Genomic DNA, 72,089 nt, shown 5'->3' with positions numbered 1-72,089 from the left:
CGATTTCTTGGTATCCCTGGACATCTTTGTATCAATATCTCAAGAACTTACACCACTTGTGAGTCGCATTGTACGGTTGTGTCTGCACCATCTTCTACCTCAACAACAATCATCTTTACCCATGTGCTCGCCACACTTCTACAGGAAAAAGATGTTCATCTAAAGATGATCCTTGTTCATTTCTTCTAAAATTTTCAAGGCGTGACGAAGAGGAAAGAAGGGTTGTGTTAATATCGTGGACAACACCATCTCCATTTCTGGTGTCTAATTTGACTAACATTTACTGTTTCGCAGCATCTCCAACCTTGCGGTGATGGAGTCTTTATAAAAAGTTTTGATATCATATAAATACTCAAGTGTAACGGCGTACCCATTATTCTACTTCCTTGGCATACCCTGGTAACCCCTATGGATAGATGAACGCTGCGGATACAGTAACCTGCTCAATACTTACTTATCAAGCGCAACTCATTTGACCAGTGCTTTTACATTACCGAAAGTGCTTAACTTGAACGGTGAATTACAAACACGATTGTAATTACGATTTGAATCATCATTCGTTCACACGACCGAGGAAGACTTCACGGGTTCAGCGGTTTTAAAACTCAGAGCAAGTTGGGCAGCTTTGGCTTCTTTTCAAGTTCCCATCAATCACTATTGAGCTGCCACTCAAAGAGCGTGTAGATTGATCTATCAATATCCTTACCGATTATCGCAAAATGGCCACGGAAGAGAACAGACTTAATATGTTAACCGAGTGGAGTCTCGAGCAATCATCCAGCGCTATTAGTACAGCGCCACTCTTAACTTTCATTATGACAATGACTTTATGCAACATCATTGGTAATCCTCTTGTCATTTTGGCTGTTTGTAGATATCACCGCTTACGAACTCCATCACGCATGATCATTGTCAGTCTCGCATGTGCCGATCTCCTGGCAGGGGTCGTTTGTATGCCCTTATACCTTTACTTCAATCTGTCTGGAGACATTCTACCCTGTACTCCTCGGAACATGGTCCTGTTTACATACCCCGCCACCGTAGCTGTCACAGTTTCTCTCTGGCACATACTCGCATTAACAATTGATCGGTTTATTGCCGTCACTAAACCACTTCGCTACATGACGATCGTGACTAGCGACCGGACAAAACGTGCTATTGCATTTGTCTGGTTTATGAGCAGCGCTACATTTGCGTTTCAGTCGTGTTATTTCTTAGCGAGGGACGAGGCACTGGAAACCATCAACTGTCCAGAGGCGCATGGTAATCGACTTTCCTTACTTATGGTAAGGTTATCCGCAATAGGAGTATATGCATTTGCTATCGCTTGTCTCACTACTTTAAACATTCGAATTTTGCAGTTAGCTATGAAACAGTCTCGTGTCATCGCAAATCGGAACGAAGCCTACAATAATGAGGGTGAAGGAGGTAAAGCTGAACTTGACCGTCTAAAAGCAGCAAAGACAATTTTCCTCATTGTTTTCATTTTTGACATCTGCTGGTTACCACTAGCAATCTCTTACACTCTAAAACTGGCAGGACTCGACGGCAAGTGGCCTAACATCGTTTTAAAAATTGCGATCGCCGCATTTAGTGTGAACTCAGCTGTCAATCCTCTCATATACGGATACAGAGATGTTGAACTTCGCAAAGCACTTATTGACATATTCCGTAGGACTTTGAAAAGATGAAATTGGAAGACCCGAATATTGATAGAAATTGACGTCGGCGTATTAACAAATGTTATACGTCAGGGACATTATCTAGGGCATCGTTTGACTGCTATGAAGCACTTGTTATCCAGCGAAAACTGTAAATTAGTGTTCTAGAGCAACGATTGAATTCGTTTCTTCCAAATGAGAGATTTTGCCCATGGAGTCTAGTACCTATTAAAAGGGAGAATTGAGCGGCTATGATGTTGCCGCGGAGATTGCTTTGAGTATATTAAACTTGTGGATCTTTTGATCTTGTCGGAAGGTTTGTACCAGAATTCGTATTTTGTGTCGTCTAAAGTTAAACATGAAAAGACGGAATGACGGATAGATTAAACTGTTGATCCGCCAACACCACGACAATTAACCAACCAAACCCAGCTTCGCTCATGATGTGTTGGCTGCCAATGTATAACTGGCGTTGTGCTGATAGTTTGCAGAAACCATCGTTTGACACCTGCACACCTCATACCTTGCTAGTCTTGCTTCGCCCGATTTCTCGGCATTTCTTGACATCTCCCCTCAATCTCTCAAATACTACCTGTTGTGAGTCACTTGTACGGTTGAGTTTCCTGCACCCTTTGCTACATCATCTTTCCCCGTGTACTCGCAGTCACAGAGTTGTTTCACGCGTTGCTTCTGGGAAACATTACGTAGTTCCTATGGCGCAATTGATATCAAAAGGTGGTGACAAATACGTCATTGTACGCAATTAACATCTGACCAAATGTTTCTTTTGTCGAGTCCACAGCCCTGCTTCTAGCATCCCATTGTGTTCTTTTGCGATATCAATATCGTTGACAGCAGGCGACGGAAAGCGTTTGACAGGCCAACAGGAATATTAAAAGTAAAAGTTAGTTAATTTCAGTCATGAATATTTTCATGTCCGGGATGAAAGGCACTTAGCCACGCTTCTAGAGGAGTAACATGTTCATCTGCAGATGATCTTTGATCATTTCTTGTCTATTTTGCAAAGCGTGACAATAGGAAAGAAAGTGTGTTATCGTGGAAATCACCACCTCCATTCTTGGTATTCTGGCTGGAAGATGTAGGTTATCCCTTAGTACATTGCTAGGATTTAACGAACTGCTTCGTGGCATTTTTCAACCTTGTGGTGGAAGTTTTGATAACATACGAATACTTAGTGTCACGGGGTACCCATTCAACTTCCTTGAAATTCCAATTGGTAACCCCTCATATATTGTAGTGCACATGGATAGAAACACCAGGGGAACGCTGCGGATCAGTAACCTGCTCTATGACGCACCGAACAAGCGCAGCTCATTTGACTACGATACTGCAACTCAAAGAGGATCAGGGGTATCAGCTAGACCCTCGTCGGTGGTATTTTTTTTTCTTTTTTGAATAGAGGATGACCACGGAAGAGAACAGACTTGACATGTTTACTCAGTGGAGTCTCGAGGAAACATCCAGCTCTGCTAATACAGCGCTAATCGTGACTTTCATTGTGACAATGACTTTATGTAACATCATTGGTAATCCTCTCATTATTTTGGCTGTTTGTCGGTATTACCGTTTACGAACTCCATCACGCATGATCATTTCAAGTCTCGCATGTGCCGATTTCCTGACAGGGGTCGTTTGCTTACCCGTATACTTTTACTTCAATCTATCTGGAGAAAATCTACCCTGTACTTCTCGGAACATGGTCCTCTTTTCATACCCCGTACGCGTAGCTGTCACGGTTTCTTTCTGGCACATACTCGCATTAACAATGGATCGTTTTATTGCCGTTACTAAACCACTTCGCTATGTGACGATTGTAACTGGCGATCGGACAAAACGTGTTATTGCATTTGTCTGGTTTGGGAGCAGTGCTACATATGTGTTTCAATCGCTGTACTTCTTGGCGAGGGGTGAGGCACTAGAAACCATCAAATGCCCAGAAGCACTTGGCAATCGACTTTCTTTATTTGCACTAAGGTTAGTCACTATAGGAACATTTGCTTTCGGTTTCCCTATTCTCATTACTTTAAACATTCGAGTTTTGCAATTAGCTATGAAACAATCTCGTGTCATCGCAAATCGGAACGAAGCCTTCGATAATAAGGGTGAAGGGGGCAAAGCTGAACTTGACCGTCTAAAAGCCGCAAAGACAATTTTCCTCATTGTTTCCATTTTTATCGCCTGCTGGTTACCACTAGTAATCTCCTACTCTCTACATTTGACAGACCTAGAACGCAAGTGGGCTAACATCGCTTTAAAAATTGCAATCGCCGCAGTTAGCGTAAACTCAGCTGTCAACCCTCTTGTATACGGTTACAGAGATGTTGAACTCCGCAAAGCATTTATTGACATATTCCGTAGGACCTTCAAAAGGTGAACTTGGAAGACCCTGAAGAAGAGAAATTTTATAAAAGATCGTCACAGTCTTTTTTGTATCTCTAAGGAGATATTTAGTATCACGGTTGACTGCTGTAACAAATATTGCCGTCTCCAGACCAATGTTCGACGCATCTACAGTGACCATCCAGTATGTCTGAGTTATAATAGCATTTACCTGAAATTCATTATTTCTTTTCTATCACGATGCTTCTTGCAAGCGTGCACTAACGTCAGGTTGACAGCAGTCAAGTGCCGTTGAAGATACTTTGCGGACCCAAATCTGTAGACCCTGCATCTGAGCGTGCATATGAGCTGTTCTTTTGCGTTCCTCACGACGACTGTTATCGAGGCATAATAAGATACTACGAATGGATTTCTTTCAAACAGTAATACTATCATGATCTTACAAGTACACTGAGCACCGAGCTTGTGAAAGGAATTGGGATAATCGAAAGTTATAGATAAATCTGTCGAGGGGATCCAAGCTAGGTGCGACAAAGTTTTTTCTGCACTCTCTGTTGGCTCCCCATGCAAATAACTTATTTGATATCAACTAGTCAACATCATCAGTCCGGGGATAAATTCGGCCGTCAATCCGCTCATCTACGGCTTCAGATATCGTTTGTTTTGCGAAGCGTGTAGTGATCTCAGAAGCCGCCTGGTAGCCTTGATTTTAAGACAGAAGGCCGCCATGACATTGATACAATGACAGAGCAAAGAGGATCAGATATCGACCGACAAGCAGAAAAAAAACACTTTCAATGCCTGGCAGTTATGCCAAGCTTATGTTTAAGTGTAAGTGGTCTTATGATTCCATGAGTGCATGTCTAGATAGAAAAAGAAAAATCATACTTAACAGATAGACCACGATGATGTCAAAACAGATTACGGCGAAATATTTTTAGTAAGGCACGTGTTTTGTTTGTTTGTCTTTAGTTCTTAATACACATGACAAACATGTATTATTACCAATGTTGGTAAGTAATCCGAGCAAATATTTAAAGTAGTAATGTGACTTTGGAAGTAGTTTTTTTTTTTCCAAAAATTTAAAATTAAAATTATGGAGACTATGAGGTTATGAGTTTGATCGTAAAATGTGTTAAACACCACTTTAAAACATTATAAAGTAAGTCCATCATCACACAGAGCAATACAAAACCTTTCCTGCAATACCTAATTTTTTTACATAATAAGGATTATTCTTGAAGTTTTAATTAGAAGTATTCAATAATTTCTTATAATTTTCTTTGTCTGTTAGCCGTTTTAATCGCAAACATCCCTGATAGTCTAGTGGGATTTCTGAAAAAGAGCTCTCTAAAAAGGTGTTAGAGGCATTTTTTAGTAAAAGTTGGGAACCGGTCTATTTTACCTAATTTGAGTATGCTGAATCCGAAAAATCCGGTTCCCAAGCGAAATTCACCGATCTTGACCATCTAATTTGCATAAACAAAATGGCTGCCAAGCCACAGAAATCGTCAGTTTCAGACACGCATTTTGTAGAAATTCTTTGCAAACGAGCTGGTAAAAAGTGATTTGAAATCTTTGTGCATACATCAGAATGATCAATTTGAGGGTAAACGTTTCTCATGTGGTAAATAGTATATTTTATTGATAATTATGCAAATTAGTACTGAAATATGCACATAGATATCTTTAGATATAAATATATAACACTGGAAGAGTAATTTTTACTTTTTTTTTTCTTGAGAGGCAAGTTAATCATTAAATATGTAGACTTTAAGGTTTTGAGGGTTAGGAAAATCCTGTTTCCAAGCGAAATTCACCGATCTTGACCATCTAATTTGCAAAAACGAAATGGCTGCCAAGCCACAGACATTGTCAGTTTCAGACACGCATTTCTAATAAATTCTTTGCAACGAGCTGGTAAAAAGTGATTTGAAATCTTTGTGCATAAAATGAAATAATCAATTTGAGGGTAAACATATTTCAGATGGTAAATAGTATATTTCATTCATAATTATGCAAATTAGTACTGAAATATGCAGATATATATTTATATATTAACACTGGAAAAAATAATTTGTACTTTTTTTCTTGAGAGGCAAGTTAAACACTAAATATGTAGACTTTAGGGTTTTGAAGGTTAGGAAAATCATGTTCCCAAGCGAAATTCACCGATATTGACCATCTAATTTGCATAAACAAAATGGCTGCCAAGCCACAGACATTGTCAGTTTCACATACGCATTTCTAATACATTCTTTGCAACGAGCTGGAAAATGTGATTTGAAATCTTTGTTAATAGAATGGAATTAGCAATTTGAGGGATAAACGTGTGTCAGGTGGTAAATAGTCTATTTTTTATTCATGATTATGCAAATTAGTAGGCCTACTGAAATATACAGATAAATATAAAACACTGAAAGAGTAACTTTTAATTTTTTTTTTTTGAGAGGGAAGTTAAGCACTAAATATATAGATTTTAAGGTTTTGAGGGTTAAATAAAAACCAAATTCCTTCTCAGTGGTATGACGATAAATGCAAATATTGTAATTGGTATTCGAATCATAATGTAGCCTTCATGAGTTTTATGTGCATGCAGTTCATTAAATAGCCTAGCTATGTACCTCGATGTTTGTTTGTTTTTTTCAAATCGTCTAAAAAGGTCCTTGTGGATTTTATTTTTTTTAAATTCAAGTTAGGAACCCGATTCTTAACCAAAAACTGATTACGCTAGGGCAAAAAAAGCCCGGTTCTTATTCAAGTGAATAAACTTTAACACCTAATTTGCATAATACATACAAAATGGCTGCAGTATTGCCATGAAATTGTTATTTCCAAGGAAAATATTTTCTAGTACATCGATAATCGTAAAACAAATTGATGAAAACTTTCTCTCCGCGTATCATGACTCAACTTTTTCAGTTCATATGCAACATAATTGTTCCAATACGCATATCTGTAGCATCAGCGCGAAAATTCCATTTCCCAGCGAACCACAGCACCGTACGGTAATCATGACACATGGCATTCATTAAAATTATCATGTTTCATAACACACGCGGGAATACCACGAGTGTCATGCAAGTAATTTTCGGTTTTAGTGATTATATATATATATATATATATATATATATATATATACATATACATATATACATTTATTTATTTATTTATTTATCGCAAACATTCGTCTATAGGATGAAATTCTATTTTCTATTTAGGCATTTTTTTCTTACACATCGGAGAAAAACACCTTTAATTTCACAACAAACATTACTGATGTCCCAATATTAAATAAACAAAATTATGTTGTGAGTCCGTTGGATGAAATTATATTATTCATGTATTATATATGTTATATATATATATATATATATATATATATATATGACTGGAGAAGAATCCATTGGGAAGTAAAGATTGTAGAATAGCCGCGATCTCACACTGGCAAAAGATCAAGAAGTTTAAGATCGCGATCTCTAAGATCTCAGAAGGTGTGGTGAGATTGGCAAAATATAGAAAAGCAATCTTTAAGATCTTGAAGTTTTACAAGTGCGATATTTCATCCTGTGCCATCCCCGCCAAACTTCTCGATCTCTTGCCAGTGTGGCCGGACAACAAAACTTGAGATCGCGAAGACTTCGCGATCTTAAACTTTGCGACCTCTTATATAACCACTCTGATCGCGCCATATCATGATAAACTTAAATAATGTAATGATAAAAGACGTGTGACATGCACCTACATCTACCTAGATTTGATCCTTCTACATCTCTTATAAGAATGTAACTTAGTCAACTTCCAAGACAGTTTGAACTTTGAAATTGCCTCGGTCATACAGTGCAATCTGCGAAATACGGGGTTCACACCTTCCTGGCCCCCTTTTTTCCCCGATGTACGTGGATAACATGCCGCAAGTGATAACCACCAGGTATTGATGCATTTCAATTTATTCTTAATTGGAGGACACCACACTCCCTTTTCTGTCTGAATTTTGCTAAATGGGTAAATCATCCGGTCCCATTCCTCGAAAAATTTTATTGTTATGCATCTTTACCAGCGAGAAGTGATATACCTTATAATTCGCTTCCCTTGATTTATGTCATTTTCTGTTGATCATTACAATTTTAGATATCGAGCTTAAGCCCATACTCCATGTTAGTCTACAAGACACATTTATGATAGATCTCACCAGGTCTGAATCAGATCATAGAAATTACATTCTAAGCAAATAGGCCTCTATCTTTAACGGCCAGTGGTTTTGATATACTCATAAGGAACCATGCTAGACATACAGAAGATTCCAGTTCGTATAAGAGGTAAATGTTCGCCGTTTTGCCCCTCATTATTATGCTTTATCAAGTATAGTTTTTGAATATCCATGTTGTCACTTGAATTTCTGCCCAAGAAGAGAAAGGATATGGATCTTTTTATGGAGGACCTGGGTTTCCACCACCTTGCGAACATGAAGTTACTTTTGTTCCTTTGATAGATAACATCGATCCGATAGCTACCTTAAAAAGGCCTTCTTACATCCCGTAGATACTGTAGTTGTGCTTTTTCTGTCAGACTGACACTGACAGTAGCAGTCTTAGTAAAGCAAGTGATCAAGAACTCACTATCATCAAGGATGCTGTTTGAACAAGAAGAAAACTAAAGGATTTCAAGAACATGGTTGTTATCAGTCGTCTTTATATTAAGAATAGACTTATATTCGTTTCACAAGATGCATCACGCAAGCTCGTTTGGCACAAAATATGTTCCGCCCATTAATTTTTACAGACAAAAGTAAACTGAAAACAATACTCCTGCATAAAAAAAAAAAATAATAAAGAAGAAGAAAACCTGCTCAATGTGCTAGAAGACAATGGGTGGGAACGTTTTAATCTGGCCTACAGCCTGTACTGATGTATCTATAGCTCCAATCCTGCAAAGTTGCCTTGAGATTGTTTCATATGCCTGCGAAAGCAATTCAGAACGTTTGCAAATGTTACAAATCAGGCCTAACGATGTTTGTGCATGTTAGCAATAATGTGATGATGCAAACCTTGCATGAATGTAGATTAATTCAGCTCGATTGAGAAATAGACCTTTCGACTCAGATTATGTCTGTTCGACAGCCAAAATATCAAGGGGTTAATGACTGAAAAATTACAAAGTCATCGTTTGTTTCTGTTTCCGAGATTCCAGATTCCAGGAGATAGATAAGGAAAGACATAAATTATGTTCGCAGACGAGATTTTTAAAACTTGCCACTTGATTTTACATTCAGCTGCAGATTAAAAATAATCATTATACCAATTTATCCAATGAAAACGGCAAAGTACACTGTACAGGGAAAGATTAAGCGACTTTGCACTAATCTATAGAGCAATGTATAGTGATGTGATTGACCAATTATCCCTTTTTTCATGTCGCCATGATACACTTTGAAAACAAGACAATGTTTTGGTGGAAAATTGGTATATATTTGCATAATTTATTATGCAAATGAGAAAATAGAGGTGAATTGTTTAGTAGTTGCAGGTAATTGTTGTGCACATCTCTTAATCATACCAAGAATAATGAACAGGTCTTGATGTAATAACTGTTATAAAACATATTCATATATTGCGGCAGTGCGTTGTAGAATTTCGAAACCTGCATGCCTGGTCTACGGACTCTTGAATACCAATTTGCAAACATATTTCCGTAAGTGTTATTCAGTCTGTTCTTCTTTATTGATTGATTCCAGTACTTGATTTTACCTCGGACTCTGACTATACTACAATGTGCACCTCGTTTGCTCGATATTAGCTGTTTTTCAGTACGCCAAGGTACATTTTGATATCGAGACTTTGTTCAGGGAAAATATTCATAGAAAAGGCCAACTGTTTGTATAATTTATTATGCAAATTAGATTATTAAGGTATTCTTAATAGAGTTTATTCTTGTATCTATTTATCACAAAAGAATTATCAACTTAGGTCTTGATATAATAACTATAATGATTCACATTGGCGGCAATGTATTGTAGAATCTCGAAGCCTGCCGTAGTTTAGCCTTTGCATACCAATTGCATAGTGCATACATAATTGCAAATATTGTTATTCATTTTCCCCCGAATTGGTTGATTTCAGTACTTGATTTTACTCGGACTCTAATGACACCGTGTACACTTTGTTTGACCGATAGCTTATCTATTTTTCACTACGCCGAGGTACATTTTGATAGAAAAATTTAGTTTGGGGGGAAAATATGTTGAGAAAATGGGAAATAATTTTTGCATAATTCATTATGCAAATGGATTTGCGTGTTTTATCTATTCATACTTGAAGTTTGTCCTTGTGTCTCTTTATCACACTAGGAATCGTGAACCGGTCTTGATACAATGATAACTATCATCAGGATTATTATTCAGATTCATATATTGCGGCAATGCGTTGTAGTATCTAGAAACCTGCCAGTTCTGTATGCTCTTGTATACTAATTTGCATATAGATATTTGCATATGTGTTATTCAATTCTTTTGAATTGACTGATTGCAGGACTTCATTTTGGTTAGACTCTGACGACATCATGTACTTTTTGTTCGCCCGATAACTTGTTAAAATGACTTAAAACCGAAGTGAACAAGTACTGTCATGTGCATGATATGCTGTACTGCATTGCTGTATCAGCGACAACTACTAATTTGCATATTTCACATCTTAATTTGCATATGTAAGTGAATGTTATAAAAAATTGATGACCTAGCTATTGTCTCTGGATCTTGATTTCTGAAATTATTACTATTTTTCCATTGCTGTGGAGTTTTACTGAAAATTAGATCATCGAAACACCTTAAGAAGCAATGGAATGGCGGCCATTTTGTTTATGCAAAGTTTGCATATGTGTTATTTAATTCTTTTGAATTGACTGATTGCAGGACTTCATTTTGATTAGACTCTGACGACATCATGTACTTTTTGTTCGCCCGATAACTTGTTTAAAAGACTTAAAACCGAAGTGAACAAGTACTGTCATGTGCATAATATGCTGTACTGCATTGCTGTATCAGCGACAACTCCTAATTTGCATATTTCACATCTTAATTTGCATGTGTAAGTGAATGTTATAAACAACTGATGACCTAGCTATTGTCTCTACATCTTGATTTCTGAAATTATTACTATTTTTCCATTGCTGTGGAGTTTTACTGAAAATTAGATCATCGAAACACCTTAAGAAGCAATGGAATGGCGGCCATTTTGTTTATGCAAAGTTTGTATATGTGTTATTTAATTCTTTTGAATTGACTGATTGCAGGACTTCATTTTGATTAGACTCTGACGACATCATGTACTTTTTGTTCGCCCGATAACTTGTTTAAAAGACTTAAAACCGAAGTGAACAAGTACTGTCATGTGCATAATATGCTGTACTGCATTGCTGTATCAGCGACAACTCCTAATTTGCATATTTCACATCTTAATTTGCATGTGTAAGTGAATGTTATAAACAACTGATGACCTAGCTATTGTCTCTACATCTTGATTTCTGAAATTATTACTGTTTTTGCATTGCTGTGGCGTTTTACTGAAAATTAGATCATCAAAACACCTTAAGAAGCAATGGAATGGCGGCCATTTTGTTTATGCAAATTAGATGCTCTTAGACTCAAAATTCCGCTTGGGAACCGGAATTTTTGGATTCAGCGTACTTGAATTATACAAAATAGACCGGTTCCCAACTTTTACTAAAAAATGCCTCTGACAGTCATATTTTCCCGAAATCCCACTAGACTATGATTAACAAAAATGGATTTAAGTCGTTTTACGATCGAACTCTTATGCCCCAGTCACATAGACATCCCGGATCACCCCGGACCACCACGGATCTGATCCGGGGAGAGATCCGTGTTGACGCAGGGAGGCCAACACGGCAACTTTTGGAGGTCAAAAACATCCGGCGTCATCCGGGGATTGCCGTGTTGGCAGAGCAATCCGGGGTGGTCCGTGTGGCTGCCGTGTAGCTGCCGTGTTGATCCGTGTATAGATGCCGTGTTTATCCGTGTAGACGCCGCGCTCTTCCGGCCTTATCCGTGTAGCTGCCGTGTTGATACCGTGTGTACAGTCATACCAAAATCCCGGATCTCCCCGGATCTCCCCGGACGTCCCCGGATCACCGTGTAGATCCTTGAGCATCCGTGTTTATATGTGACTGGGGCATTAAGGATCCATTTCGGAACCACAGTCCCATCCAAGAAATAATATATGGCGTTCTATGAAACATGTAAGTCTTTAAAACGGTCTGCCACCATGAACCATGAAAGAACATAAAACTACGTCCCAATGTCTTAAAAACAGTCTCGCAACAATCAAAAATCTAACCCATATCTATAGCGTCTTGATATAAGCCACTGCTAAAAGAAATTTTGTTCATACGATAGCAACTTAAATAGCAATTCATATTGAAAAGATCATTCTGAAGTAAAAATGGTAAAGATTGAAAAAAAAAGCGTGACAATGATCAGGTATATGGCATACGTCTATAGTACCAAGTAATCTAACATGTCTAAAGTACATTTGGCGCAAGTTGTGATTCATCCAGGTAATGTTCAATGAATGCACGAAATGTAAGATACAGTGGATATGTTTTACTACGATCCATGCATTTCTGAAATAAATGTCTGTGCACCATTAAAAATGTCAATTTGCGAACTGATATTTTATGCGTTTAAAGTTCTTATTCATTTGTTGTTGAAACTGTAAGCGTTTAAAAGTCTTCTGTTGGAGCTGACAAAATACCACCTCGCTAGATGAGACGGATAGATTCCGCTGCTTATAAGAATGCGAGATATTTGATGTTGCTGCGACTTTCTAGCAAATCTGTTTCGTAAATGTTTCAAACTGTGTTAACTGTGTTACCTGTAACATGCAAGAGGCGCAGCCAAAAGAAGGTTATAGCTCGTAACGTTGGTGGAGACGCAACACACTATCGGGTATTCACAATGTCGTGCAACATCATTCACCTTTGTAAATATCCTCGAGTGCGCTGCATTTTCACCACGTTCACGTACGCCCTCTCACCTGTGCCTTTTTGTACATTATTGGTAAATACCAATCAGCTACATGTATAGAACCTCCTCAAAAGTCAAGACGTTTGAAAATATGTTCCAAACATACTGAGCATGAACTGCGGTGTCACTCGGCAGGTAAAGGTCTCCTGCATCGATGGTTTTAAGGCATCCGGTAATGACTCGCCAGTCAGCATTTAAGGCTGGGCCGATTTTGTCATCATGAACCTATCTGCACTAGATAGGAGAAGAATATTCAGCAGTTGAGAAGCACGAGGCGAGAACACGTTAGCTTTCGGACGATGCTATTCCTTGATCCCACCTTTGCCTTGGTCTTAATTAGGTAAGTATGGTCCATGCTTGTCTGATCTGTAGATGAAAAGCACACAGCCGAGTCTCGTCTGGGTTTGCTCTAAAGGTGGTTTGAGACACAGACACCTACTTGTACACTGGTGTGGGTGAGGTTTCTCCAGAGAGTATAGCTGATAGAGTCCTCTACCTCTTCAAAAGAGCACAGGTCAACACCATAGAGGAAACGTTACTTGGATGGATGGGTAGATCATTTGTGTAGATGTTTAACCACAGCGGAGAAAGAACACTGCCTTGTGGAAGACCATAATTCTTCTGCTTCCTCCAGTGACTTTTCTTGCCGCCAACATTGACAAAGAACCTTCTATTTCCAGCAAGTTGCGTATCAGCTCGTTCAATTTTACACGTCCTGTAACTTTGTCTAGTTTCCTTGTAAGGATTCCGTGGTTGGAAGTATCATAAGCCCCAGGCATGTCAACAAATACAGCTACTGTCATTCCCCCTCTTCAAGCAGATCTTCAATGGATTGTCTTAGGTGTAGAAGTTGGTCTGCGCATGACTTTCCTGGTGTGAAGCTTGATTGTTCCTGGATATGTTTGTCATCCACATGCTTGAAGGGCTATCCGGTTTTAGAAATGTTATACTGGTGGTGTATATAAACAAATAGATTAGGTGACACCAGGTTACCGTGGTGGTTCATGCTTCATATAACTGCATGTGTTGCTTATTGCTTGCTCACACATTTTGTGCATAATTATCAATGCATATGACGTACATTGGGTGGGTGTGTGTCATACACAATTCCATAAGTGGCAAGTATCCACATGACTGACTACTGAATGTCAGATGTGTACATATTGTATTAAAGTCATTATAACACCCATACTGGATAATACAAAAAGAAGGCGTTCAAAGAGCTTATACATGTGTAGGTCTGTAGCTATCGGGAACGGCTGGGTCTTTGCCAGATATAAGACGGGTAATAATTCTTGTTTTCCTGCATACATTTGGGTTGTTGTTGTTGTTGTTGTTGTTGTTGTTGTTGTTGGGGCTCATACATTCATTGAGCATGTCAAAATCCATTTGAAAGCTCCATGGACGATCTTTTTAATCTGCTATACCAGCTAGATTATCATCTAGTCCAGCCCATTTTGCTTTCGTCTCAGCGTCTTGACAGCCGCTGCAAATTAAGCCATGGTGAACAAAAGTTTAAGAAAGCTGATGCCTCTGGTGACATTTCTTTTGATCATTTTGGAAGTTTTACTTTCTCAGAATGATGACGAGGGTTTCCTTGATTATTTACAGTAAGTTGGTGCGCAACCTGGTCAGTAGTGACTTGAGGCCTCGACTGTGCACTGCTGTAATAATTTCCAAGGGTGCGAATGGTTTTCGAAGCTTTCCTGCTCCTGTGAGTGATGTCGGTGGTTTCTATCAACTCTTTAATCAACAATTTTTCCTACTCCCCATTGTGGTGCCATTCATTGTAGTTTCACTACAGTCAGTAGGGTCCATTTCAAATGGGTCGGTGTTGAAACCTTCCATAAACGCTTTATAAAGCGCCGTGGAATCTTCGGGTATTCGCTAGATAAACTGCGTCCCGCAACCTCGGGGAATGTGATGCCTCGATCCTGATTCTACACAGTCAACAAAGGCGCCGTATCACTTCAAGTTGCTGGGGTATAAGCTAAAGCTGATTATTATGTTGGCAACGATATCCCATGGTCAGCTTTCTTTACGTTGAAGAGTCGTCTGAAAGGGGATTTCAAGAAGTGACACAAAGGTATTGATCTTGAGTCCGATAGGTTGATGTTGTGAGTGTGGAACTCTATCAAGTACAAGGGCCCCATGGAAGACCAGAAGTGAGTGTCATTGTCACTACTGAAAATGGGCTACCCTCCGTATGTATTTTTTTCTTTACTGACCTTTATGTATGAAATGTGATGATTTTTAGTACGGAAATAAAACAAACAAAACAAACAAAGCTTCTCACACTGACTCGCAATAGGTGTAGTAACAACAGGTAAATCTGGATTATAACCTTTTCTCCACCTACAACTGTTAAAGGGATTGTATAGTTTGGGTTGAGGCCTAACTTCAGGTTTCTAACATTTTTTGGTGAGATAATGAGAAACATCTTATGAAACATGAAAGGGCATGTAATTCCATGAAGAATTCAACATTTATTTGATGAAAATTGGTTTTCAAAGGGCTGAGATATCCAAATCAGAGCGGTTCTAGTATAAGGCGGGACCCACCTTTCGTTATGATCGCTTTGTTTTACTTTGTTTTTGGATGTTTCAGCCATTCCAAAACTGATTTTCATCAAATAAACTTTGAATTCCTCTTAGAATGGTATGCTCTGTACTATCTTATAAATGTTTTCTTGGTATCTCGCAAAAAGTTAAAAGCCCAATTCTCATCTCCACCAATAGTATACCATCCCTCTAATAATTGAAGGAGAGTACTAGTAGTTTGCAAAGTTGATGTAATTCTGTCTAGTGCTCTAGAAGCATTAGGGGTTCCAGTAAGAATATGAAGGTGACGGCTGGAGCTTACTCTGAATGCACAGACAACATCAATTGAGAGGATTTCGTTATCGTCCGTCCCAGTGTCTGATGTCCTATCAGCAGAGAGACCTTTGCTGATGAAGATTACACAACCATACTGATAATGGGGCCTCGATCTCAACAATAAGCGTCATGCCAGCTTGTACGAATGAGGACGATTGTAGGATGGCACTCGGTGTGTTCTTTGGAGACAGAGGATATCACATTTCGTCGACGAATTGACTAATTTCGTAACGAAATATTCCATGCGACACTTGGCGCTCCATGTTCTTTGTCCATGGTTTAAACCATGGACAAGATTGTACCACCTTCGTGAATTCGGGCCTCAGTGTTCACAAATACTATACATAAGACCGGTCCTGACAAGGACCCATACCTACGCTATTGGGATGCATCAGTTGATGGAGGGTGGCAATGAGACACCCTGGGATATCCATGAAGTTCGCAAGAATTTTGCTTTAGTTGAAGGATTCGCTGGTCAGTAGTAAAAAAAAAAAAAATGGACAAGGTCCCGTGCTTACGCTATTGGGATCAATGGCGTAAATCCGTACTGAGGAGTGGGGGGAGGGGGGATGATCGGTGATAGTCACCATCACCACGATTACAAGCACATAACTGGACCGGAGCAGCCTTGGGGGGGGGGGGGGGGGGGAGAAAGAGAGAAGCTTGGTGCCCCTCCCCCCCCCCCCCCCACACACACACACACTTTACAGGGATCGAATGTCCCACTCTTTTGCATGAAATATAAAGTGGGAGGAAAGTGGCAGCAAGAATATGAAGACTTTTTGTTCTTGTTGCTTTTTTTTTTTTTTTTTGCTTGTCAGATGACTTTCGGCGAAAATCAGACCTTAAAAGTATGAATACCTTGTTTTGTTTTTGAAATATCTGTGCGAGGGAAAACAAATATACACAATTTGTTAGTTGTATGAGATTACATACATTTCTCTTCAGAGAAACAATTCGAAAACTCAATACCGCATCTTTAAGGTAGAAAACAGGGAAGTCCGCACAACAATTTGCATCCCCCTTCCTCGTTCATGCACAAAACTTAAACTAGAAATATATTTCTACACAATCGAATTGATGTGTAAATAGGTCCCATAAATCTACTTTAGAAATCACTGCCCTTCAAAAGGCCATAAAATACTGAGTGTATGTGTGTAGCAGTCTTTCAATTTTACACTAGATAGCTTGAGACCTCTCCGTCCCTACCTAGCTATTTTGCGTCTTCGATATCACAACAAAGAAGGCATATACGTTATTATTGCTCATTAAACTATAGTTGTCATAACATGCGTCATGGATGCGTCGAATTCATCAGATGTGGGCTAACTTTTTTTTTTCTTTTTCGAGTTCATTATGACCAGAGGTGAAAGAAAGAATTGGTTGATGTCAGCATCTAATGAGTGACATGAAAACAAAGGCTACAGAACGCCCCCTGACAATCCCCAAGATTAAACTGCAAATTAGTGTTCGAGCGAACTGCTAGAACCCTTTTTATTTTTTTCAAATGGACACCAGCTTTGATCTCATTGACTGAAGTGGGCTAAAAAGGAGAGTCGTACGACCATAATATGACTGGTCGCTCAGGAGATCGCGTAGTCTTTTGCCAAGGCCCTCTCGTTGCATAGTGGTGAGTGAATGGGGCGAGCTCAGCTGAGTTTAGACAGTGCTGTCGTGCACGGCTTGGCTCGCTTCGCTTGCCCGTTATAGCCATCACAGAGCGAGAGGGCCTTGGCAAAAAGCTAGAGATCGCTTTGAGTATCAAATATTTATTTGACCTTTGGATCATTTCATCTCGTGAAAAGGGTTTTTACGAAAGGCGTATCTATTTCGTGGCGCCCAGATTTCAACACGCAAAATGACGGATGCAAAAGGTAACCTAACTCATGCGTTGGTGAACGACTTGCGGGTTACCACACTGCACATCGCTTTATTCTTGTCTTTTATGATACCAATAATAATTTGCGCCGTTTTTGGAAACTGTTTGGTGGTTTTTGCAGTCTACCGATCGCAGCGTTTGCGGACGCCAACGTACTTCAGCATTGCAAGTCTTGCTGTGGCCGATTTTCTTGCCGGACTTGTCGGTATTCCTTTATATCTGTATTTCAATTTCTCAAACGCTACTCGTTGTGATTTTCCTTCTACGATATATCTTGTATCACCATTCACTGCCCTTGGCGCTGTGTCTTTTCTTCAAATAGTCACGATCACTGTCGACCGATATATCGCAATCACCAGACCACTGCGCTACTTATCCATAGTGACCGTCAAACGCGTCCGTGTTGTGATAGTATTTACCTGGATGACATGCATCGCGTTCTTCGTGACACGATCTTATTTGCTCGCATCCAAAAACACCCAGGTGATTACTATCAAGTGTCCCGGAATTCACTTTGAGGACCCCTATCTAATGGCCATGAATCTGATCGTGCTTACAGGCAGTACTCTTGCATTCATCGTGTTGACGGGTATCAACGTGCGCATACTACGAATCTCTTTCAAACAGTCCCGAGTGATTTTTCAGGTAAAAGAAGCAGTTGAAAGGAATCAGGGTAACCGTGAGATATCGATGAAGAATTTGAAAGGGGCCCAAAATATCTGCATTATCGTTTTCATCTTTATACTCTGCTGGGTTCCCACGCAAATACTTTTCGGTTTGGTACTGTCTCCATTGAGCAAACATCATTTTCCTGTTCTTGCCGAAGTCATGGTCATCAGTATGGGCATAAATTCAGCCGTCAATCCGATTATCTACGGCTACAGAGATCGTTTATTTCGCCGGACATTTAGTGACTTCAGAAATCGCCTTATGACCTTGATTTTCTGACTGAAAGCTGACATTAGACTATAATTCGCTATTACGAATGGAACAGATTGGTTAACTCGAGGTAATTTTATGATTTTATGATTTTGTCGATAGAAGTACTTCTAGAAGATGTAGAACAATTAGACAGTTGTAGATTAGAGAAGGATATTCAACGTGAAAATAAAACAATTACGTTTGGGAATTTCGTGTAAAATAAGCACGTGCTGTTTTGCAACTAGACGATTGTACTTTATGTCACAGCACAAAATTCCCCGTCCTTTAGTCGAGTTGTCGGTTGAATAGTGTTCAGTTCAAAAACTTTCGTTAAACTGTTTTTTTTTTCCTCAATTCCTAGTCAAGAACCTATACATGTGTGATTGCTCGCTCCACTATTTCTATATCATCCCAATTAAAATGCCATGTATTGTCAATGACGAGTAAATTGATTTCATTCTTGTACTGGCCAGCTATGAATTTGTCGCAAGCATAGAAAAAATATATACAATAGCTTGCAACTAATTCTTTGACAAGTTATATGGTCAGCATTCTTTCTATATGTAAAAATCAATCTTTTAGAAAATTTCTCTTATGCAGCCTCATACCTTTGAAACAATCCAAACATTTGAATTTGAAATGCTAACTCTAAACAATTCTTAAAGTAATCTTTAGACTCTTCTCTGTAAATCTTAATTTTATAACTATCCCTACGATTTTCATCCGTCCCTCTTTTGCTGAGAAAGATAGGTTCTGGTGTGAACTCACGTTTACGTGAAAAGTTTGTAACGGTAGGGTTTTTTAAGGGTTATTTAAATGATACTTTGAATGATTTATTGTCTTTTATTTGTTTTTTATGATCCCCTTCCTCCACCGCTCGGAGGCTTTTTTATTGCAATTTGCGGTATAGAAAATACATTACTATTATCATTATTGCACTAGAGAACCTGATTGACGTGAGAATATAAAATGGGGGAACTTGAGTGACAAATTAACTGCAGCTAGTTGATTGAACCTTGCATCCCTCTGTAGACCAAAATTAGTGTTCCACCTCATAAACGCCACCACATCACTCAACCTTATTATTTATGCCTAAGGACAATTTTGTGTCATGAACCCAAGTTGATTCGAAAGAAGAAATGACAATATCAAACGAGACCGGTTGAACACTACATCGCTTTGAGTTTAATTGTTTGGATGCTCTGATATCACAACCCTAACACTATAACCCCAAGTCTTTGGAGAAAATAAGAAGGGAGCAATGTTTCAGGAGAAAATGTTGTGCCATCTTAAGACTACAAACACAAAAGGGTTTTCCACCATGAACTATCAAAAAATGCAAACCACCGTTTCACTGTCCTAAATACTATCTCGTAACAATCAAGGCAAAATCTTTCTATATCGTCTTTATAACTCATTTCTAAAAGAAATAGATTTTGAACATGAAAACAATTTGGATTGTAAATCCTTTTGAAAAGATCATTCTGAGGTAAAATGGTAAAGATTAAAAAAAAGTAGAATCTCGGCAATGAGAAGGTATATGGAATACGATTTACCGAGTAATCTAAAGTATATTTGATGCAATTTCTGATTCACCTAGGTAACGTTCAATAAAAGTACAAAGTGTAAATACTGCGATCCATGTATTTCTTAAATGATTGTCTGTGAACCATTAAAATGTTAATTTGCGAACTGATCCTATATGCGTTTATGGTTCGTGGTATTCATTTGTTTTTAAAGTTGTAAGCGTTCAAAAGTCTTCAGTTGGGGCTCGCAAAATATAATCCCCGCTAGTGGAGACTGCTTGATGACTGCTTATAAGCATGCGTTGATATTTGATGTATATCTGCATGCGACTTTCTTGCAATTCCGCTTCGTAAATTTATCAAACTGTATTACCTGTGTTACTTGTAACATGCAAGAGGCGCAGCCGAAAGATTTAAGTTTATTCACAATGCAACATGTTTCACCATTGTAGATATTCTCGAGTGCGCTGCATTTTCAAGTGCGCACTCTAACCAGTGCATTTTTGTATAGAATTGGTGAATTCCAATCAGATAAGAACTTGCTCAAAAGTCGAGATGTTTAAAGGGTGTGTACAGTTCTGGTCAAGGTGAGGATTTAGCTTTTAACGTTTTGCGAGATATTCAGAAACCACTCTATGAGATGTCAAAGACCATGCAGTTCTAGAGGGTATCAAAAGTTTGTTCGATGAAAATCGGTTTTGAAATGGCTGAGATATCCAAAAACAAGGTGAAACAAAGAGATCCTAATAAAGTTGTGGCATGTCGCCTTTTATTATTAGCTCTTTTTTTGATATCTCAGCCATTTGAAAACCAGTTTTCATCAATAAACGATGAATCCTTCTTAAAATTACATACTCTTTCATATTTCATAAGAGGCTTTTCATTATCTCACTTAGGAATGTTCAAAACATGAATTTCCACCTCAACCAGTACTGTACAGTCCCTTTAAAAATGTGTTCCAAACACATTGAACACGAACTGCTATTAGTCACACAGCAGGTCAAAGTCTTCTGCAACGATGATTTTAAGGCATCCGGTAATGACTCGCCAGGCAGTATTAAGGCCTGCTCGATTTTGGCTGCAGGAGCTATTCTAAACCAGACAGGAGAAGAAGCATACTCAGCAGTTGAGAAGCACAAGTCGAGAGCCGCAGAAAGAACAGGTCCGCTGCTGCTCCTCACTTGGTGTTTAGCACGATAGCTTTCGGACAATGCTGTTCCTTGATCCCACCTTTGCCTTGGTCTTAACATGGACCTAACATTATGTAAGTATGGTCCTTGTAGGTGAGGGACCTATTTAGACTGCCACCTAAACAGATGGGCTTCGAGGAGTGTTAGAGCTGCTTCCCATGCCAGCTGACACGTAGCTGATTGTTATGCTTGTCTAATCTTTAGATGAAAAGCACACTGCTGAGTACCGTCTGGGTTTTCTCTTAAGTGGTTTGAGACATAATGTAGGGGATGAGGCTTTTCAAGAGCAAAGTTAATAGAGTCCTCTACTTCTTGAAAAGAGCACAGGTCGTCAGCATGGAGGAAACTTTACCTGGATGGATGGGTGGGTCATTTGTGTAGATGTTAAACAACAGCGGAGAACGAACACTGCCTTTTGAAAAAAAAAAAAAAAATATATATATATATATATATATTCTTCTGCTTCCTCCAGTGGCTTATCTTGCCGCCAACATTGACAAAATTTTTCCCCCTCTTTAAGGAGATCTTAATGAATTTTCTTGGGTTTACACGTAGGACTGCGCATGACTTTTCTTTTCTAAAGCCTGCTTGTTCCTGGATATGCTTGTCATCCACATGAAGGGCTATTCAGCCATGAGTGGCAAGTATAGCCACATGACCCACTAATGAATGCCAAATGTGTACATATCGAATTAAAGACATCATTCACAACATCAATACAAGAAACATGTGGGGGCGCTGTGGCATAGTGGATAAGACTCCCGACTCCCTATATCGGAAGTTCGAATCCCGCCCAGTGCTTACGTCCTTGGCCAAGATGTTTTTACCCACTGTGTCCCTCTCGACCCAGATGTATGAATGGGTACCTAGCAATGCTAGGGTAATAATAGCAGGGCCCTCTGGTAGAGCAGTGGCAACACTGAAGAGGCTACCCTGGATAAATAAGACTTCATTATTATTATTATGCACTACAAGAAGAAAGCGTTCAAAGAGCTTGTACATGTGACAGAGCAGTATAGGTCTGTATAGCTATCGGGGACGGCTGGGTCTTTGCCAGGTATACGATTGGTGATGATTCCTGGGTTCCACTTTTGGGTTGAGGCAACCTGAGATATCCATAAAGTTCGCAAGAGTTTTGCTTATGTAGTGTAGTTGAAAGATTCACTGGTTAGGAGTAAAAATATTTATCTTCTAAACACACACACACACACACACACACACACACACACACACACAATTTATTAGCTTTATGGGGTGACATACAGTTCCCTTCAGAGAAAAAAAAAATCGAAAATTTAAAAACAGATACCCGCACAACAATTTGCATTCTCACCTCTTCCTCGTATATGCAAAAACTGAAATTAGAATTATATTTCTACACAATCGAATGATTTGTAAACAGGTCCCATCAACCTACTTAAATCACTCCCCTTCAAAAAGACATGTTATTCTTAGTGTATGTGTGTAGTAGTCTTGTAATTTGACATTAGATTGAAACCTCTCTGTCACTGCCATCCATATTTTACAAATCCTACAAATAGTTACTTCCTGTCATCAATATCCAAACAGAGAAAGCACATTGTTGCTCATTAAAGTATAGTTGTCATAACATGCGTCATGGATGCGTCGATATATCTGATGTGGGCCAACTAACTCTTTTTCATTTTCGAGATCATTATGACCAGAGATGAAAGAAAGAATTGATTGATGTCAGCACCTAGTTATTGACATAGCAACAAAGGCTTTAGAATGGCACATGACAATCTCCAAGATCAAACTGCAAATTAGTGTTCGAGCGAACTATTGGAATATATATATATATATATATATATATATATACATTTCATCTCAATGACTGAAGTAGACTGAAGATGAGATTCGTGCGGCCGAGATATGACTGGTCTCTCAGGAGATCGCCCAGCCTTTTGCCAAGACTCTCTCGCTGTATGGTGGCGAGTGAATAGGGTGAGCTCAGCTTTGGACAGCGATGTCGCGCACGGCTTGGCTCGCTTCGAGCGCCCGTTGCAGCCATCACACAGCGAGAGGGCCTTGACAACAGGCTAGAGATCGCTTTGAGTATCAAAGCTTTATTTGACACCATCATTTCATTTCGTGGAAAGGTTTTTACAAAAGGCGTATTTTATTTCGTGTCGCCAAGATTTTAACACTCCGCAAAATGACGGATGAAAATGATAACCTAACTCATGCGTTGGTGAACGACTTGCGGGTTACCACACTGCACATCGCTTTATTCTTGTCTTTTATGATACCTGTAGTAATTTGCACAGTTTTAGGAAACTGTTTGGTGGTTTTTGCAGTCTACCGATCGCAGCGTTTGCAGACGCCAACGTACTTCAGCATTGCATGTCTGGCTGTGGCCGATTTCCTTTCCGGATTTGTCGGTATTCCTCTATATCTGTATTTCAACTTCTCAAATGCTACTCGTTGTGATTCTCCTTCTACGATATATCTTGTATCACCACTCACTGCCCTTCGCGCTTTGTCTTTTCTTCAAATGGTCACGATCACTGTCGACCGTTATATTGCAATCACCAGACCACTGCGCTACTTATCCATAGTGACTGTTAAACGCGTCCGTGTTTTGATAGTATTTACCTGGATGACATGCATCGCATTCTTCGTGACACGATCCTATTTGATTGCATCCAAAAACGCCCGCGTGATTACTATCAAGTGTCCCGGAATTCACTTTGAGGTTCCCTATCTGCGGGTCGCGAATCTGATAGTGCTTGTAGGCAGTACTCTTGCATTCCTCGTGTTGACTGGTATCAACGTTCGCATACTACGAATCTCTTTCAAACAGTCACGCGTGATCTTTCAGGTAAAAGAAGCAATAGGAAGGAATCAGGGCAACCATGAGATATCGATTAAGAATTTGAAAGGGGCCCAAAATATCTGCATCATCGTTTTTATATTTATTCTCTGCTGGGTTCCCACGCAAATAGTTTTCGGTTTGGAACTGTCTCCATTGAGCGAACATCATTTTCCTGTTCTTGCCGAAGTCATGGTCTTTAGTATGGGCATTAATTCAGCCGTCAATCCGCTTATCTACGGATACAGGGATCGTTTGTTTCGCGAGGCATTTAATGACTTCAGAAATCGCATTATGACCCTGATTTTCTGAATGAAAGCTTGCATCAGATGATAATTCGCTGTTACAAATGAAACAGATTTGTTGATGTAAGAAAAAGATTACGAGTTATGATGACAATATACGTCGGAGTGAGTGTCTTTCGACTCGAGGTAATTTTATGATTTTGTCGATAAAAGTATTTCCGTAAGATGTAGAATAATTAGACAATATTATAGATTAGAGAAGGATATTCAACGTGAAAATAAAACAGTTACGATGGGGAAATTCGTGTAAAGCACGTGCTGTTTTGCAACTAGACGATTCTACGTTACCTCACACCACAAAACTCTTCATCCTCTCAGTCGACTTGTCGGTTGAATAGTCTTCACTTCAAAAACTTTCTTTAAACTGTTTTTTCCAATTCTTAGTCAAAAGCCTTCTAGGACTTTTCCAATAAGATCGCCTCATTTCCTATACATGTGTGATTGTTTCTATTTCTATATCATCCCAATTAAAATGTCATGTACTGTCAATGATGAGTAAATTGAATTCATTCTTGTACTGGCCATTTATGACTTTGTCACGAGCATAGGAAAATATATACAATGTCTTACAACTAATTCTTAGACAAGTAATATGGTCAACATTCTTTCTATATGTAAAAATAAATCTTTTAGATTCTTTCTCTTATGCAGCCTCATACCTTTGGAACAATCTAAACATTCAAATTTGAAATGTTAACTGCGTAGAAAAATTCTTAAAGTAATTGTTAGAATCTTCTGTAAGATTTCTAAAATTTTTAACGGTAGGTTTTTAAGGGTTATTTAATAATATTTCAAATGATTTATTGCCTTTCATTTGTTTTTATGATCCTCTTCCTCCACCGTTAAGAATTTTTTTTTTTTTTTTGCAATTTGCGGTCTAGAAAATACATTACTATTATAATTTTTAAGCTAGAGAACCTGACTGACATTAGAATATTAAAAATGGAAGAATTTGAGTGACATATTAATAGCAGCTAGTTGATTAAACCTTGCATCCCTCTCCAGATCAAAATCAGTTTCCACCTTGTAAACGCTACCACATTATTTCATCTTATAATTTCTACCGAAGGAGAATGTTTGTGTCATGAACCCAAGTTGACTCGAAAGAGGCAATGGCAATATCAAACACTACATCGCTTTGAGTTTACTTGCTTGGATGCTCTAATATTGTGGAAAGGCTACCTACAGAATCCGTATCTCGTATCGTGCTGATTTCAACGTTTGAAGTTTGCAGATGCAAAGGGATGATATTCGATAAGATGGATAACATAGATACAAGAGCAGCCAACATCACGGTAATAAATTACCCCGCTGAACACTGCTTTGCTCTTGACTTGTTTGATACCAGTGATAGTTGGGAGCGTTGTTGGAAACGGCTCGGTGGTATTTGCAGTTTATAGATACCATGGTTTGTGGACACCAACATACTTCATCATTGCAAATCTTGCTGTGGCTGATTTCTTCATCGGATTTCTTGGTGTCCCTTTATATCTTTATTTTGACCTCTCAGGTACTACGCGTTGTGACTCCTTCTTTAGGACTGTATGTTCCGGACCAGTGGCGGCGTTTGGTTCAATATCTTTTTTCCAGATAATCATTGTCTCAGTGGACCGATACATTGCTATCAATAGACCACTGCGCTACGCCACCTTAAAGGGAAGATAAACCCCAAGAGCAATGTGGATTGAGTGAAAGCAGCAACATTAGTTGCTGCTTTCACTCAATCCAGTTAAAGTTTGAAGAAAATCGGACAATCGATGCAAAAGTTATGAATTTTTAAAGTTTTGGTGATGGAACCGCTGGGTGAGGAGACTACTAGAGGTTATGACGTATGAGTGGACAACAATACCAAGAAAACATAAAGAAAATTCTACAAAAATCCATTTTTCATGAAAATTACAAATTCCATCAACTTGATACTGACATATGTTAAGGGTAGCAATTATTCCCCCTGCTTTCTGAAAGAGGTTGGTCCATTGCTCTTTCATAATTCTAGAAAAGTGAATTTTTGTTGAATTTCCTTTATATTTTCTTTGTATTGTTGTCCACTCATACGTCATATCCTCTAGTAGTCTCCTCATCCAGCGGTTCCAACACCAAAACTTTAAAAATTCATAACTTTTGCATCGATTGTTCGATTTTCCTCAAACTTTCACTGATGTGTTCTACTAATGTTGCTGCTTTCACTCAATCCACATTGCTCTTTGGGTTTACCTTCCCTTTAAAGAGAGTCCAAGTTGGGATCGCATTCTCGTGGATATTAATGAGCGCTTTCTTTGCACCATATTTTTATTTTTTGCATGTGTCCAAAATCGCCAAGGTGATGACTATCAAGTGTCCTGGAATATATTTTGAGGACCCCTATATGTGGGCCCTGAATCTGAGCACGCTGGTGAATAGTAGTCTTGCTTTTCTCGTGGTGGCGGTTGTTAACATGCGCATATTGCAAACTGCTTTCAGACAGTCCCACGCAATACATCAGACAAACGAAGCTTTTGGAAGGAACCAGGGTAATCATGATATATTATTCAAGAATTTCAAAGCCGCCCAAACAGTCTCTATGGTTGTTTTCATCTATATATATTGTGTTGTATTCCCTCGCAAGTTCCTTTGGGTATCGGACTAGTGAGCGATCATCATCAACCCGTTCTTGCCCAAGTCAACCTCATCAGTCTGGGCATAAATTCGGCTGTTAATCCGCTCATCTACGGCTTCAGAGATCGTTTATCTCAGAAGGCGCCTTAAAGCGCTGATTTCGTGATCGAATGCCGGCATTTGATTAATGTACTGAACATTAATTCCAACTGAACAGAGATGAAGAAAAATGACATTAGTAACAATAATATATGGCGGAATGATATGAATACAGCTCAACTTGGTAAAGAGCCTGTTTCTTTGGTTCTATATGATTGTCTAATGCAGTATAGATATGCACACACTGAAGTAACTCCGGTGGGATCGTTTTCACAAACCACGTCCATCTTTTTGCATATGCTACAGATCATTGTTTATACTTTATGAGGAAGTCGTTGTAAAAAAAAAAAAGGAAAAAAATATATATACATGTATATATCAATTCAAAACTCGGGGCAGAGAAAACCTGGCAATCAAAAAGTGATAAGGAATAAATATTTTCTGAAATACCATGGTTTAAACGAAAATGAATAAGGCAATCGAGTTGGATGTATTTTGAACAGATAGTGAGTCTAGATTGTAGATAAATGTAGTTTCTTCGAAATTGTGTCTATAAGAAGCAAATGAAAATGCCTTACCAAACAAAAGAGTAAACAGCTTAATAGACCTTGTTCACTGTTGTTGTTGTTGGTAAAATTGAATTGTGAATCCTAATTGGTTTAGATTTAATAAGACTGTGAGGTATATGACTAAATTTATCTACTTGGACTCATACTATAGGCAGAATAGTCATTTACATATTGCTCATTCAGAAAAAAAAAAACACGCACATTTATTTCATTGAACCATCGCTTCTGAGTGTATGCCCAATGTTGAATAAATCATGTGCTTCATCCATGGTTGTGTTTCTCTTCAGTAAATTCCGACATGAAGTAAGTACACATTAGTTCTCTAGTCCGTAAAAACAAAAACAAAAATAGGTGTCAGTCATTCCTACACGTGAAGGAGGAGTGGAAGGTGCAATATTTGGGGTATTATATAACGTCAATTCTGCATGGAGAAATAAACTGTGAACAGATGATCACAGCTCAATTTTGACATTGATATTGCCAAGTAAAACCACACTCTTTGTAACAAAATTTAAATTACGATGAAGCTGCAATGCATTTACTGCATACATGTAATTTATATCAAATAATGATTTGATTTGATTTGATTTGATTTGATTTGAATTATGGTTTCATGTATTATCATTGTACAAGCACATATATGTATACATACATTGGTGGTGGCATACATATTCATAGACATAATTTGGTAACAAAGTATGTTTCTTCATTGCCTTTACAATGTAGGCATACAGCAAGACGTGCAGGAATACAACAAATAATACCTCGAATGTCTTGCTTAGATCCATAAATGCATCGATGACAAGTTTTGTTCAGCTAAGTCAGTCAACACTCTATAGTACATTTTATATCTTATACAAATCTATGTTAATCATTTGAAACGTAATTGAAACTGGATCACATGCATTAGTTCTTAAAGATTTGTTTTTAAAGATGCAAATGTTTGAAATAACTCAAATAAAAATAAATCTCCGTTTGTGAAGACGGCTATAAAACCCAATGCTTAAGTTTGTTCAAAACTGTTCAATGTTTCGTGTACTTTGCGTCGTTAATTTATCAAAATGTTATCAATGAGGTGATATGTGTGTAGATTGCAGTGACTTCGTCATTCATCTACAGGTTATGTAAAATAGCAAATTCACCTCTTCTTTTCTACACACATCAAACGACGCACCACATCTTAACGCATTTTAAGTGAAATAAAAAATGACAAAATTTACTGCAGGTAGTTACCGGGGCAGGCTGAGCGTTTTCAAAAGTGTGTGTGTGTGTGTGGGGGGGGGGGGGGGAGCAAACTTCCGGGTTTCATGAAAAAAAAAAAAAGGTCCTCAGCTCTTCTCTCTCCTTTCACTTCCGGGTTTCTTCAGCTAACGAGCAAAAAAAAAAAATGAAAAAAGGTCTTCAGCTCATCTTCATCCTTCCACTTCCGGGTTTCTTCAGCCTTCAGCTAACAAGCAAAAAAAAAAAAAAAAAGAGAAAAAAAAAAGGTCTTGAGCTTCCACTTCCGGATTTCTTCAACTGACAAGCAATAAAAAAAAAAAGGCTCACGCTTAAAGATCTTTATCTACTTCTTTCTAGTGCCACTTACCACCACTTCCGGGTTAAAAAAAAGTGGGGGGGGGGGCCAAGAAAGCGCTGGCACCTCATTTATTCCTTTGAGTGGTCAAAAAAAAAGTGGAGAGCCCTAGTATCTTATTACCCTAAAGATCGTGTGTTTCCTTACTTATAACCAATGGAATCATTTGCATGTATGAAAATAATTCTGGCTATGACTAAAAGAATCTCGGAAGAAAATTATTTACGAAACATATATCTAGGTTATCCATTATCTAAATTAATAATTCTATATGGGTGCACGTCACGAAACCATCGCCAACGAGTCATACAGCCTACGAGTTATACAGCTCACGAATCATACAGCCCATGAGTTCGATACTAAGCTAACAAGGCCCTCGAGACCGATACATTAAACCCCGTGTTGCGTCTGTCGAACTCGTGGGCTGTTTTTACGTAATGTCGGTCTCATGGGTTTTATTTGCCTGGTGTCGAACCCGTGGGCTGTAGGACTCGTAGCCTGTATGACTCATGGGTGTCGGTCTTGTGGAATGACCCCTTCTGTATGACCGTGGCTGTATGCACACAGATTATTTGGCGACATCAACATTTACAAATTTCGCAAAGGTGATGTGTTTGACCTATGAATCACTCCAGATAGCTCTCATCTTATAAGTAAAACAATTATGATTTCCTCACAATGGATTTACTCAGCAAAAAAACGCGTCTCGCTCGAGTTACCCGGTCTGAAATACTGTAGATACAGTAGAACATGAGAGGCCTAAACTACTCATCTTTAGCACAAGCTCATCTTTTTTAATCATTTCCCATGGAACAATAAAAGGAACACAGAGCTTACCAACAACTTTGTACAAATACTCATTTGTCTTTTATTGAATCACAATTGCTCCCAACAGGCTTGAAGTCTTTCTACTTCTTAGGCATTGTCTTAACAGGCCACAAAACGCAGGGTAGTCTCGGGGTAGCCTCCGGTGAAGATTAATCCCGGGGGAAGATTGTGTCTGTTCAGACGCAACACAGCTAGTGGACAGTCTTGGGTAGCCTCGGGGTAGCCACGGGGTAGCCTCCAGCGGTTTACCCCACGAAAGTGTCTCGCGGGGTGAATCGTCCCGTTACGTGCGTTACGTGACAGCGCTAAGTCAGGTATCCAGTGATGCGCCGCACAAATCCTTCAAACACTCCCAATGTATTAAGAGGACAACTAGACGCCGTGGGAAGCACGGCGAATTCTGCACAGCGTGTATTCTATATTAGGCTGTGAGGAGTTACCTTCAGTATTGTGTATACAGTCGTCACATTCATCGAGTTCTGTGGGTTGATTGGCATCGTAACAGATGTGAATTAATTAAACACGTTGCCGATTTCATGACTTATACTTTATTTATTTCATTTTGAAATATCCTTAAGAAAAAGAGAAATGAAAGACGACGTTGCACGGTAATTACAACTAAAAGGAAAAAAAAAAACAGTAGGCCGAATTGAAACGCCTCGATAGAAAATAGAGCCCACATGCTAATTATACCAGTTAGAGGGTTGACCTACACAATAATGTGCACATGATACGCAGTCACATGCTACTGCGATGACAATGATGTTAAATGGTTCCATTTTCAGCGTATCTGTAATGTGATTGGCCAAGGAAAAGTTGAATGCTTGTTAAAACGGGGCATTCGGCGTTCAACCCGTGTTTTATGGGATCTGTGGAATGCATAAAGACGGGCAAATTTTCGCCGGCGAACGCCCGGGAGCGCCCTGGGAAGGTCTGTTGAGAAGGGGCTTTAGATTGTTCATTGGTGCTTACAGCTTCCAAAATCTCATCTCGAATCTCATCGCATCGAAGAGTAAAATTAAGAAGAAGAACACATACACACACACACACACACACACACACACACACACACGCACACACATATATATATATATATATATATATATATATATATATATACACAATTCAAGTCTTAATTTCTTCATTAACACTTCTCCGTTTCAACAACTTTCATTCAACTTTCGTCTAGAGTAAGTCTTTCTCAGTCCCAAACCTTAACTTTTTTCTTTGTCAGAAACCTTTGGATTTTTCCAATTGGATCGTCCCAGATCTAACATCAGCTATGATTGCTCTTTCCACTTTTTCTACATACCCTAAAGAAGGCGAATAGTGTTCGTGAAGCAGCTTTTGTCAGGACATGTTTCATGGGATTGTTAATAACAAGTAAACTAATTTAAATCTAGCCTTATTTTGTTAGTTGTAAATCTGCTGTGAGCATATATAACCTACAGACAGGTGATTGACGTCAGAATATTAAAACGGGAGAACATGAGTGACATGCTATAAAAAGCAGTTTGTTGATTGAAATTGCTAAAGGTAAACAGCATCCCACTCTCAGAAAAATTACTTTTCCTCCTCAAAGATATAAACGCCAGCAACCAAATTAATCGTATTCATTTCTATTAAGGAGAGTTTTGCTCAAATGAATCCAATTTGATAAAGAGAAAAATTGATCGGTTAATTTATGATACGGGATGCGCCATGGACATTCCTTTTAGTTCATTCGACCGTTGGATCTCTTGATCTTGTGGATAGGCTCGTTACGGAAGTCGTGTACATTTCGACGTTTGAAGATATCATAATGGATTTAATAGGTACAAGACCAGACAACATCACGGTAATTACCACGCTGAACACTGCTTTGCTATTGACTTGTTTGATACCAGTGGTAGTTTGTAGCGTTGTTGGAAACGGCTTGGTGGTATTTGCAGTTTACAGATATCATCGCTTGTGGACACCAACATACTTCTTCATTGCAAGTCTTGCTGTGGCCGATTTCTTCGTAGGATTTCTTGGTATCCCTTTATATCTTTATTTCAACCTCTCAAGTACTACGCGTTGTGACTCCTTTGAAGAGCTTGTATTTACTGCACCATTAACGTCGGTCACTGCTGTGTCTCTTTTGCATATAACCATCGTCTCGGTAGACCGGTATATAGCCGTTACCAGACCACTGCGCTACGTCACTTTAGTGTCCACTAAACGTGTCCAGATTGTGATTGTATTCTTATGGATATTACTCAGTGCTTACTTTCTAGTATATTATTATTTTCTTCATGTGTCAAAAATCGCTGCGATGATTAATATCAAGTGCCCAGGAAGATATATTGAGGACCCATTTTTGCGGGCCGTGAATCTGGGCACGCTTGTAAACATTACCCTTGCTCTTCTCACCGTGGCGGCTATCAACGTCCGTATATTACATATTGCTTTCAGACAGTCCCGCGTGATATTTCAGGCAAACGAAGCATTTGGAAGGAATCGGAAGAATCGTGAACTATTCATCAAGAATTTCAAAGCGGCCCAAACAATCTCCATAGTCGTTTTCATCTACATTATGTGTTGTGTCCCCGCGCAAATACCCGTGGGTATCGGACTAGTGAGCGACTATCATCAACCCGCTCTTGCCCAAGTCACCCTCATCAGTTTTAGCATAAGCTCGGCCGTCAATCCGCTCATCTACGGCTACAGGGATCGTTTGTTTCGCGAGATATTAAGTGATCTCGCAAGACGCCTAACAGCCTTGATTTTACGACTGAATTCCGCCATTAGATCAACACACTGACTGACCAAAGATGACGGTCAGTTCACAGTGTTTGTCTTTCTTACGACATCAAACTGATTTTGTGTTACTATTCATACAACTTGGTAAAGAAGTGGCTATGATTATGGTTTTAAGGTTTTATGCCTAGATAAATAAGAAGTTATTGAATTAAGAATATAAGAATATAGAAATTTTCACTTCCGCATGAAGTTAACCTCGATCGAAGTTAAAAGCCAAACAACAACCGAAGCAGGCATGATGAACACAGCAGGTAACACCGTGACACCATCCACATGGGAGGACTACACGAAGATGTAAATCTCCATCGTAAAATGAATCTTTGAAAAACCTCGGGATATTTTTGCTTTTGAAAGATTAGACGCCGCTCACGAAGTTCCTGCTGAACCACGAGAAACTCCATCGGCGGCTATACGATGGTTTAAGATGCCCTCACCAATGACCCTAAGTTCTTACGATCAGAGCCGAATTTGAACATTTCATCTGTGCTCAATTTTGGGACCGTGAGGTGCCTGTATTAAGGTGTTCGACGTGTCATCGATAACTAATATTGGATACAAACTGACAAACTACACCTTCAATTTGAGATCTAATCTATGTTTTTCTTCGATTAACGAATAATGCCCTCTGTCGCTACTTTCCTTTCCTATAACAGCTTTCAAGTGCCTATCTGTCTTAGTCAAAAAGTTGAGGTTTTTGTACTCGTGTAAGCTTGTCTTTGGTCTCATGTTATATTCTTGCTCCCTTGATCCCATCGCACGATGTAGCAACAAAGAGAGCAAATATTGCTCAGGAAATTAACGTTTATTATCATGAAGTGTACTGTTGTTTTGTGACAACAAGGACGGTGATTGATTGGCATGTTTGGGGCTTACTTTTTCAGTTTTGAGGTCGTTATGACCAGAGATAAGCGACAGAATCATGATTGACGTCAGTATATCAATTACCTCCGCCAAGGAAGGAGGTTATGTTTTCATTAGTGTATGTGATTGACATATCCATAGCAATCAGGTGATTGGAATTTCCATCACCAACTCCTCCAAACACTCTCCATATCAAACAATACCAATAAGTTTTCCAGCTCATGCACAATCAGAGTATATAGCTTACATGTCCGCGAGAAGACCCTGTACTGTATGTAATCATTTCTATCGCAGTTAAGGTTTGTTCTCATGAAATGAAGTTGATATGAATTAGAATCGTGCGGCTAATTTTATGGATTATGACTGATTTAACATTCTGATTGCTTTGTGTATCAAAGCTTCATTTGACTTTTGAATCATTTTGATCACGTGAAAAGGCTTGTTACGTGGGCGTAATACTGTATCCTGCGTGGGCCAGGAGTGACGAAATGAATGCAACACATAAGTTAACCAGCTCGGTCAACGACATGTCCGTTACCACACTGAACACCGCTTTAATCTTAACGTGTATGGTACCAATACTAATGTGCACCATTGTTGGAAATGGCTTGGTGGTATGTGCAGTTTACAAGTACCATTATTTGCGGACACCAACATACCTCATCATTGCAAGTCTTGCTGTTGCAGATTTCTTCACCGGATTGATCGGTATTCCTTTATATCTGTACTTCAACTTTTCAAAAAATACCCGTTGTGATTCTTCTTCTGAAGTATCATTTGGAATGCCACTCACTATCCTCAGCGCTGTATCTTTTTTCCAGATACTCACAATCACGATCGACCGGTATATAGCCATTACAAGACCACTGCACTACGTCTCTACTGTCACCAACGAACGCGTCCGGATTGTGATAGTCTTTACGTGGATTGCATGCATTGCGTTCTTTCTAACACGGTCTTATTTACTCGTGTCCACACACGCTGAAGTGATAACTATTAAGTGCCCCACAAGATGCTTTGAGGACCCCTTTTTGTGGGCCATCAATCTGAGCGTGCTTGCAGGAATTTCTCTGGCGTTCTTCGTGTTGACTGGTATTAATACGAGGATACTCCGAATTGCTTTCAAACAGTCCCGCGTGATCTTTCAGGGAAACGAAGATTTCAGAAGAAATCGGGGTAACCATCAGATATCGATCAAGAAATCTAAAGGGACTCACACTATTTGCATCATAGTTTTTATCTTCATTATCTGTTTTCTCCCTACCCAAGTTTCGTATGGTTTGGAATTATCACCTTTGTACGGCTATAATCTATCATCCGTTCTTGCTCAAGTGGACATTATCAGCTGTGGCATAAATTCGGCCGTCAATCCACTCATCTACCATGTCTACGGCTACAGGGATCGTTTATTTCGCAAGGCATTCAGTGATATCAGAAGAAGTCTTATAGCCCTGATTTTATGACTGGCAGTCATTATTACATAGGCTAATTGGCAGAACAGATCTAGGGTAAGACAACTGCGGTATTGATAAACGCAACAGCAATACCGCGGAACAGTACTTAAGTCTTTTCTATATGATTCTGTTAATGTGTAGACCTCCGTGAATGAATGCGCCTATACTGAAGAGTGAGATAGAAAAGGACAAATGCGAATCTGATGACGACATTACTAGGCAAGTACGGTAGGATCGTTTCTATAAAATATGTGCTGTGTTTCAACTGCTCGGGAAAATGTTCATTTTCGCTCTTAGATGAGGACGTTATTAATCACAAAAAAGCGCAAAACTCAGAACAAACCCTGGCAAACAAAAAGATAAGAATGTCACATGCGTTGAGTAAACATGCTTTAAATTAGATTATCAATCGGACAATGTCTATGGATGAAATACATCTAATTACGTAAATAACGAAGGAAAGGGGACGATTCGAAAATTGCTGCCTTTGATGTGGTAAACTCACAGTACCATATACATTTGTTCCTTGAACATAGTTTGTTCAATTCTCCCTTTATGTCGCAAAGAGCCGATATCAAGCGATCGTTTCTGGGACGTGTACTTCATGTTTTGCGATCATTCTGGTAGATCGTGCCGTACCAAAGATCCCACGTCGTGTATGATCTTTGATCGTACTTTCGAAACACACAGAACTCGTCATGTACAAGCAGACGTGGATCGACCCGATTACCAATTTCTGAGAATGTTTCTGTCGCAATTAAAGGACTTTCTTTGTGAAAGCAATGATCCTATACGACCGGTAAACGAAGGGCTGAGCCTAACTCCCCGTACGCTGCCGCGAAGTGACCGCTTCGCATTCGGGTCCACGTTCGAAGCGGTTAGGTTGCTGGGCTTGGGTCTGGGCGATGATCGCGGACCGGCCCAGCCCAGATCCGTCGGCTCTGAGATATGGAGCATTTCTCTCTCTTCGTGCTTCATCTTTTCCGAGATAGTTCCGGTAAAATATTTCGGTGGGACATTTTTAGTGCCATCTGCTAAAATTGCTCCTTTCTGAAAAATGTCTCAAAAAAAAAATAATACGCGAGCTCGCCTTCAGGTCGAAGTGGTCATTCCTGCGAAGCAGATTTTTCCACTCCCTCCGCTGAACTTTGTCATTTGCTGGGAACTTCAGCCACGTCACGTCCTTCATCTATGGATATTTTCCATAATTTCCTCGTTTGGCGTTATCGGCGCAGCATTGGGACGCTTCGCAGAAGTTACAGGCTAGAAAATAACTCTATTAGTCGCGAGATTATATGACAAAATTTGATACGCTCTATGAATACTAGTACTTCGGCATCCAATGTGCATAAAAGCGTTCCTTTTACACATCGCGCGTTCAGAACCGAAAGTTTATATCCCAAAAAATTAAGAGTTAAAAAAGAAATAGAGCACCACACGCATTCAGATTCGGAGAGCTATATAATAATTATGATAGGGAGAGTTGGTAAAAGTGATATGTATGCTTTAGTTCACCTTTTTAGATGGACTTTTCTACAAGACACCTTAGCGATTGCTTGCACGAGAGCAAGATGCAAGAATTATAATAATAAAGCAAGACTTATTGCTTGGAAAGTGATGCTACGACAATATCTAGATATGTGCAAGTGGTACAATATGCAAAGTTATATAAATGACTTTGGTATGGATCAATCAAACATGTCTGCACCTATATGAACAAAGATAACAATGAAACTGATCAATGCAAAATTTGACCAAATAACAAATGAGATAAGATACATAGATGAAGTAGAGAACGTATTGATATTGATTCAGCAGACTAATTCGCCTTGCCTAAATTAAAAACAAAACAAAACAAATTTAACTCTTAATGTTTGAAAATAAGTGCGCCAAATAATAAAAAAGGAAGATGTAGACTTAAAAGTCATGTAACAAAATGCCAATGTGCTAACCAAAAAAGGCACTAACTGAAAAAACGGCGCTGAGTGTATGTCCAATTTCAAAGGGGAAAAACGAAACGATTTTCATAATTTCACATCATGTAGTGCATAAATCTGTTCAGTCTAAGGTATAGATTTGAGAATTTATAGTGGTTCTTCAGCAGATTGATATAAAGATGGTTACCAACTTTTTGTTTCCATGTCAAAATTTAGTAGATGACCATAATTTTTAAATTTTAAGGACAACTCTTGTGTTATTAATGGTGATGAAGATGATACCAGATCATGTCATACATTACAGTGTTCTTAGTTGACGCAAAATAAGTGTATTCGTGTCCGTTATATTATGAAAGTTATGTATAATATTATATTTTTGAGCTTGTGTGTGAGATGTTCAAATGAACGAATATGTATGTGTTAAGCTATGTTTCACTTTCTCTCTGCTTCTGTCTGTCTGTCTGTCTGTCTGTCTTTATGTCTTTCTTTCCTGAGGACCATGATGCTATATATTCTCATAGCTATGCTATAACTCTAGCGCTTAGCGTAGATACTGTTAAGAGTATTTTTTTTCCTCGTGTCTAATATTATTCCATGTATGCATTGTATTACAACCGATGCCTGCTACAGTTACATTGAATACATTTACTTCACAGCAGATACACGTAATCTAAACAGTAGAGTTTTCTTATTTGATTCCATGTTTTACTGATTAATTGTAATATCCAAACTTGTAGTGTTTAGTTTGTTTCATGTTAGGCCTATAAATGAAATAACAAAAGGACTACAATAACAGAACATTAATAAATCAACCACAAAATAAATTATATAAATGCAGAAAAAGCCAAATTTTTCGATGGTGTTTGACTATTTCGTGTGTTCTTTTTTGTCTCATTTTCAACTTAAGAAAAAGAGTGGATAGCCCATATTTATCTGCTCTAGCTCGTCTCTTTTACAATTGTTTTATGCGGATGGGATCAATTTGGATGTGAGGCCATTGCACCGTATGGACTTTGCACCATCTTTGCGATCACTGAAGAAGTGGGTAGGGCGGGCGGTTGATGCCATTAACATATACAATCGAACAACTCTATAGCCATGGAATAGATGTAATGTTTTTAACCCATCAACCCCCCCCCCAAAAAAAAAAGCAAGCATACATACAAACCAAAACAAAACATCTTTAAAACATTGCGACTGTGCAACTACACAACCTTAGAATGCTTGTATAGTTGTATAGTATGCTTGTATAGGTCGAGGTGCCTTTAAACGGACACCCATATATCTATGTATGTAAAATAGAATAATTTTATCACACACAACATAAGTCATTCCGTTCTGAGCAAGCCATGCTATACAAATGATGCACAGGTCGCGTGTACGAGGCGCAGCCGAGTTCATGCTGCACCACATGGTGAATACCCGAGAGTGAGCTACATCTCTTCTATCGTCACGAAGTTAAACATGTGCCTTATTTGATTTATAAGACGACATTTTTATGTACCTTAACTTATGGGTGGATACCAGTCGGCTACATGCAGAACTTGCTCAAAAGCCAAGATGTCCGGGGCCCCGTTTTATCAAGATAAAGTTAGCGTCGATTGTGAAATCAACTATAACTTTGATCAACTTAAAGTCGGCTATAACTTTCAATCAACTAAACGTTTCCGTTTTACGAAGAGACTTAATAGTCGATTATATAGTTATAGCTCCTGATCACTATGACTTATTATTGATTTATTCAAAATAAAAAAAAAACACAGGGCGAGGCTGGTTTCCGGTACTGTCTGCTTAAAAACGATACAATACATAAAGCAAAACAAACAAAAAAACACGAATGTACATAATGAATTGTTTGCCACGGCCACGGAAGCGAAGTCTGCTAGTACGCCGCAGTTGGTAGCGCTACAGCCGCTGAATGTGAAGTACAAGTATGTTTGCAACAGAGCCGCAAAATACGCCGTTTTGCGTTGTATTGACGGAAGTAGGTCGATAGATCTAGCACATCTCGAGCGTAACGGAAATCTGTGGACGCGCGTACCATGAAGATCCTGCATGCACACTACTGCACGTATAGGATCTTAGATCTCACGTTAGTATTCGATTCATTGACATGCATATTCTGACACAGAGGATTTCTGCAGTGGGACTGTCTAAGGTGAAGATCGTGTATGCATTGTTTCAAGTCTTGTGTGTGGCGTGTATTGTTAGGATTTAATATGGAAACTTGTGAGAGTGTGGTGACTAGCTTCTTTTTTTTTTACCTCTAACACGGTTACGGCGCAGAACGGCTTTGTAAAGAATAGATCGCGAGTCTACATGTCGAAATTCTAGACCTAGTAGACGCTCTAGTCAACAGTGTTACGGTAAGTACAGTACAAACGACCCGCTGTAACGTTACTTAGGCCAAACTCAACTGGTTAGATAGATCTTACTGTCGTACTCGGTGCTATAGAATTAAACTCTTTACTTTCTGTATAGGCCTACTAAACTATTAATTAGTATCTACTGCCGAACTTGCTCTATGTAGGCCTACAAAACGTCAGAAATCACTGGTTTCCTCGCATATTCTTTGGCAAGATATACATTGCATACAGACGCAGTTCCAGCGCTCGGTTACAGGTTAAGTACTTGCTCTTGCTGGCGATGGCTTGATGGGCGGGCGACCGGGTCGCGAATATTTTTTCCGTACATGGAAACGCTACAGGATATGAATTATTCATAAGTTGAGCTGAAATTTTGAAGTGCGCAAGCGCGTGGACTTCACAATTCTATAGCTCGGCAAATTTGTACACGAATGAACGGACTCGCATACTGTACATACAGTGTATGGTAAGGGGGTACCACCTTCGGTACCTTGACATCGGCACCCTGCGTATCATGGCTGTTTGCGTATAGGACGAAATGTACGCGTGGGATTAAGTGACATTTGCTATGAAAACAATAAAAACGAAGAAACGAAAATCAAATTCACAAACAAACGAACAAACCAGACTAAACACGTTTCAATTACACATCCGCTCACGGTAACGACGCATGGCTGTGAAATTCACGTGTATTACCTATGGAGGGAGGGGGTGCCGATCTAAGTACCCCGCTGCGCGAAGAAAATGGTCACGACATTCAAAACTGCAGTACTTATGGCATATTTGAGATAAGATTTAGGCGAATTTGTTTTATACTGTTGGAATAAACAAGCTACAGATCGGGCCTTAGGGTGACGACAGGTGGTACCCTCAATCATACATTACATACAGTACATACGATTCGCAGTTCATGAGCGCCCTACGTAACCCCGCTGGTAAGTATGCGGGGAGCAGACAGCATCGTGATTGTCAGCGCAGCCAGGGCAGTCGGCGTGGCGAGTATGAGCGAGCATGGAGGGTTCGAAGAAAGTGCAGTCGATTTGAAGCAGGTACATACGCAGCTCGCGTGAAATAAACAGCTTTACAAGCTACAACCTAAACTACAGCCATAGGCTTGGACTTGATGCCACATTACCACTATTCGTACATGCATAAATGGCCAAATAAGAGTTCTTCCGAAATCTTTCGCACGCCTTTTTTTTGTCGATCGGGTCCTCGTATTCGTTCGTTAATAAACCGCTACCACAGAACAGTAGGGCTACTTCGCTATGAAGCGAATGTGCATTCATGTGCATGTGCATGTGGCGTTCATTGTTTAAAGTCCATGCGCATGCGCATTTCATTCTTTCAGCTCAACTTATGAATAATTCATGTCCTGTAGCGTTTCCATGTACGGAAAAAATATTCGCGGGCGGCGAGGCCGAGGCGCCGGGCGCGCAGGGTGGGATTGAGACTGCTGTCTAGGTGTTTGCGTGCAGCAGTCGCGTAAGCAATGCATGCCGATTGTGAATTTCATGCGAGGAAAAGACCATAACTAGATGAAAGAAACGTAACTAAATGTTAGAGAAAGTGAGTAGTTAACAGACAAAAATTTGTGAAAAGACCCCAGCTAGACTAGCAAAGTGTGACACTCATCTTTCTTCTGTAATTGTATATTGCCTTAAATATTGAGTCTACCTAGACTGTCTCTACAGTCTAGTTAATTTTTTTTTTTTATCAACTACTAGTAGAACCTAGAGTTATCATGGATTTGGAGAGGTTGTGAAAACTTAAAGTTGATTTGGGAGGAAGTTAAAGTTGATTTCAACTTTGGGTCTCTTGATAAAACGGACTTGAAGTTGATTTGGAAGTTAATCATTGATTAAAGGACTTAGAGTTGATTTGAGAGGTTCATCATACATTATCTTGACTTAAAATTAATTTATCTTTTGATAAACCGGCGCCCTGAGGTATGTTCGTTCGAAACCATACCTACACGAACTATAGAAGTGTTTGTTGGGTTTTTTTTTCAGAAATAAGTGATAAAGGGCGCGTCGCTACGCGCTTGCAACAAAAGATTTTGCGCGAACCTTGAGGTCTATTTTCCAGTACTGCACACGTCCTTCATTTCTGCCAATCACAATTTATACACGACTGTGTGCATGGAACCATACACCCATTCCTTGCGCGAAGCAGTCCAGCTGGGAAGATTGCTTAGCCAAGATTTATACGATGCCACAGAGACAAACCATATCGAGTTCATTTTTTTTTTTCATTCTGTACATAAATTTAATAGTGATTCGCCTCTTTCTGCAGACATGACAGAGGACGGTATTATATCACAGTTTCATCTCTTACTTAATGCACAACCGCATACTATTTGTCTCTCTCTCAGTTGGTGCATCCATTACTTCCTTAATTTCCTCTGATCAATGAAATGAATGATTTCTACGCACATTTTTTTTTTTATCCGTGTTTTTACCTGCAGGATATAATTGGTATCCACAAAATCACATATGAGAATCACATAGCATCAATCTTCACACCTCATCCCTTAATTTCCCTTTATTGTATATGCAAGCTGGACATATACAGTATGTATCATCTAATTTTGTAATATGTCATGTATTTTTCATGAAGAAATACGAAAATGAAATGAAATTGAAAATGAAAATGTGATAAGCATTTACATAAACGTTCATAACGAAAAATGTAGAGCTTATGAATATACTCCTTTTACCCATCAGGTCTTTCATAATCGCAAGTGCTCTCAAACTATAAAGGAGGTTTCCTTCCTTCAAAAGAATCTTTTATTTTGTACGCTCGGTTTCCCATATCAATTTAGTGTTTAGGCGTATACACAATCACTAGAAGGAAAAGATTTGCGAGGTATAGGCCTACATTGTCGTTTGTTTCAAGAAATCGTCCATATAAGACGTACATTAGACTTGCATTATTAACTTTTCAGTGATTAAGAAAACGATTTTTAATAATGTCTAGTATTTCCATAAAACCTCTCTGTCTCTTCAGTTAAAGTTTCCTTGTCACTATTTTCGTAAGTCCTCATACAGTCATAATGATAGTTCGATTTCATGATAGCCTAAGCTCTCGCACATTGTTTGCTCGATCAATCCGCTTGCTTAATTGAGACCCAGGGGAGACAAAATAATGTAGCTGCTGAAATATACGTTATTGGTCATCAGAACAAACAGAATTAGTTTCAAGAAATTGCCAATAACCACAGATAACAAGTCAATTGATATGAACCTATTATTTTCAATGACAACGTCATGGTAAACAGATCTACACTGTATATGAAGGAGAGAAAAGAACATGATTGACACATCAGCATATTAAAAGGTGAAGTACGAGAGTGACCTGGGGACACCAATCAGTTGATTGGAAATGGGACTAAACTCTCCCGAACTCTCTCGATCATAGCGCGAAGTATTTTGTTCACCTCGAGTCTTATAAAGGCTACCACACACTTCGCAATCATGTTCATTCCCACATAAAGGAGAGTTGTGTGCACATGAACTCGAGTTAATGAAAAGGAGAGTTTTGAACCACTAAGATATTGCTGCTAAGCTAGGTTGCGCGACAGATCGCTTTCAGTGCGGGTGACCATCGAATTTGGATCTTGTGGAAAGACTTAACTGAAGTTGTACTTCGTGTCTTGCCATATTTAAAGTGACGATATGGCGGATGCAGTAGACAATACACTTGCAAACAGCACTGTAGTTACCCCACTGAATACTGCCTTGCTCTTGATTTGCTTGTTGCCATTGATAGTTGGCAACATTGTTGGAAACGGCTTGGTGGTATTTGCAGTTTACAGATACCATCGTCTGCGGACTCCAACATACCTCATCATTGCAAGTCTTGCTATGTCCGATTTCCTTATCGGATTGATCGGCATTCCCTTGTATCTTTATTTCAACCTCTCCACTACTACAACTTGTGATTCCTTTGCTTGGATTTTCTTCACGGCACCAATAATGATCTTAAGCAGCGTGTCTTTTGCCCAGATAATCGCAGTCTCTGCCGATCGCTACATCGCTATCACTAGACCACTGCGCTATACAACCATAGTGACCACTAAGCGCGTCAAATGCGTGCTCGCATTCTCGTGCATTATACAAAGCGCGTTCTTCCTAACCCGATCTTACTTGCTCGCGGCCAAAGACGCGAAAGTGATAACTATTAAGTGCCCGGGAAAACACGTTGCTGACCCCAATTTGTGGGTTATGAATCTGACTGTGCTCGTTAGTATGATTCTTTTACACCTGACGTTGACGGGTATCAACGCGCGTATTTTACAAATTGCTTTCAAACAGTCCCGCGTTATATTTCAGGTAAACGATGCCTTTGGGAGGAATCGTGGCAATCGCAAAATAATGATCAAGAATTTCAAAGCGGCGCAAACATTTTCAATGATTGTTTTCATCTTTATTGTGTGTTGTATCCCAAACGAAATACAGATGGGTATCGAACTATCGCAATTGAACGACTATCATCAACCCGCACTTGCCCAAATTAGCATCATCAGTGTGTGCATAAATTCTGTTGTTAATCCGATCATCTACGGCTACAGGGATCGTTTGTTTCGAGAGGCATTTAGTGATCTCAGAAGCCGTTTGGTGTCATTTATATCATAACTGATTCCACCCATTAGATTCTCACTGACTGAAGCCATAGGGTAAGATTACAAAAGACAACCCCTCATCTCCTCCCCCCGCAAATTGGATATGTATATATATATATATATATATATATATATATATATATATATATATGTATGTATAAAATATACGTAAAATCGATGTTGACTCAGTTGAAGCGGATCTGTGCCAGTTTAGTATATAATTTTTATAATATGCATAGTTTCAGCTTTCAGCAGGTTATTTAACTTCTTGTTCATTCAAAGAAACATGTCGAGCCGATTGTTAATTGATTTTTTTTTTTCGGTACAATCTTAGGGTTGATTAATACACTACTACTGTCATCCAATGATTGCAATCACAACGCATGGAACGTTATTTCATTGAATTGATTTTGTGCAAACGATTAGAGCTGCCGGGTATCATTTAGTAAATATAAGCATCAATGATAGCAGATTATTGATGACTGCTTCTACATAGAAAGGTATATTGATGAAACACATTCACCCGTAACACATGTAAATAACTCAGGCTTGAAATTTGTACTTATACATTATGAAAGGATAAAGAAAAGCAGGGATTAGATGAATAGGTGCAAAGACGGATAATATTGTATACCAATTTGATAGGTTTACAATGAAGAACTGATTTCACCTTAAAAGTGAAGCATGCATGTATATCCGATAAGAAATTGTCTACTTCATCAAGCTTTCGTGTCGATTGCATTACTTCATACTGACATAGATATCAAAGCCAGAGAACAGCATCCTGCAGCTACAAAGTAGGCGTGTGTATACACACACACTAACTCATACACACTAGTATGAACACAGGTGCTCCCGGTAAAATGTCCCCTACCAGTTTAGTGTCATATTAAGACATCCAATTCTGAGTAAAATCAAATGTGCTGAAGGTAATTTAAGTATCATAGTTGACTCCAGAACACATCAATTATGCCTTCAGATAAAACATGCTGACGATATAAGCATTACCATGCGAAGACAAGATGGGTATCATGCAATGACAACCAGCTGATAACCCTCTATATATTTAAAGGTTCTGAGTAGTAAAAGAATATTTACAGTATGCAATAAACGTCAGCACACCGTGACAGACGCCATTGACAAAAAAGAAAGAAAAACAATGATGCCTTCAGAACATTCGTATGGTAATTTTCTGACTTTTGCGTCCATTTTCGTTATAGTTACTTCTTTCTGTATGCTTTTACCTAAGTATAGTTATCAAATTAAAAATTGAGTTTGCAATGAAAAGAAACATCAAAACTTTGATGCTTCTTTGAGCGCTGCCTTCACTCCTGTGTTGGCTGCTATTTGAAACGGGTGCACGTCATGAAACCGACTCCCACAAGTCATACAAGCCCACGAATCATACAGCCCGTGAATTATACAGCCCATGAGTTCGCCACTAAGCAACAAAGGGCCACGAGGCCAATATTAAGCCCCGTGTATTAATATCGAATTAGGGGCTGTTTTTACTTATATAAATATGGGTAAAATTTAATCTTCGCCACCGAACACCCGGGTCTGTTAAGACGGGACTATATATTGTTCATTGGTACTTACACCTTTCAAAAATCTCATTTTAATCGCTCTGAAGAGCCAAGAAGATCATAATGCTCCAAAGTCTCTCTTCTTTGGAAAGCGTGTTTACCAGCAGGTAATGTTCTCTTGAAATTGCTTTTTTTTTCATCGAAACTCGGAATTCGCAAGTAGTTTACACTCATATATTTCGTCAATACATTCCACTTCCCCTTTCCGCTTTTCTACATAAGCCTTAAGGAGGCGAATAGTGATCGTGAAGCACCTTTTATCAGGACATGTAAATGGAATTGTAACAAACGAGAAAACTGATTTCAATTTAGCATTTTTTTTAGTCATAAATTTGCTGTGAGCATATAAACAACAGACAGGTGATTGACGTCGGAATATCAAAATGGGAGAAAATGAGTGACATGCTAAAGCAGTTTGTTGATTGAAGTTGCTAAAATTAAACAGCATCCCTCTTAAGAAAATTACTTTTCCACCTCAAAGATATAAACGCCGACAACCAATTAAATCGTATTCATTTCTATTTTAAGGAGAGTTTTGCGCACCTGAACCGAAGTTAATTAAGAGAAAAAGTGAGCGGTTGCGCCATCGACATTCCTGTTAGTTCGTTCGACTATCGTGACTATTGGATCTCGTGATCTTGTGGATAGGCTCGCTCTAGAAGTCGTGCACATTTGAACGTTTGAAGATATCATGATGGATTCAGTAGATACAAGACCAGTCAACATTACGGAAATTACCCCGCTGAACACTGCTTTGCTCTTGACTTGTTTGATACCAGTGGTAGTTTGTAGCGTTGTTGGAAACAGCTTGGTGGTATTTGCAATTTACAGACACCATCGTTTGTGGACACCAACATTCTTCATTATTGCAAGTCTTGCTGTGGCCGATTTCTTCAATGGACTTGTCGGTATCCCTCTGTATCTTTATTTCAACCTCTCTAGTGCTACGCGTTGTGAATCCTTCGAAGAGCTTGTATTTACTGCACCATTAGTGGCGGTCACTTCTGTGTCTATTTTTCATATAACCATCGTCTCGGTAGACCGGTATATCGCTGTTACCAGACCACTGCGCTACGCCACCTTAGTGACCACTAGGCGAGTTCAAGTTGTGATTGTATTCTCATGGATATCAGTCGGTACTTATCTTCTGACATATCTCTATGTCCTCCATGATTCCAAAATCGCTGTGATGATTAGTATTAAGTGCCCCGGAAGATACTTTGAGGACCCCTTTCTGCGGGCCCTGCATCTGGGCACGCTAATAAACCTTAGCATTGCTCTTTTCACCGTGGCTGCTATCAACGTCCGTATATTACATATCGTTTTCAAACAGTCCCGAGTGATATTTCAGGCAAATGAAGCCTTCGGAAGAAATCAAGAGAACCGTGAATTATTGATTAAGAATTTCAAAGCGGCCCAAACAATCTCCATAGTCGTTTTCATCTACGTGATGTGCTGTGTCCCCTCGCAAATACCCGTGGGTTTAGGACTAGTGAGCGACTATCATCAACCTGTTCTTGCCCAAGTCCTCCTCATCAGTTTGGGCGTAGGCTCGGCTGTGAATCCGCTCATCTACGGCTACAGGGATCGTCTGTTTCGCGAAAAATTAAGTGATCTCAGAAGACGCCTTACAGCCTTGATTTTATGACTGAATTCCGCCGTTAGATCAATACACTGACTGACCAAAGATGACGGTCAGTTCGCAGGATTTGTCTTTGTTACAACATCATACTGATTTTGATTTTGATTTTTTTTTTTTTTTTTTGCTACTATGCATACACAGCTTGGTAAAGAAGTGGCTATAATTATGGTTCTACGGTTGCGTGCCTACATAGATTAGTAAGTCACTGAATTATCAAAACATACCGGCATGCAAGCATTATGATAGCAGTTCGATTAAAACGAGAACTCCGGCAGAGTCGTTCTTATTCTTTCTTTCTTTTTTCTGAAATTAACGCAAGGTTTCAAGAAGAATATAGACGTTTTCACTCCCGCACGACGTTAGCCTCGATCGAAGTTAAAAGCCAATTTACAGCCGAAGCAGGCATGATGCTTACAGCAGGTAACACCATGACAACATCCGCACTGGAGGGCTACACAAAGATGTAAAATGAACCTTTGCGGAATCATCGGGATATTTTGGCTTCTCAAGATTTAGATGCCGCTCACGAAGTTGCTGCTGAACTATGAGAAACACCATCGGCATATACGATAGTTTAACATGCCCCACACGAATGAATACGATCAGAGCCGAATTTGAACATTTCCTTTATCGTGTGTCCGTCTGTGGTCTATTTTGGGACCGTCGGATGTCTGTATTAAGGTGTTTGACGTTTCATCAATCACTGATATTGCAAAGATACAAACTCACAAACTAGACTTTCATTTTGAGATCTAATCTATGTTTTTCTTCAATCAAAAAATAATTTCCTCTGTCGTCACTTCCCTTTCCAATAACTGCTTTTAAGTGTCTATTTGTCTTAGTCGAAAAGTTGAGGATTTTTTGGACTCGCTTAAGCTTGTCTTTGGTCTCATATCATGTTAATTATTCTTGCTTGCTTGATCCCATCGACGATGCAGTAACAAAGAGAGCAAATATCGTTCATGAAATTAACGGTTATTATGATTATTATGAAGTTGTTTTGGTGACAACAAGGACGGTGATTGATTGGGATTTACTTTTTCAATTTTGAGGTCGTTATGACCAGAGTTAAACGACAGAATCATGATTGATGTCAGCATATTAATTACCTCCGCCAAGCAATGCCAAGGGAGGAGGTTATGTTTTCATTAGTGTATGTGATTGACATACCCATAGCAATCAGATGACCGTACGATATGGCGTATCTGCCATTACCAACACCTCCAAACACTCTCCATATCAAACTATACTAATAAGTTTTCCAGCGCATTTAGCTTGCACGTCCGCGAGAAGACCCTGTACTGTATCTATTCATTTCTACCGCAGTACAGCTTTGTTCTCATAAACTGAAGTTGATATGAAACAGAGTCGTGCAGCTAATCTATTGATTATGACTAAATTCAATATTTTGATTGCTTTGTGTATCATAGCTTCATTTGACTTTTGAATCATTTGATCACGTGAAAAGGCTTGTTACGGGAGGCATAATACTGTATCCTGCCTGGGCCAGGATTGACGAAATGAATGGAACAGATAAGTTAACCAGCTCGGTCAACAACGTGTCCGTTACCACACTGAGCACCGCTTTATTTTTGACGTGTATGGTACCAATATTAATTTGCACCATTGCTGGAAACGGCTTGGTGGTATGTGCAGTTTACAAGTACCATCATCTGCGGACACCAACATACCTCATCATTGCAAGTCTTGCTGTTGCCGATTTCTTCACCGGTTTTATCGGTATTCCTTTATATATGTATTTCAACTTCTCAAAAAATACCCGTTGTGATTCTTCTTCTACAATATCATTTGCAACGCCATTCACTGTCCTCAGCGCTGTATCTTTTTTCCAAATACTCACAATCACGACCGACAGATATATTGCCATTACAAGACCACTGCACTACGTCTCTACGGTGACCATCGAACGCGTCCGGATTGTGATAGTCTTCACCTGGATGGCATGCAGCGCTTTCTTTTTAACACGATCTTATTTGCTCGTGTCCAAAAATGCCAATGTGATAACTATGAAGTGCCCCACGGGATACTTTGAGGATCCCTTATTGTGGGCCGTCAATCTGAGCGTGCTTGCAGGCAGCTCGGTGGTGTTCTTCATGTTGACTGGTTTCAATTTGCGGATACTCCGAATCGCTTTCAAACAGTCCCGCATGATCTACCAGGGAAACGAAGATTTCGGGAGAAATCGGGGAAACCATGAGATATCGATCAAGAACTTGAAAGGGACCCAAACAATCTGCATTATAGTCTTTATCTTTATTGTCTGTTTTCTGCCTACCCAAATTTCGTTCGGTATCGAATTATCGCCATTGAACGATTATAGTCTATCATCTGTTCTTGCCCATGTCAACATCATCAGTCTGGGCATAAATTCGGCCGTCAATCCGCTCATCTACGGCTACAGGGATCGTTTGTTTCGAGAGGCTTTCAATGATCTCAGAAGAAGTCATATAGCCTTAATTTTATGACTGAAGGCATCCATTATATTTAGCTAACTGACAGAACAATTCAAGGGTAAGATAATGACAAATACGAGAGGAGGAGATTGTTTTGGTTTTGGCATGGGCTATGTAGCTCCATGGTGCGTGTGTGTCGACAAACTTCTACAATGCTCTCCTTCTTGTTCCTGTATTTTCGTTATTTATGGGTCAAATTTTTTCGTTCGAAATTCAAAGCGGATGACTATAGAATTTCTCAATAGAATATAAAATCTAAAACTTTAGAAAGAATAGAGAAAATTGAGTGCACTTTGAATGGTCTGCCACAGGCAGATATCCTTATCATGCTCTTACGTAATATGACAGCTGTTGCGGTCATTAAAGGGACTGTACAGTACTGGTTGAGGTAGATATTCATGTTTTGAACATTCCTTAGTGAGATAATGAAAAGCCTCTTATGATATATGAAAGAGCATGTAATTCTAAGAAGGATTCAACGTTTATTTGATGAAAATTGGTTTTCAAATGGCTGAGATATCCAAAAAAAAGTGCTAACAATAAAAGGCGACATGCCCCAACTTTATTAGGATATCTTTGTTTCACATTGTTTTTAGATATCTCAGCCATTTCAAAACCGATTTTCATCGAATAAACTTTTGATACCCCTTAGAACTGCATTCTCTTTGACATCTCATAGAGTAGTTTCTGAATATCTCGCAAAACGTTAAAAGTTAAATCTTCACCTCGACCAGAACTGTACACACCCTTTAAACCCTGGCTTGGCCTCCAGGTTTGCCACGCCTGAGTAGAAAGTTATTTTGCAGTGGGCAAGTACATCAACTCCCAACTCTCAAACGACAAATCGTTAGGGGGGGGGGGGTATTATAGCACCCCGTCAGCTTCGTTTGGCGATGGGGTCTCGCCTCAAACGGGGGTTTGACGGCATGGAACGGCGCTAAGTGCATGTCCAGTTTTAAAGGAGGAAACGAAACGATTTTCATAATTTCACATCATGAAGTGCATAAATTTGTAGTGCCATGTATGGATTTGTGGAATTCATAGTGGTTCTTCAGCAGATTGATATCAATATGCATGGTTACTATTTTTTTTTCATGTCAAACTCAAGTCGATGACTATTATGCGGGCTTGGCCTCATGCGTTGTGGGTGCTGCATTATCTTATGTGTAGGTGTGACGAAGGAATGACTGCTCCCAGTCACACCCCTCACACTTCACTACCCTCACATTACGTTTGCGAACCCCTCACACTCATCCCACTGACCCACACACAGCAGACATACCCCCAATGCCTTAAAACGTAACCAGAGTGTTTTAACCTATGTTGGTCTATGTATTTCGAATGATTTCATTGTTATTGCTTATACTATACTGCTACTAATGTTCCATTATTTTCACAGCCAGTGTATGTGATAATATTGCCGCTCCGTTGTAGTGAATGTCATGCATGCAGTATATGTTCCGTTTGATTTTCTTTTGATATTCTTTTCTTTTTCTTGTTTCTGCCTTATTCTGTTCAAGTGTATGCAAATTGGTTGCTTTTCTGTTTTTGTGTTTACGTCCCAAGCCCTTGAAAAAGACTGGTAACTCGGTCGAAAGCTCGGGAGAATAAAAGGCTATTAGTGAACATACTGCAACGTCAGCGAGCAGTCATTCCTCCGTCAAACACACACACACACACACACACACACACACACACACACACATATATATATATATATATATATATATATATATATATATATATATATATATATATATATATTGTCATACATTACAGTGTTCTTAAATGAGGCAAAACAAGTGTATTCGTGTCCGTTATATCAAAGTTAAGTATGTTTTCAAGCTTGTGTTTGAGATTTTCATGTGAACTAGTGTGTAGATGTATGAAACTATGTTAAATTCCACTTTCTCCTTGTTTTTGTCTGTCTCTCTGTCTGTCTTTTTTGTCTTTCTTTCCTGAGGGACCTGATGCTATATATTTTCATAATTATGCTATTCCTCTGAAGATTTCAGTTACAGCGCTTAGCGTAGATTTATTTCCTCGTGTTTAATATTATTCCATGCATGTATATGACAACCGATGTCTGATACGTTACATTAGATATGTTTACTTCACAGTAGATACACGTAATCTAAACAGAAAAGTAGTTCTTATGCGATTCCATGTTTCACTGATTAACTGTAATATGCAAACTTGTAGTATTTAGATTGTTTTATGATGGACCTATAAGAAAATGACTGCAATAAAAACATTGATAAATCAACCACAAAATAGATTGAATAAATATATAAATGTATATAAAGCCTAATTTTTCGGTGGTATTTGACTGTTTTGTGTGTTTGTTTCATTTTCAACCAAAAAAGAAGGCTGGATAGCCCAAATTCAGGAATGGATGTACAGGTTTTCAGCCAATCAGAACGCTTCCCTTATAGTCCAGTCAAAATAGGGTTTGACCCACCACTAATTGCAACAGTAGGAATTCCACTGCAGTGCAACTTGTTATGGGCTCCTAAACGCCATACTAAAAGTCCCAAAAAATCCAGTGAGGCAAATTGGCTAAATTTGCATAATATGCAAATTAGCTCCCATAATTATACAAATACAGGGTTTCCATGAAAACTAGGCTTCTAGGTTTCAGATTGGAACACCGAAAGTGTTGAAACCTATGTTTGCAATGTCAGTTAGTGCGATGCGAACATTTCTATGCACATTGTCAGGACCTCATTTGCATAATATGCAAATTAGCTCCCATAACGATAAAAATACAGTATTTCCATGAAAACTAGGCTTCTAGGTTTCAGATTGGAACACCGAAAAGTGTTGAAACCTATGTTTACAATGACAGTTAGTGCGATACAAACATTTCCATGTACATAATCCGGGCCTCATTTGCATAATATGCAAATTAGCTCCCATAATGATAAAAATACAGTGTTTCCAGGAAAACTATTCTTCTAGGTTTCAGATTGGAAAACCGAAAGTGTTGAAGCCTATGTTAACAATGTCAGTTAGTGCGATGCAAACATTTCCATGTACAAAATCTGGACTTCATTTGCATAATATGCAAATTAGCTCCCATAACGATAAAAATAGTGTTACCATGAAAACTATGCTGCTAGGTTTGAGATTGGAACACCGAAAGTGTTGAAACCTATGTTTACAATGTCAGTTATTGTAGTGCGATGCAAACATTTCCATGTACATAATCTGGACCTCATTTGCATAATATGCAAATTATATCCCATAATGATAAAAATACAGTGTTTCCATGAAAACTATGCTACTAGGTTTTAGATTGGAACACCAAAAGTGTTGAAGCCTGCGTTTGCAGTGTCAGTTAGTGCGATGCAAACATTTCCATGTACATAATCTGGGCCTCATTTGCATGATATGGAGAGGGTACCGAGCTAACGGAATATTCAAATGCTTCAAAGTGCCGGATATGAGCATGTTAAGAGTGCATGTTCAAATATGATATTTCAGTTTCTCTTTACCAAAAACAAACTCTACAGTATTAGTAAAGTAGCATGAATAATATTATGCAAATTAGAGTTTGTCATTAGACAGATAATGATAGCTTATCCATCAATTACGTAGAATCAAAGTACGAAATTAAACAAGTGTCAACATCTACTTGTCCAATTTTGTAATGAATGAACTCTATTTGGAGGGTGGTTTATTCGAATCTGGATGATTTAGCTCTTGCATCCTTGAGGGTTTTGAGATATTGAAGATGGCACAGTCAACTTTAGAAAACCCTGTGGGTAGTGCCCAAAGTTACCCCTATCGATCATAATTATTATTCCCACGACCATTTACAGAACATGCATCAACCAACGCGATTTCCGTTGTTCTAAGCGTACATGATTTTTTTTTTTAAGTCTTTCTGCCGTCTAGCAAAGATTCTTCTATTTCCATGAAATAGAATTGGCAATGACAGCGGAGACATTTTTCTACAATGTGTATATCTTTTTAAATAAAAGGTGGTGCACAGTCAAAGCGACTCGCACCCTATCCCTATACCCTCACGGCCCGGTACAAAACATAATCATACCCACGTGAATACAGCTGTCTGAAGCGAAAAACCTTTATAACGTCCTTTTCGTTTCATTTCCATTAAAATTCAGTGAAAGTTATAGAAGAATTATTGTTTCACAATATCTATAAGCTGAAAATAGTTCACATACCAAGGCAACCACGTGGAGGGTAACCAAAATTACCCCTTCCAAAGGCAGTCTAAGACATGCAATAATCATGTACCAACGCAAATACATAATTATGTTCTATGGGTACATGCCTTTAAATAGTCCTTCTGGTCCTCTAGTAAAGAAACTTTTATTTAATGAAATTCAATGAGGTTAACAGAAGATATAATGCTCTGCAATTTTGACTTACACTGACATAGTTACAGTGGTGATCATTCGAAGGGAGCCTACTATATGGGAAGTGCCCACATTAATTGCCTCTATATACATGACCCTTACAACGCAAATACCAACGCAATTACAGTCGTTCCAAAAGTGCATGTCTCAAAAAGTTTTATGACTATCACTTGAGTTTTATAACTGTGTATAAATATTGTAAGGTGCTATACAATCATTGTACATTCTTTTCATTTTACATAGTTTTACGCACCTCATTTTCTGTTCCAAAAAAAGGTGATGTCTATAATATATTATGTTCTTGTCGAAATATGAAATAAAAATTGAATTGAATAATTTATTGTATTGAAATTAATTCCTACCATATCAAGACACTGTTATTTCTATACAAATTGCCGGGGTAAAGATAAAATAACAACATTGATCCACAATATCTATACAGTACAAAGGGTTCACTTGCAGAGACCACCTTGTGGGAGGTGCTCAAAGTAACCCTATGCATCCTAAAGGCAGTGAAAAACATGCAGTATATACAACCGCGAAAAATGTTCCATGGGAACATGCCTCTGAAAAGTTCTTCCGCCTGTATAGCACATACGCTTTTATTTTCGATAAAATGCAATTGAGGTGATATAGGAGACGTTGCTTTACAATATCTATTTTGTCAAAAAGGTGGACATTCAAAGGTAAGCCCTTGGGAAGTGCGCAGATCACCCTACCCTGACCGTCGTGGTCCCAAAACAGGTTATCAAAACATGCATTATGTGCCAAAGCAAACTCAGTTGAACATGCATGTAGAAAGTCGTTTTGGCGGGTGGTAAATAAGACACTTTACTTTTCATGATTTTTAAATGGTAGAGACACTGCTTTACAATAATCATACAGTCAAAGGGATGCACATTCAAAGGCAACCGAGTGGGATGTGTTCAAAATCATCCAACCCCTAGGGCAATATAGGAAACATGCACTACCATATAGCACGAATATGTTCCAATTTTCCATGCCTTCATAGTTGTTATACGGTTGTACAGCAATTGCCCTTTTGTTTTCAAGAAATGCAATATAATTACAAGAAGAAAAATTGCTCTACATTAACTATATTGTCAAAAGGGTGAACATTCAAAAGCAATCCCTTGGGAAGTGTCCAAAATTACACCTCCGCTCAAGCCCCGTAGCGTATACAACGCACGGATACTATGAACGCAAATACAAACGTTCTTTCATGTCTTTAGTGCATGATTTTAGAAGTAGTTCCGGCAATACTGTTACAGCTACACACTTTTATATCGATGACTGTTATGGAAATGATAGAAGAAGCATTGCTTCACAATATCTATGCAGTGAGAGGATGCACATTAAATGTCAGTCCTGTGGGATGTGCCCCAAAGTACACCATCCTCATGGCAATATAGACAACATTGAATATCATTAACGCGAATATACTATATGTTCCAAACGTACATGTTTTCAAACTTCGATCGTGCCGTACAGCAAGGGCACTTTTGTTTTCAAAAATACATTGTAGTTAATAGAGGAGACATCGCTCTACAATATCCATATTGTCAAAAGGGTGAACATTAAAAGACAATCCCTTGGGAATGGTCCAAAGTTACACCTACGCTCACTCCCCCTTAAAAACACAGATATTAGCAACGCAAACACCATTGTTCTATAAAGCATGGATGGCTTTAAAAGTAGTCCCGGCAATACAGCAGATACACTTTTTATCGATGAAAAGTCATGGAAATGATAGAAGAGGCTTAACTTTACAAGATCTATACAGTGAAGAGGATGCACATTAGATGGCAACCCTGTGGATGTGCCAAAAAAATATTCCACCCTCACAGCAATATAGAAAACTTATAATATCATAATAACGCGAATATATATATGTTCCGAACGTACATGTTTTTAAAATTCCATCGTGCCGTATAGCGAAGGAACTTTTGTTTCCAAGAAATACAAATAATTAATAGAGAAGACATTGCTCTACAATAACTATATTGTCAAGAGGGTGAACGTTCAAAAGTATTCCATTGGGAAGTGTCCAAATTTACACCTACGCTCACTCCCCCTTATTGCAAAACACAGATATTAGCAACGCGAATACTGTTGTTCTAGCGTGAATGGTTGTAAAAGTAATCCCGGCAATACAGCAAATACAATTTTCATCGATGACAAGTAATGGAAATGATAGAAGAGACTTAACTTTACAAGATCTATACAGTGAAGAGGGTGCGCATTAAACGGCAACCCTGTGGGATGTGCCAAAAAATAATCCACCCTTCACAGCAATATAGAAAACATATGATATCATATAACGCGAATATATATATGTTCCAAACGTACATGTTTTCGAAACTCTATCGTGCCTCATAGTAAAAGCACTTTTGTTTCCAAAAAATGCAACTAATCAATAGAGGAAACATTGCTCTACAATAACTACATTGTCAAAAAGGTGAACATTCAAAGGTAATCTCTGGAGAGGTGTCTAAATTTACACCTACGCACACGCCCTTTATTACAAAATACAGATATTAGCAACCCAAATACAGTTGTTCTAGCGTGAGTGGTTTTAAAAGTAGGTCCGGCAATACAGCAAATACACTCTTATATAAATGAAAAGTCACGAAAATGATAGAAGAAGATTTGCTTTACAAGATCTACACAATAAAGAGGGTGCTTATTGAAGGGCGATCCTGTGGCGTGTGCCCCCAAAATGCCCCTTATTCACTTGGCAATATAGAAAACATATAATATCATATAACGCGAATATATATGTTCCAAACGTACATGCTGTCAAAATTCGATGGTGCCTTATAGCAAGGGTACTTGTGTTTCCAAGAAATGCAATGTAATCAATACGGATACATTGCTTTCCAATACTTATATAGTAAAAAGGGGTGCACATGTAAAGCGGCCCCTTGGGAGGCGCCCAAAGTTACCCCCTCAACCCCGCGTCCCCATTATGCAAAACGTGCATTATGCCAACATGAGTACTGTTGTTATGAATGTACTCTTACAGCTACCGCTAATTTGCATTTTATGTAAATTATTTTTGTATGACCAATTCGAAAAGGCATCCATCGTGTTCATAGACCTACAAAATATAAGTTTATACACTTAAATCTTTAAAATTGGATAACGGGAGGCTAAGATCTGTCAATTTTCTCTCATTACAGGTGCTAATTTGCATATTATGCAAATTTTACTATTTTGCCCCACTGGATTTTTTGGGACTTTCAGTATGGTGTTCAGGAGGCCTCAACGACTTGCACTGCAGTGAAATTCCTACTGTTGCAATTAGTGGTGGGTTACCCCCTAAAAAGCGCTAGATTGACTGGACTATTAAAATACAACATACATGCAAACATACATACAAAACAAAAGACCTGTACAACTTTGCGAGAGTGCAACTACGCAACCGTTGCTTGATAGTTGTTATTTATATGGGCCGAGGTACCTTTAAACCCACACCCATACATCCATGCATGTAGAATATATATTATACAACAGAAGTCATGTATGGAATCTTATCATCAAATTGGACATTCAGAAGACAGTGCAATAGTCGACTATTGAAAGGTAAATCAAGCGAGCCAGCAGCGCAGTACTTAGTTCCTACGACACACTAACTCGTGTATTGTACAGCTGGCATTGATGCATGTACGCGTGCCCGTTTCCGCTGGGCCAGCGCGCAACCGATAGTCCACGGCCATGCGGCTCACTACACTCCGCAACGATCAGGGACCGTTCAGGTCTGTATTTTGTTTTACACGCGAATATTAGTAGGCCTGCATGGCTACCCCTACTCACCCGAGTTTCGTTCTCGTCTCTCATAAGGATCTCAACGCATTTTCATCAAGAGTGATAGTGAAGCAGCAAATAATAAGAAAGCAGTCAAATACAGGATGCTTTAGAGGTAAGCAAACTTACAGTTAACGTGTCACGATCTAGGCCTAGCTAGTGATTGAGACCTTTTTTCAAGACCTAATGCTAGAGCCAGTGGCAGTACGTAGGCCTTACAAAATTACAAAACTGTGTGCATATAACTATGCACCCATTCCATACATGAAGCAGTCCTGCTGGGAAGATTTCTTCGCCAAGATTTAAACAATGCCACAGAGACAAATCGTATCAAGTTCATGTTTTTCCATTTTGTACATACATAATAATTCGGGTTTGCCTCTTCCTACAGAGAACGGTATCATTAATTACATAGTTTCATCTTACTTTCACAACCACATCCCTTCTCTCTCTCTCTCTCTCTCTCTCTCTCTCTCCCTCTCTCTCTCTCTCGGTCGATGCGTCAATTACTTCCTTACTTTCCTCTTATCAATGAAATAATTGATTTCCACTCACATTTTACCCATGTCTTTACCTGGATAATATAGTATTAATCATCACTCTTCCCTGCATTTCCAAAATAATTTTTGGATACATCATCTAGTCTTATCTACTATCCGTTCTCCGTTTCTTTTTCACAAACACTGATTACTCGGGGATTACAGCCAAACAAGCTTGCTTTCATGTAGGTCCCGCCATACTTTTTTTTTTTTATCAACCCCATCTCGATTTCGAATTTGACCAGTTATTACATATAATTACTGTGTTATCACCATGTATATTGTTGTGTTTTGCACATTGTTTACAAGGTGAAAGAACTTGTATTGTTTGAATTCTGTTATAATGTCCATAAATGAGAAGTATGGAAGTAAAATGAATTGAATTGAATTGAATTGAATTCCTTCTTTATCTGTACGCTCGGTTTCCAAAATCACATGCCCCCCCCCCCCCCCAATCCGCTGGTTAAAAAAAAGAAAAAAAAAAGAGAAAAAAAAAACCTACCAAAATGGTAATTCAAGGGTTAGTGAACTGCTTTTGAAATCGACATGAAAGGGTGATCAAGCAAAAAGATATTTTTCTAAGATTTCTTTTAACCATACAATTCATGAGGTACTTATAGTGAAACATTGTTCAAAAAGCCCGGAGACGACAAAAGATTGTGATTCAGCTTGATTCCTGGTTGGTATTTTTGAATATAAGCAGGATGTGCGCAGTGTACTCAGAACATCGGAACGGCAAAAAGAGTCGCTGCAATGTTGCGCAATGTGATGTATGTTGTACACATTTGCTATCAAAGCTAGATCATTGATTTTGCAGTGTTGCTTTACATACTCGTCTATATTAAAATGCCTTGCATTGCCAATAATAAGACTTGACCTTGGCTATTTCCTAATTTTTCCATCTACAATGTATGTGAAACACACACACTCACAAACACAAGCAATTAGGGGATGCTCTATATAAAGTGCAGATTTTGGACATCCTTCTCCCGCTTGGTCACTTCGACGCCCCCTCGCTGGTCATACCTCCCCCAATCATGAACATAAACCGACACCCTTGACTACCAGTGGCGGATCCAGGGGGCGCACCGGGCGCCCCCTCCCTCCAAAGCGAAAAAAAAAAGAATATATACATGATATTTTAGCTACAAACGACAGTTTTTGGACTGTAAAATGTCAATATTTTCAAGCTCGCTCGCTTCGCTCGCTCGCATTTAACCGTTATATGCCATTCTCCTGATGTTACTGCCAGTATTAATGCGAGCAGTTGCGCCCGGTGAGCCCCCCCCCCCCCCCCCCCCACCTGAATTTCCAAAGAGAAAAAATATAGCTAAAAAACGGCAGTTTGGGGACTGTAAAATGTCAAAATTTTAAAGCTCGCTCGCTTCGCTCGCTCGCATTTACTCCTTTGATATGCCATTCTTCTGATGTTACTGCTAGCAATTGCCAGCAGTTGCGCCCGGTGCGCCCCCTCCCCTTAATTTCCAAACCGAAAAAATATAGCTAGAAACGGCAGTTTTGGGACTGTAAAATGTCAAAATTTTCAAGCTCGCTCGCATTTAATCGTTATGCCATTCTCCTGATGTTGCTGCCAGTATTAATGCCAGCAGTTGCGCCCGGTGCGCCCCCTCCACTTAATTTCTAAAGCGAAAAAATATAGCTACAAACGGCAGTTTTGGGACGGTAAAATGTCAACATTTTCAAGCTCGCTCGCTTCGCTCGCTCGCCCATTCAATCGTTATGCCATTCTCCTGATGTTGCTGTCAGTAATTGCCAGCAGTTGCGCCCGGTGCTCCCCCTCCCCTTAATTTCAAAAGCGAAAAAATATAGCTACAAACGGCAGTTTGGGGACTGTAAAATGTCAACATTTTCAAGCTCGCTCGCTTCGCTCGCTCGCATTTAATCGTTATGCCATTCTCCTGATGTTACTGCCAGCAACTGCCAGCAGTTGCGCCCGGTGCAACCTCCTTAATTTCAAAAGCAAACAAATATATATATAGCTAAAAACGGCAGTTTGGGGACTGTAAAATGTCAAAATTTTTAAGCTCGCTCGCTTCGCTCGCTCGCATTTAATCGTTATGCCATTCTCCTGATGTTACTGCCAGCAACTGCCACCAGTTGCGCCCGGTGCAACCCCCTTAATTTCAAAAGCAATCAAATATATATATATATAGCTAAAAACGGCAGTTTGGGGACTGTAAAATGTCAAATTTTGAAGGTCGCTCGCTCCGCTCGCTCGCATTTAATTGTACCGTTATGCAATTCTGATGTTGCTGCCATGAGGTGCCCCCCCCCCCCCAATGTCTTGACCCACGGTACGCCACTGCCTCAGTTGATGAAGTTTCCTTGTCACTCACTTCCGTAAGTCCTTATAATGATATTTTGATTCTGATAGCCTTATCTCTCGCACAAACAATTATTTGCTCGATCAATCCACTTGCTTGATTGAGACCCAGTGGAGATGTATAGCTTCTGAAATATACGTTATTGGTCATCAGACCAAATCAATTTGTATGGCCAATAATCACAGATATAAGTCAATCGATATGGATCTATTATTCGCAATGACAACGTCATGGTGAACATAATCTTTTTATCTATAATTCCATATGAAGGAGAGAAAGGAACATGAGTGACACAGCAGCATATTAAAATGTGAAGTACGTGAGTGACCTGGGAACAGCAATCAGTTGATTGGAAGTGCGACTGAACACTCTCCCATCCTCGGGGTCAACGCGCTTATTTTGTTCACCTAAAGTCTAAAAAAGGCCAGCATACTTTGCAATCGTGCTCCTTCCCACATAAAGGAGAGTTCAGTGCGCATGAACTGGAGTTAATGAAAAGGAGAGTTGAACCACATATAAGATATTGCTGCTAAGCTAGGTTGCGCGACAGATCGCTTTCAGTGCGGGTGACCATCGAATTTTGGATCTTGTGGAAAGACTTGCAACGGAAGTTGTAACTCGTGTCTTGCCTTTTTCAAAGTGACGATATGGCGGATGCAGTCTTAGACACTACACAGGCAAACAGCACTGTAGTTACCCCACTGAATACTGCCTTGCTCTTGATTTGCTTGTTGCCAATGATAGTTGGCAACATTGTTGGAAACGGCTCAGTGGTATTTGCAGTTTACAGATACCATCGTCTGCGGACTCCAGCATACCTCATCATTGCAAGTCTTGCTATGTCCGATTTCCTTATCGGATTGATCGGCATTCCCTTGTATCTTTATTTCAACCTCTCCACTACTACAACTTGTGATTCCTTTGATTGGATTTTTTTCACAGCACCATTAATGATTCTCGACGCCTTGTCTTTCGCCCAGATAATCGCAGTGTCTGCCGATCGCTATTTGGCTATCACTAGACCACTGCGCTATGCCACCATAGTCACCACTAAGCGCGTCAAATGCGTGCTCGCATTCACGTGCACTACACAAAGCGCGTTCTTCATAATGCGATCTTACTTGCTCTCATCCCAAAACGCAAAAGTGATAACTATTAAGTGCCCAGGAAAATACGTTGCTGACCCCAATTTGTGGGTCATGAATCTGAGTGTGCTTGTAGGCAGTATTCTTGTTCACTTCGCTTTGACGTTTATCAACGTGCGCATATTACACATTGCTTTCAAACAGTCGCGCGTGATATTTCAGGTGAATGAAGCTTTCGGAAGAAATCGGGGTAATCGCAAAATAATGATCATGAATTTTAAAGCGGCACAAACGTTTTCATTGGTTGTTTTCATCTTTATCGTGTGTTGCGTCCCCACGCAAATACAGATGGGTATCGAACTATCGCAATTGAACGACTACCATCAATCCGCTCTTGCCCAAGTCAGCATCATCTGCGCGGGCTTTAATTCGGCTGTCAATCCGATCATCTACGGCTACAGGGATCGTTTGTTTCGCGAGGCATTTAGTGATCTCAGAAGGCGTCTTATGACCTTGATTTTATAACTGATCTTAGTCTCAAGATTTGCACTGACTGAAGAGATAGGTTAAGATTTCAATAGACAAAATCTCTCCCTCCCTGATCCCCCCTGAGAAAAAGCAACATCAATGCCTTGGAATAATACTTAGGCCTATAACGTAACATTGCCTGTTTGAATATATATATATATATACACTCAGCAAAAAAAGTAAGTTCCCCCCTAACATTTTTGGATATATCTCAAAAAGTATTTTACGGATGTTCATAATTCGAACAGGAATGGATAGGGAATTTCATTACTCATAACATGAATGGCATATCATTGCCACCAGATATCATTATTGGTGTAAAAAATCGCATTTTATGTCAAAATGCATGGGGAAAAAAGTTGCACTTTAGGCCATAGAGAGCATATTGTATACATTTCCTATGTAAGTTATCAAATGATCTTTTTAAATTGTGTAATTTCTCAGGAATTTCTTCAGGTACAATGTGCTTCCCTATTAAACAGATGTTATGCATACTTTTTGAACAATAGGCCTTCTCAATATGAAAATATTGGTAGTAGCCATGTGATTTGTAATTCCAATTCAGGTTGATCACATGAATGTACCTGTGGGCATTTTGCATCATGCCCTCAAGTTGTAGAGCAGTTTGCTGAGGGAAATGGCATCGAACGTATGGAGTGGCCTGCAAGATCCCCTGACTGTAATCCAGTAGAGAATCTTTGGGATATCATTAAGTGGAAAGCGAGCAAAAAGTTGAAAGATGACAATTCACTGCAAGAATTTCAGCGCATCTTGCAGAGAGCATAGACCAACATTGAGCAGCGCCAAGTACAAACTTTAGTTAACAGTTTGAGGAGGAGATGGCGGCTGGTCATTGCGGGTGGTGGACATATCAATTATCAAATACTTCACTATATGCTCATGAAAAGAAAGAGATAGAGAAATATGCAATAACCCATGCTTAAATGTTCAGAATCATGAGTGATTGTTTGATTATTTGTGTAAAAGTCATTGCAAATCATAGAAGTGCAACTTTTGTTTCCATGCATTTTGACATAAAATGCATTTTTTCACACCAATAATGATATCTGGTGGCAATGATTTTCCACTCATGTTATGAGTAATAAAATTCTTTATCCATTTCCGTTTGAATTATGAAAATCGGTTGAATACTTTTTGAGATATATCCACAAATGCTAGGGGGGAACTTACTTTTTTTTGCTGAGTCTGTATATATATATATATATATATATATATATATATATATATATATATATATATATATATATATATATTGTAGCGAAATCGATCATTTTTTCGTTAGTTGATTTATGTATATTAAGCCGGGTATAATTCATTATCGATAGTATTAAAGTGTAATCGATTATTATTTGGTAATGACGTTACTAAGCGAGGTCTAAAATCCCGGTTTTTGTAAAATTTTTGAATATTACGTAAGATAGGGGCATGGAGGGGGTAAGATGACTTATGATTCAGAGAGAAATAATAGATACCAGTAATTTGAGACTAAATATGTAGGGGTTTGGTAAGAATTGCTCCTTCTATTGGTGTTTTAGTGGTGGAAATATTGATTAACTACGCTTATAATTATTGAGTAAAAATATAAAGGGGTAATTAAATATTTGTTTAGATGAAGAGTTGGGACAAATAGAGTAAACATGTCGTAGTACGAATTTAGTTGCATCGAGCGATCAAAGCTTGGGCTGTGTACGAACAGTCTAGGGGGCGGGAGGTGATGGTCAGGATTGCTGATTGCTTGCCAAGCCTAGATCTGTGTATGAAACGTGCATAGCGGTCGAGATGGGACGGGACTTAAGGTTCGGGATTTGATGGTAGCAAGACCGGGTCGGCGCAGTGAACTGTAAACGCGTGTTGGACTGTTATTGAAGTATTCGGAATTAAATACTACCAGTTGGAAGTTAAACCATCGAGGGAAGAGTGATTTTTCCTACGTGAAAATCCTAGTGAGTGCAGGTGAGTGGTTTTTGGTGGTGACTGGTAGTAAAGATAGTCTTATTGGTAGACGTAATTTAGTAGTTAATGAGCGAAGCTGGCATGATGGATTGTTGATGGAGAACTGGTAGATAACTGGTAGGAATAAATTGGTGGTAGGAATTAACTGGTATCTTGGGCCGTAAATTGCGGCCGAACGAACTCGCGCCTAGCTTGGCCATCCTGACCGAAGTTCGTCGTAGACACCAATCTATCATCACACACATCTACCACCAAAGTTATTCACAACACACATAGAGCTGTAGGACAAGAGGGATATATGACCGCGACAGCGGGACAAAACATTCGCCACACGTGGTGTTAAGAGTGGGATATATGTCTGCGACCGGATTTCGCCACAATATATATGTATATATATGTGTGTGTGTGTGTGTGTGTGTATGTGTGTATGCATAGCTAAGTAGGTTTACACGTCCTAGACAGATATAGTCAAGTAATAGCTAACTAGATGTAACTAGATACGACCGGATAGTTCTCAAAATATCTTTATATCTTGATAATATCTTATCATATACACAGTATAACCAATTTATAGAGATGTATGGAGTTTCACAAGTCTGAAAATCATCTGGAGGTCTCCTTTAAAAGCAAATGAATCAAACAATGAATTTTGACATCCTTTTAGTATAGATTCTATTTCTAGGGATTATGTCTATTGTCTATAGAGAAAATACATCATATAACGTTGGGAAGGAAATCAATTCAAGCAAAAAAGTGTTTAAAAGCACATTACATGTATTCCTTGGAAACAACTCCTAATGTCGAATACTTATGTACAATATTTTATTTTCTTGAGATAGACGTAAGGATGAATACAAGGATTAATGTTTTTATTCAAGTACATTGTATGTCGAATTTGATGCTCTCATAATATCTGGAGGTGTATAAGCTAGATGCATAAAACTTGTCTTGTAATAGACCTATGGCTCTATCCGCGGAACAAACTCAACTGCTAATGATATGATCTACCAATTAAAGCGATCACGACGGCCTACAGATCCGGCGCATGGTCACTGGAAATTGACGAAACTGCTTTGAAAAATGAAGTATTGAAAGCTTTCGCGGCTGATTCTATTCAGTGGCATGATATCTAATAGTGATGTCAGTATGGGGAAAATAAGTAGAATTTCCAATCTCATTCGGTGAACAACTGCTGGGAGATTAAGGGAAATCAAGAAAGTAAAGTTCATTACAGTTCAGCAATTTATTCAATTTCATGTTCATTCAAAGAAACTTGTCAGGAAAGACTGAAAGTTGTTTTTTTAATGCACATTCTTAGAGTTGATTAAAACACTACTTCTGTTATTCAATGATTGTAATTACATGCATAACATCTACCATAGAAGCATGTAAATTTTGTGTAAACGATTTGAGCCGTCGGACATTATTCAATAACAATAAACATTCACTGTATAGCAGATTATTGATAATTGCACCATACCAGGCAAGTATTCACGAAACAAATTCATCCGTAATACATGTAAAATACTCAGGCTTGAAATTTGTAGGACTACTTATTTCAGTAAATGATAAAGAAAAAATAGGGGTTAAATGAATAGGGGCAAAGACAGATAATTATTCCTATTTGGTAATTTAACAATGGAGAAATAATTGTACCTGTTAGTGAAGCATGTATTTTCAAAAAGAAATTGTCTAGTTCATTAAGATGTAATGTTGATTGCGTTAGTTTCTGCTGAAATACATGTAAAGGCCAGAAAGCAGCTATATAGGCTTGAGATTTTGCGGCGCCACAGCGCTTTAGCCTTTCCAAGCTGTAAATCGTGCAATCATCTGGTACATAATAAATGTAACGTTTGGGAATACGAACAAATTTTGTCTCAAAATGTGACTCTTTTGATTCTTGGAGTCCATATTATTGGTATGTGTCTGTGTGTGTGTGTGTGTGTGTGTGTAGTGGGTTTATTTTGTGAGGCGTGACAAAAAAGTTTGAAAAGCATGTGAGATTGAGAAAGACGCCTGAGGCGTGAGACTTGACGTGTATGTGCTGACTGAATTTGAATGTTCTGTTTTCAAGTGCTTTCATTGGATGAATCGGTGCAATAAAGCAGATGTTTCTGAAAAGATTGATAAGCATGTGCTATGTTTTGATTTATGAAGGTTGTTGGATTGACGTTGATTGTTGTATAGATATTTCGATTTTGTCTGACGATTTTTCGCCCATCGTCACTTTCAAACGGTAAATGTATTTATTAAATTAGCACCACAATGAAGAAAAATATGTAATTATTGTTCTCTCAAACATTATGACAACCGATTATTCACTTTATGTATATTGATTGATAACTACCATGGTTATCATAATGATTACTATTAATGGTGTAACATTGGCGGAGCAGCATGGATACATCGCTTTTTATTCTGTACTTGAATAATTATGGTTGACGAGAATGCACTCAAAAGCAGAAGGCGTGAATCACATCAAACCAGTGAGATGATTTAATTGGGCATCAGACACAGCCCGACGCTCTCTCGACTACGAAAAAAAAGCTTTCAATCCCTCGGCCTTTGAAGGACGGGAGGCGACAAAGGCTATTCGTTCCCATCGCAGAACAATTTTGTTCGACTGAGTTCACAAAAATGATTTTCAGCGTCCACGGCTGACAGGCAGGTCATGGCAATCGATAATCTTCGATATCAAATTGTGATTTGACTACTGTTGAATCGTCGTCCTAGTCTTTGCAGATCATTGTATCGGAGGATGTAATTGTATAATTTTCGTTCAAATCTTACGATTTAACAAAAATGACGAATGCAACGGATATCACAGTGGTTACCCCGCTGAACACTGCTTTACTCTTGACTTGCGTGTTACCACTAATAGTTTGTAGCATTGTTGGAAATGGCTTGGTGGTATTTGCAGTTTACAGATGCCATCGTTTGCGGACACCAGCATACCTCATCATCGCAAGTCTTGCTGTTGCCGATTTCTTCATCGGATTTCTTGGTATTCCTTTATATCTTTATTTCAACCTCTCAAGCACTACTCGTTGTGATTCCTTCGATGGAATTTTATTCACAGCACCATTAATGGTCTTCAGCGCTGTGTCTTTTGCCCAGATAATCACAGTCTCAGTCGACCGGTATATCGCGATCACTAGACCACTGCGATACGCCACTATAGTGACCACTAAACGTGTCCAACGTGTAATTGCAATCATCTATCCTATACTAAGCGCATCCTTTTTAACACGCTGTTATTTGCTTGCGTCCAGAAACGCCAAGGTTATTACTATTAAGTGCCCCGGAGTTCACGTCGTGGACCCGTATTTGTGGGCCCTAAATCTGAGCGTGCTTGTGGGCAGTATATTCGTACTCCTTATGTTGACAGCAATCAACGTGCGTATATTACAAATTGCTTTCAAACAGTCCCGCGTGATATTTCAGGCAAACGAAGCTTTCGGAAGGAATGGAGAGAATCGTGAATTATTGATCAAGAATTTAAAAGCGGCCCAAACAATCTCCATCATTGTTTTCACCTTCATATTTTGTTGTGTCCCCACGCAAATACAGCTGGGTGTCGAACTGTCACTGTTGAACGACGTTCACCAGTCTGCTCTTGCCCAAGTCAGCATCATCAGTGTCGGCATAAATTCGGCTTTTAATCCGATCATCTACGGCTACAGAGATCGTTTGTTTCGCGAGGCATTTAGTGATCTCAGAAGCCGTTTTATGACCTTGATTTTTTGATTGAATAAACCATTGGATTTGCATTGACTCAACCGATAGGGTGTAAGATGATGTCATATAAAGCTAGCTGAAAAAATATTGCAAAATCTCACTCTAGCCATATGGACGAAAACAAGGATTATCTTTTAAGGACATTTGTAAGTTGTATTGCTACTACAGCGTCTGAATATGAAAATTTTTGCATAAAGCTGTATGGTATAGGTATGGTATTAATTCTTTATTCAATGCAGAGATACAGACACGGATAGTTAAACACAGTTGGTAAATTTACAATCACGTGGTAATCGATGGTAATTGCACCTGTTAGTAAAGCATGCGATATTCCGAAACGTAATCGTCTTATTCTTTAAACTTTTATGTAAATTATGTTTGTTTATGCTGATTGAATTTCAATTTTTCATTGTTTAATGTGTTCCCTTTCATGAGGCAGGAAAATGAAACAAAGATTTGAGGACAACAACGTTTTACTTTCTAATGTTTGATATAGGTTGTTGCTATCATATCTGCAAACAATATTCTTACATTGTATACACGTATTTGACAAAAGTGCAAGGTATTCTTTCCAGATGCTTGCGTGGATGATCAAGTCGATATGAGGAGGCCGTGCTGGTAGTGGCTAGTGGCTTGTCACTGTTGTAGAGACATGTTTTTGAGACATGTTTTTGTTTTGTTGAACGGATCATTCTGCCACCGGCATGCTACACAGCAGCAGTATACCTCAGCCTTTTCTGCAGGAACTGATGTTCCTATGCTTTCAGAGATTCCACTTAATGTAGAATTTATCTGTATATGTATATGTGTGTTTATTATATGTATAAAAATGTGTACACGTAATCACTATACACATGTGAGTTACGTAGTTGCAGATTAAGTAAGTCCATCATAGGATAGAGCAAAATCAAATCTTTCCAATAATGCTTCTCATATAACATAACAAGGAATATTCTAGAAGTTAAGATTTCAAATATTCTTTATTTTCTTATTATTTTCTTTAATTTTTTTAGCACCTTTAATCGCAAATATCAAATCTAACGAGAAGCTCGTTTTGCAATAAAACTCTTCATATGTATACCTAAAGATGTAGTCCTGATTAATCCTTTATTGTTCGTGCTATTATCTGACTTTAATTATAGACGGCACGTTCTAAATCATGTGGGTGGATTTTTTTTTTAATGATTGACGCTTGATATTGTTAATGCTGCAAAACCAATATGTATTGTAGAAAGGCTGGGTGCGCATTAACTGTGATGGGACGGGTAATATCATATCGTATTAATGCTGGAAATGCAATATGTATTGTAAAAAATTATGCCAACATGAAAGACAAGTGCGCATCAATTGTGATTTGACGTTTCATATCATCTCTTTCAGTAACTGTTATTGAGTTGCAATTAACATGTCAAGCGACATCCTGTATGAGGTCTAGTGAAACCAGACGGCTATCAGCTGGGTTGGCCAAGAACCGTTTCACAGCAACAATTTTATTGCAATTCAGCTTTCACCGTAATGAAGGATATCAAGAGGTAACTTTGCAGCAAAATTCGACTTTTTTTTTCTGTAAGTATCAATCAAAAGGCTGCAAGCAAGATTATCGAGTTTCTCATCATGTTAATATACGTTATAAAGGCAATGTAAAATATCAGGATTGCTTCTTAGAACGATACAGAAGATAAAACTATGATCAAGTGAAACCAAATTTAATGGCAGATGATTACTATCGTGCATTCATCAATCATTGTGTGATCAAATGCATCCTGGTGCAATTAGGTTTGCTTGAGTTTTTTTTTTTTTTTTTTTTACTTATTATCAAGGGTCGGATCATTTCCCAACAGATGAAAAAAAAGACAGTATTCCAAAGGGATAACATATCAACATGATTATTTATTATTAATCTTAGCTCTGTTTTAGGGAATGGTATATTACCAGAGGTGTAAACATATCTATGAATCGTGTGTGATTCACTTAGAAAAAGCTCTTATTGTCAATAAAAGCAAAAATCATTTCTTGTCACAATAAACCAGCCACAAAAACGTCCTTCTTAAGTCACCCTGATTTATACGACATTCATAACTCATAAATGTATGGGAAACTTAATACGAAACTCATCTTCCACACATGTCCTCCACTTAAGCTTATCAATATTCTCTTACAAACACCGCCTTGCCCTTTCATAATGATAAAAATAAAGACTTTTATAACGCGACATGGTCGTCGAGCTCTAGGACCATTCAGGTCTCCAAGGTGCGCACAAATAAATGCTCGTGATATTGAAGATACATATAGTTAAACCATGGTTCCACAGTCACGTGCATGCGCACCATATTATTCATCTTTACGAAGTATATTTGATTATATTTATTTTATATATGTCAGTTTTTAGTTTTATCTTAAAGTAATTCAAAATCTCACCATCCGTCACTGCTAGCTGACATAAATGGTCTATCTGTCCGTGATAGTTTAGTTTTGAGGACGAGAAGATAAAGATTGTAGAGGAACCCTACTTGAAAGAACACAGTGTCCCACAGTGTGTTCACATAGTCGACAATGTGAAAACGCTCGAATTTAACAGTGTGAAGATGACTTCACACTGTGGTGTGGTTTTCACAGAGTGTTCACATAGTAATGCTTTGTTTCACACTGTGAATTGATGGCTCACATTGTGTTCACACTGTTAACGGTTAAAACGCTCTAATTTAACAGTGTGAAGAGATTTCACAATGTGTGTCTCACACATGTGATGGGACACTGTGTTCGTTCCAGCAGGGAACGAAGACCAGAAAGAGATGCTTTGTGGAGGTTGAGCAAAGACTAGATTTATCGTGGTGAGGAGAACTTCGAAACCTGGGGGCATTTCATGAAGCATTTTGTCCGACAAAGTTATCGGACATATTTGCTCTCAGCCAATCAGATGCAAGGATTTCAGTAGCTTGTAACAGTTTGTCAGAAAAATATCCGACCAAAACGCTTCATGAAATGCCCCCGAGGTGTGCGATGACGTGGACCTTGTAAACGAGCCGGTTCTGACAGGAGTATTAAGCCAATGATAGTGGTGGAGAACTGGAGTGTTGAAAATTAAACTTCGTTGATGCGTCATCGGACGGGTATAGGAGTATTTGGAAAACTTTGGAGAGCCTTTTTCGGTTATCACTTTGGAGAGGTCATGAAGTAAATAGTCAACAGTCAGCGTGGGATGTGATAGATACATGCACCCTTACTGCTAAGGAGCCTTGCCAGTCGAACTTTTTGGTAGCACGGAAGTTTAGGTGGCTTTGAAATGCAAGATAGACACCTCCAAGCTCAGCGCCATACTAGATTTTCATCGCAATTGCTCGCAACAGCCTGACGATCTTCTTTCATCGGTGCTTATACCATGCATGTATGTATACGGTTTCCGAAATTGATGTGTTCAGGCCTTCACAGCGGAACGGCATGTACCTTATATTCATTGCCCCTGGCATTGCCCCAGAAATTCAAAGAATGAACTATGAGAACCACTTGTTTCTCTCTGCCAGCAACATGCAAGATTTGATTTAAATTGATATTTTGTCCAATTACCCATACTAAACTCGCATTCGTATTCAATGATTACTTAAGAACACAATCTTGAATTTTCTTGTCAACAATTTTTGTAAGTCTGCAGTGTGTGTGCGTGTTGTGTGTGTGGGGGGGGGGCCTTCGGGCTGGGGTCAAGG

The 72,089-nt window shown here is 38.9% G+C and overlaps 3 protein-coding genes across 3 annotated transcripts; all 3 read left to right on the top strand.

The window, feature by feature from the left end:
* Positions 1–28,153: 28,153 nt before the first annotated feature.
* LOC140238689 (uncharacterized) lies at positions 28,154–33,044 on the top strand. Its single transcript, XM_072318589.1, has 3 exons — positions 28,154–28,158; positions 32,309–32,502; positions 32,860–33,044. The coding sequence occupies exons 1-3, from the start codon at positions 28,154–28,156 to the stop codon at positions 33,042–33,044; spliced, it is 384 nt and encodes a 127-aa protein (XP_072174690.1).
* Positions 33,045–46,565: 13,521 nt separating this feature from the next.
* Positions 46,566–47,519, top strand: LOC140238688 (trace amine-associated receptor 1-like). The gene has a single exon (XM_072318587.1). It carries the CDS (start codon positions 46,566–46,568, stop codon positions 47,517–47,519), a length of 954 nt encoding a protein of 317 aa, XP_072174688.1.
* Positions 47,520–67,452: 19,933 nt separating this feature from the next.
* LOC140238687 (adenosine receptor A1-like) lies at positions 67,453–68,397 on the top strand. Its single transcript, XM_072318586.1, has 2 exons — positions 67,453–67,854; positions 68,221–68,397. The coding sequence occupies exons 1-2, from the start codon at positions 67,453–67,455 to the stop codon at positions 68,395–68,397; spliced, it is 579 nt and encodes a 192-aa protein (XP_072174687.1).
* The last annotated feature ends 3,692 nt before the right edge of the window (positions 68,398–72,089 follow it).

This window comes from Diadema setosum, chromosome 15 (assembly GCF_964275005.1).
Source record: "Diadema setosum chromosome 15, eeDiaSeto1, whole genome shotgun sequence".
Taxonomy (NCBI): domain Eukaryota; kingdom Metazoa; phylum Echinodermata; class Echinoidea; order Diadematoida; family Diadematidae; genus Diadema; species Diadema setosum.
The sequence above is the reverse complement of the archived record's forward strand: the minus strand, read 5'-3'. Positions and strand labels throughout refer to the sequence as shown.

Coding starts and splice junctions, on each gene's coding strand:
- LOC140238687 (XM_072318586.1), top strand. CDS start 67,453: ATGACGAATGCAACGGATATCACAGTGGTTACCCCGCTGAACACTGCT. Junction 67,855..68,220: donor CCACTAAACGTGTCCAACGT/GTAATTGCAATC, acceptor ACGCAAATACAG/CTGGGTGTCGAACTGTCACT.
- LOC140238689 (XM_072318589.1), top strand. Junction 32,503..32,859: donor ATTCTTATGGATATTACTCA/GTGCTTACTTTC, acceptor GTATCGGACTAG/TGAGCGACTATCATCAACCC.
- LOC140238688 (XM_072318587.1), top strand. CDS start 46,566: ATGGATTCAGTAGATACAAGACCAGTCAACATTACGGAAATTACCCCG.